Source organism: Pinus tabuliformis, chromosome 9 (assembly GCF_031772625.1).
Source record: "Pinus tabuliformis cultivar Carrire ecotype Pingquan chromosome 9, CPIR1, whole genome shotgun sequence".
Classification (NCBI taxonomy): Eukaryota; Viridiplantae; Streptophyta; class Pinopsida; order Pinales; family Pinaceae; genus Pinus; species Pinus tabuliformis.
In genome coordinates, this window is record NC_142307.1 from 489,446,338 (window position 1) to 489,518,426 (window position 72,089).

Genomic DNA, 72,089 nt, shown 5'->3' on the forward strand with positions numbered 1-72,089 from the left:
TTCGCTTTTGCATCCCTTTTCCAACACTCATCATATTTTCTGCATTGATGATATTCCTTATGGCATTGAAAATTATGAACAATTGATGACAATGTCAATAATATTGACAATGATGAAAATGAAGATGATGGCGATGACATGAATTGTGATTATGATGATAAAGACGATAGTGGTTACAATGACAATGATGATGGTGGCAATGATTATGATGATGACGATGCTAATGACGTTGGCGAATCTTCCCAATTTTAGATGTTGTCATTGTCATAATCATAAGCATTATCTTTGGTGTCATGATCATCATTTTCATCTAGGTCATCATCAAAAACAATAATGGCATGAATGATGATGATGCATGATTACAACAATGTCGATAGAAATTACATTAATGATGATGATGGGGATGATAAAAATGACAATGAAGATGATAATGGTGGTGATGATGATCATCATCGATCATCTGTCAAAAATAGAGTTGTTATTTCTCTTACGTATATCAATGTGTCCTAAACAACCCTTTTCTAGCACTGATCACATTTTTTGGGTTGATGATATTTCTTACAACATCTACAATTATGAACAATTGCAAACAATGTCCATAATGATGATGATGATGGCATGAATGGTGATTATGATGATAATGTAATGATGGCAATAACAATGACAAGGATGATGGTGATGATGATGACAATGATTATGATAATGAGAATGACCTTACAATCTTATGGATTCGTGAACAATTACTAGTTTGAGTACCATCTTCTGGATACATATTACTATCATACGTTTTAAATTTTCTGTCTCTCTTGAGGTATCTTACTATAATGGTGTTGTCAACACTAGAAAGATATCTTGTTGTAATGGTGGTTCTAATGTTAGCACTAGCAAAGTTTAGAAGGGAGGATGCTACTACAAGAGGAATTCCTTCTAAGTGACTATGGCATTCAAAATGAGGCTTTATGGGCTGCTTGTTAACACATGTTCTCATGATCATATAAAATTAATGTGAAAAGTTGAAAGTTGCTTTAATTGGTTCCCATGCATAATTGATATTGATAATGGGGTGGTATAAAATTGTAATGGGCATATCCGTTAGTTAGTTATGATGGGTCAAAAACATTGAAACCATCCAAGTGACATTTCACCTTGGAACAATCGTCGCTCGTGCGAAAACACGAAGTTTATGTAAATGAAAGTTGTGATTGTAGTGGAATTAAAACCATCGAGAAATATCAAAGAAGACGCTGCCTACTAGTTTTGAAAGACAACCAAGGCATTGAACAACTATTTGCGTTAGGATGTAGTGAGGGAATCGAAGGAAATTTGGCAGCCCTAAGTTGCCATTACTATTTCCAATCACACATTCAATAGTAACCATAAAAGGTAGCCACATATAAACAGAACCTCGAGGTGTTGACAGTCAGAATCTATGGTAATAACTTTGACATATATATAGTTTTGTGTTTAGATGAGAATGAAGTGGGCTTCATCCAGGGTTCGACTCAATCCTCGTCCATTCCATGCAGTGGTGTTTAATTCGCCAAGCAAGAGAATATTACGTGAGTGTTCAGAGTTAAATCAACAGAAATCAAGGACGTGTGATTGTAAAATTATTTCTCCTCCCTTATGATTGAGCGCTTGATGTGATGGTCATTATCCTTGGGTGATACTTTTATTCCCCATTTTCTATTGAAAAAGTAGCGTTTTTCTGTTCAATTATGATAGGATTGGATGAACGCCGGTTTGGTTGGATGTAGACCCATGTTTTTTTGTGGTGATCTTCAAATTTCTTGAGGATAAGAAAAAAATCCTTGACCAAGGTCCATGGTTTTGGGGATGAGTTGGTCTTCTAGTGAAGCCATGGTTTCCCAACTTCAATCCTCTCACTATGTTGCTGATGACTACTCTAGTATGGGTAAGATTCCTAGTTTTCCCATTCACTTTACCCATCTAGATCTCTTAGAAAAAGTGGGCAATTTTATTGGAAGATTCGTCAAAGTAGACAGGGAAAGACTTTTGAAAGGCATTTTTACCTATGTTTGCATATGTGTTTAGGTAGATCCCAATGAATTTTTGCGAGATAAAATTGAGCTCAAGTGGATGGGAATTGTGTATTCCCAACCCCTGGACTATGAAAATACAACTTTTCGATATAGGAATTACCAACAAGATAGACACCTTCAAACTGTCTGTCCCTTTCCAATAGGGGCTTCCTCCTTACAGTCATCTAAGAACTCTAGCTGTAGTTGGAGGGATCTTAAGGAAAGAGAGGGATCCAAAATGTAACACCCCTCCCTTGTGTATCAAACTTTGCAAACCTAAGCTGAGAAAAGTTAGGTATGATGTGTAATATAAAAAGTAAATACATTATTAATAAATTAATCACTTGGAAAAGCGAGACACCAAGAGATGAGATTCTTGCCAAATCACATTGGTGAATGGGAAAGGATAATCCTTTCATGGTAAAGCTTCTCGATTTAATTCTAGATAAGTTGGATGGATTGGAGATAAATATCCATTGAGAAAAACATAAAAGTTGTGCGGGAGAGAAAGGCAATCTTCTATGAGGAAAATCCTCATGGGAGAGAAAGTTGAGCTTTTATGAGATAAGCCTATGCAAATGGATAAAAAGATCCATAAAAGCGAGACACCGCTAATGGAAACCATATCCTTCCATATGCTAAGGTCAATGGTGAAGTGGGTCTAATCTCTTGCTATGGAACTTCATGCATGGACAAGGAATCAATATCTACCTACTATGCCAAGGGGAATATTAGAAGGGTACTAAATAGGACTAAAGACTATTGGCTATTGGAATGGCTAAGTTATACTAGATCTAGATCTTTATCTCGGTAGAGAAGAGAGTAAAGAAGTGAAACGTAGAGATGTGAGTATCATATGTCTAGACGAGTATAATATGTATAGAGCTCGAAGAGAATGAAATTTTCTGAGAGCTAGCCATGGTTCAAAGAGCCTCTTTTTAGTTGTTGAATTTAATGTCGATTGCTTTCTCCTTTCCCTTATTTCCTCTCTCTTATTCTTTTTTCTTTTCTCCTTTCTCTTATTCCCCTATCCTTTCCCCCCTCTCCCTACCCGTACCCCACCCTCACCCGGACGGCCCTCAAGCGTGCCTTCCCCTATCCTCGCCCTATGATCGCTTACCGCTTATCTTTTTTCTTGAACTCGTACCTTTGATGGCTCCTCCAGAGAGCATTCCGTTCTTCTGCGGTGCCGCCCCTTAACTTAGACTTATTTCTTCAAACAAGTAACAATTGTTCGAAAAAAAAGAACAACCAACAACACCCAAAGTACTCATACCGACTTTCTCTCCTACCGAACCGAAGCAAAGCGTAGGTAACCAACTTTCTTTCTCTCGATACGGCAACCGAAGCGAAGCGTAGGTAACCGACTTTCTTTCTCTCCTACCGAAGGTAACTACCAAAGGTAGGCATTCATCTACCGAAGGGAGGACGACAGGTAACTGACTTTCTTTCTCTCGATACGACAACACAACTACCAAAGGTACGCATTCTTTCCGACATCTTTCCAACTCTTGCTCTTACCTCTCTTTCCAAAGGAAGGAAGGGGGGTGTGGGGGGAAGGAAGGATCAGCTTCCTTCCCACCGCCAATGAAGGAAGGGGGTTGTAAGGAAAATATTATTAGTGCCAAATGAAAATTTATGTTAGGGATGCTTTCACATAGTTAGTTTTGTAATTATTATAAACATCACATACATAACAACCACAAATAAAAAAAGTATGTAATATATAAGAACAAAACTAATGAAGTTGTTAGTACTAAAATGAGGCATATACTATCACATGTAATCTTAGATATACTTAGTGTGAAACACCATGACATCAATGTTTGAGCACTTTGTAAATGTGAAACAAGGGCTCAGTAGGGGGCTAATATTTATTTGATAGTCACGTTCTTGGCTTTGTTGCTTCATTTGAAGGAAGGAGGACACTATTGAATTATTTCAATTACATGGTTCACACCTTCCAAGTATTAGTTAACTTGCCTAAAAAGGTTCCTAACACAAGTGATCAATGCAAATATCACCCATAGGCTACTTTTGTTCACAAAACTTAACTCTCGCACTTTATTTTTGTAAAGACCCACTAATTCAAGTGTAGCCATGGTAGTTGATTCACAACCTCATGTGCACCAAAAAACATCCCATAACCAACCTCCTCGAACCAAGCTTACCCTTCCACTCCTAACACCAAAATGTGCAACACTTATCATAGGGTCCAAGGGGTATTGTCCTTGGTGGCCTCTCATCACTATTGATAACTAGGGTTGAAATGTCACACCCCATGCTTGTGAAACATCTACATCATTTGGCACATTGAATTCCATCCATGCGCACCAAGTTCTAATATGCATGCATGCTTATCCTATATCTGCTTATATTTAGGAATGCCAACCATGACATAACCATTACAATATCTTTCTTCAAATTCTTCTTCTTCTTATTACTATAGAAAAAAAAGGACCCTTTGTTATTCACGAGGAAGAAAAATAGCACAAACATTGACAAAAAGGTTGTAACTTCTGTCATTACAATGGGTTGCCAGAAGACAAGGCATTACGACCCAGAAGAAGAGAAAAAGAAGTTGTTGTAAAACCAGGGTTTTACAATTTTTTTTCTTCTGCAAATTATAAGACTGACTAGAAATGACAATAGCATGCAACCAAAAATTGTATAAAGTGTATTATACAACCACGAAGAGGGCCCTACTATGAGAAAAACGAAGACAATGACTAGAAATGACATTAGCCTGTAACAAAAAATTCCCGAAAGTGTATTATACAACCATGAAGAGGCCCCTGTCAAGAGAAAAAGAAAGACATTGTATTTGAGGCTAATTGAAAGCTGAATGTAGACTCACTTGAAATTTATAGTAAGCTAGTTGATAACTAATTGAAAAATTGACTTAAAGCTGATCCATATTAGTATATGGGCATCGAATGAGAACTTTGAACTGGGTTGCCAACTAATTCATCATAATATATGTAACCTGTCTCCAGACAAATAATTCTTTTTTAGAGAGAATCTACAGTTGTATTTAGCTCCCTATGGATGTGATGGAAATTGATTTCTTAGAAGTGGTTCTTTAACTCCACAATTTTGCTTTTCCATGAGGATAAACTTATAACTTCCCACTATGCTTTACTGTCATTTTTTTTTGGCTCCGTTAGAATATTTGTATGTCAACAACATGGCACACTACAACCAAGAAGATGAACAATTACATCATTAAGAGTTACAAAACCATCTTGCCATCGAATAACCAACATTAATTAAACAACCGTTTAACAACATAATAGCAATTACACTATATATATATATATATATATATATATATATATATATATATATATATATATATATATATATATATATATCACATTACACGTATAAATACCGCATTTCAATAGAAGTTAGATGAATTGCGCTAGTCCCAAAGTTTTGCTTTGACTTGAAATTAAACTCTTCTTCACTTTGTGATTTTTGTGTTATCCACTAGCATAGACCCATCTTAAATATAGATATAATATGAGCGGAGAGGGATCCAATTTCTTCATTGGCAATTATTTTTTATGAGCAAACATTATTTAAATGTTTTGTATTTTGTCTTTTTTTTAATTTTTATTTTTTAAAATTTATTTTGGCCGACACTAGCAAAATTTCAACTTTGATGATGGACAAACATCGTTGTAACCATACTAGGTTGTAGAGTGAGCTTGGCATATTCATATTATTTTCATCCTAAACATTGAGGATTGTGTAAAGCTCAGTGGAAGATGCCCCTTGGAATGATGGACAAACATGGCCGTAACCATACTAGGCTGTAGAGTGAGCTTGGCATATTCATATTATTTTCATCCTCAACATCGAGGATTGTGTAAAGCTCAGTGGAAGGTGCCCCTTAGAATAGTTTTGATGCCCCCAAAATGACTTCCATTCTCAACCCCTCCCCATGAAATTTGAACTTAAGACCTCGTAACAACTAAACCCCATACAAACCAACTACCCTACAACTTATCATGGATCAACCACAACAATACTTATTATAATAATTTAAAACCAATATTTCTAATTACTTTTCCATATTTATCTCATTTACAAACCCCTCAACCCCATCCCATTATTATTACAATAAACACAATAATATATCACCGAGGAAAGAGTTCAAAATTGCGAAAACAAAAAACGCACAACAACCTCTGGTCCCAACATGACAACATGAATGAAGTAGGCCTCTCATGTTGGAGATGATTTAGGGGTTATTCCATGGCCTTCTCTCCCTTTGAAACCCCCCAACCATCCTTGTAATAATTTATTATATTATCTTTAACGATGCTACTTTTACTCTCAATATTTAACAGCTACCGGCCTTCCCTCTTCAAAACCCTTATATAGAGTGTTTTCTCTCCATCGACCTCAAAACCCCTTATATAGAGAGTTTTCTCTCCGTCGACCTCTTTGCCCTTTGCCTTCGAAGCATTTTTGCACAGTTAAATCCTTTGTCCAAAATCCTCGGGGTTTCGCATTCGTGTCTGATATTGGGCGAGTTTCTGGCATATTTTGGATCCATCGATTTCATTCGAGCCCTCCCTCTGTTCACTATCTGGTATTGGGATGGCTGGAACTCAGGAGGATCCTGTTCTTACACGGGCAGTAGATGACGATTCGAGAGAGAACGAGGATGATGCCGGAAAGGAAGAGGACACTGGAGCTCAGGCTGCACCCATTGTTAAGCTTGAGGAGGTTACTGTCAACACGGGCGAAGAAGAGGAGGATGTCCTTCTTGACATGTAAATTTCTTAATCCATGGCTATTTCATGATTTTGTTTTCTCAGTTGAAAGTTGTTTTCATGGCCTCTTCGGTGGCCCTTTTCCTGTGCACATAAATGAGACCTTGACTATAAGGAAGATGCATTTGGGTAGTTATTTACTTCTAATTTTTCTCCTTTTTAGTAAGATCTGTTTTTATCGGGTTCTCGATGTTTTGTTCGCCTGTTGATGATGATCGGATTTGTCATTTCAACGGGGTGCTGAAGAAACTCTATGGTAGATGCATTTAGCGGGCTATGGTTTGTTTTATCGGGTAATTAGGGTTTTGCTTTTCTGTGTATTTTGTGAGTTTCTTGATGTTTTGATGTCCCATTGATATTTTGATCAGCATTTTTTCATCTCATTATGGTCTTTAACAATTGTTTTCCTATGTTGATAGGCTGCCGATGAAGATTTTTTCGGGGATGCATTTTATGGTTTATTTGTTATCATTGGGGGTTTTGTATTTTGATGAGTCTTTTTATATTTTGTTGAACTATAGGCCATCCTTTTTTCAATGTCTTTGAAGAATCTATGATGGTTTCTCTGTTATTCTGGTTTAGTGGGGGGTGTGATGGTCATTTGTTATTGTTATGCATACGTGGTTTCGTATTTTTTGGTTTTTGGATTAGCCATTGAATACTGAATTGGGCCTATTTGATAATCTGTCTTTTGGTTATTGGCATTAGGGTGATTTGTGTTTTTATGTTGTGAGGTGGTATGATTCAGGCATATGTCTGTTTTGGTCTTCTGTCAACTGTTTTCGTTGACTTTCTATGATGTTTTGAACAGGCTGTTGATCATTTCTGTACTTTATGGGGATGTATGGGATGAGCATTCTTTTGTTATTAAATAGTTGATGATTTGTATTCTTACATGTTTGATGTTATTATTGAGCTTTTTTGTGGGATCCTTTTCGGTAATGTTAAGGAATATCTCCTGTGTTTTTAATAGGTCGTTGGTAATTAATCTTTGAATGCATTTGATATGGTGGGATATTGCGGACGTTAATTCTAATGGATGCCATGGGCTCTTAAAATGATCCTAATGCAGTTTCATTGTTTATTAATATTCCCATTCTTTTTTATATGTTTGACCCTGCAGGAAGGCGAAGCTGTACAGGTTTGACAAGGATGGGAATCAATGGAAGGAGCGTGGTGTAGGAACAGTAAAGTTTCTTAAGCACAAGGATACTACAAAGGTTCGGCTGGTCATGAGGCAATCCAAGACATTGAAAATATGTGCAAACCATTTAAGTATGTAAATTTGTTTGTTTGTTTTTTTTTGTGTAATTTCCCCCCTGAGATTGTAATAGCTTATCTTACGTCCAAGTTTTAAGAGGCTTTCTGTGCCAAGAATTTGTGTTGATCCTTATTATCTAGAATATATTGTTTTTTTTTTTTGCCTTGCAGTTCATTCCCCAATGTCACTTCAGGAGCACGCAGGTAGTGATAAAACTTGGGTCTGGCATGCAACTGATTTCTCAGATAGGGAACTGAAGGAAGAACTCTTCTGCATTCGTCTTGGCTCTGTAGACAGTGAGCACTGTTCTTAGACTCTTCTAATCCTTGTTATGATATTTTCTTTCTGTCTTGTATTTTTCTTTGATAAAATCAATGCTTGAGTACCTATATTCTTGGATCATTTCATTGAAGGGTTGATTTTGCATATGTTCTTAGGATGCTTTTGTGCAGATTATAGTGGGTTGGTAAGGGATCCCCCTCCCCAAACACCCTATCAGCATAGTTAAGACTTGAGTTTAGGGTGGCTTTAATTATCTCTGGTAATAGCAAATGATACGGAGGATTGTGCATAACCCACCCCCTTTTTGATTCCAATAAGCAGAGGTGGTCACTATGGTAATCTGATTTCAATTTGTAGTTAGAAAATGGGGTCACAACTTTCCATATTTTTTGTTTTGTTTTGTCTTTTTACATCAAACAATAGTATATTTATTAGAACTATAGTCAACTAAACAAACAGGAAACAATTTATTTGACAGGTGGAAGAAGTGATAGGCTTAGAGCAATTGAATTGTAGGCCATGCTTCTTGACAAATTGATGAACAGATGTCTCCTTACTTGAGATTTAGGTTGGCACCATGGCACCATCCTGTCCATAATTATACACTAATCTTGTCATTATCTTCTTCACTGTGAATGACTGACCTGTTCCCTGCAAATAGATCTGGGCATAGAGGAGCCAATCCAAGAAAAGTAATCTCTAGCACAAGACAATATTAATGATCTAAATACCTAATCCCGAATCTTGAGTTTGATTTTTCTCTACTGGTTCTGAATCTCTGATTGAGAATCTCCCACTCATCATTATCAAACCTTCTCCTTCATCATTGGCATCAGCTGCACTACTGAGGTACTTTGGTTGGTTGTCATTGGACTTGAGAGCTTGAAGTTTCAAATGATTATAGTAACAGACAGCCAGAAAAGCCAGTCCACACCCACTCAAGTTTATGACTGTAACCTTTTCATTTATTACAGACAAAGATTATGTTATGAGCAGCCAGTCCTTGACAAGACCAGCAACATTCATAGTCAAGGCTGAAGTCTTTCCTATCAGAAGAAACACTGCAAGATTAAGAGCCAAGGCACAAGAAGAAATGTCATGTAATCCAAATCAAAGGAAGAGACCTTGATTATCAGAAATGGGTATTCTACTAAGGCCCAGGGGGTGCTGAGAAAAACAAGGAAACAAGGAGCAACAAAGATGTGATGGGATTCAACTTAATCCCTTTTGATGTTCGTGGAATTTGTATGAGAACCAATTGGGTAGTCTCACATGCAACTGCACTTAACTGGAGAATCACCTCCCATGCATTCATCTTGGCCTCCCCATAAGCTGAAATAGTAACTCCAATGGATATGGCCAACATATTGGCCTCGGGCTCACCATTATAAGCTTCTTTCTTCAGGGAAACCACAATCAAATACACAGCAATGGGAATTAGAGCTTTCAGCATTTGAAATAATGATACTGAGAGGAAAACATAGGCAAAATTTGAAAACCAGAGACCCAAAGAATACACTTATCAATACTATGGGTTCAACGAGCTTGAAGACTCTTACAATAGCAACAACCAGTGTTGAATAGAAGCCCATGTGAATCATGGTGGGACTGATCACACTAAAGTTGTCAAGCAATGGAAACTCCAATGGATATGGCTAACATATTGGCCATGACCTCACCTTTATAAGATTCTTTCTTCAGGGGAACTGCAATCGAATGCATATCAAATGGGCACAAGAGCTTTCAACATTTGAAATATCGATACTTTGAGAGACATGCACCAAGGGCTGCATCATTTAGGATTTGTACTCAGTTTAGGTGTCATATTCAAGGGGAAGTTTTTATGCTTTCCACCACTTCATAGATTGTTAGAGTGATGAAACAAAAGACGCTCCCTCTTGAGGCTAGATTATGTCATTCATATCAGCTGTGTTGTTGATGTCCTAGCTCAGCCAAGTCTTGCCAAAAATCTGTTGAGGTTCAAAATTTATTATAAACTGAAATGTCTTCACAAGAATTGACCTCATAAAATGCCATAATCACAAGATATGCCATACATGGCTGTGATTATGGCTCGCAAGACCCTTAGACTTTGAGCAATGAGGCTCGCAACATCACTTAGATTATGCACTCTACAATTCTATGACCAGCTGAATGTCAAGCAATTGAACCACGATTTAAATCCTATTTTGTCAGCAATAAGTACTATACTTTGTCTTTATTTAGTGTAGAGAACCAAGCACTTATTCTGCTCATCTATAGAAGGGACAATGGTTGTTTGCCTATGAGGTATAAGGAAATCCTATCAGATGTTTTGTATTTTCGTATGGAATTGAATCATACTCCTGCACACTGTAACATTCATATATATCAACCTGTAGAGGCTTTAATAACACCTGGTATTCTGGTTAGTGATTTTATTGGACCTCATGTGCATATCCTACATGCACAGGATGGACTATTCATATGTTACAGGGTATTATTCTTATTATTTAGGGTTCACATCTTCAGGTGCTCAAGAACGATTACTAGAACAGTCAGTTAATTCTGCAATTTAAAGGATGAAAAAGGAGGTTATAGGAGTCTAGTTTTGGTTCTCATCAACAATGTCACACTAGTCTGCCTGGGCATGGTTCTCATGGTTTAATAGTGACTTGAGGAGTCATAATACCACAGATCACTAAACACGAACAGCTAAGGTAACCCAAGGACAATAGCCATCTTTACACATTAATTAATAGGTCTTACATTAATTATCCTAGGGGGTTTTAATACTTCCAAATTCTTAAAAAACAGTTAGCAGAGCATTCACATTACACATTCCAGCAATCTTTTCTATAAACCAACCAAATGCAGTCAGGAGAGCCCTCCTTTTAAACTATACAACCTTATTGTTAGTATGATCAACCTTATCTTAATATATAGTGTGACAAACCGTATGTGACAGGCAGGTGGAAAACTTTTCTCGCAATTGACTAAGCGACGTCCTGCGAGCCAGACTTGAGACGGAAATCCTCGTCAGAAGTATATGCTTGGATCTTTTCCAAACAAATGAAGAGTCAATGAGTTTTTGTGTAATCACTTCTCGTATCGTATTGGGTTAACCCACCCCCTTTTTGATTCCAATAAGCAGAGGTGGTCACTATGGTAATCCGATTTCAATTTGTAGTTAGAAAATGGGGTCACAACTTTCCATATTTTTTGTTTTGTTTTGTCTATTTACATCAAACAATAGTATATTTATTAGAACCATAGTCAACTAAACAAACAGGAAACAATTTATTTGACAGGTGGAAGAAGTGATAGGCTTAGAGCAATTGAATTGTAGGCCATGCTTCTTGACAAATTGATGAACAGATGTCTCCTTACTTGAGATTTAGGTTGGCACCATGGCACCATCCTGTCCATCATTATACACTAATCTTGTCATTATCTTCTTCACTGTGAATGACTGGCCTGTTCCCTGCAAATAGCACCAATTCACTCTCTAACCATAGCTTGTAGTTGGGAACATCTACCTAGGACAATATCAAATTCACTCTCTACCCATAGCTATGGGTAGAGACCACATCGCTAGACAAAAGCAACAATTGTAATACAAATGTATGTGGTGTTTCTATTTGAGATAACAAAACACTAGAGAATCCCAAGAGTTTTCAATCAAGCCAACTCAAATCATTAGTAGGAGATTCATCCTCCAAGACCGAATGAAAGACTAGATCAACCTTATCAAATAAAATTGGATCTAGATCCTTTGCCTGCAATTGTTTTGTGAGCATCCAAATGTTGTAGTTGATGAAGACCAACTTCCCCAGTTGCTCATGCTCCAACATACTGCACTTTTTGCTCATATCCCTGTGCAAAACCCATTTTTTATAACAAACAACAAACCCCTTCAACGTCATTTGCATATAGGATTTTATATCAGCTGGGGAGAGAACTATGTTTTTGTCTTTTATAACAATCTCAAGATCACTCTCCATGAATTCAAAGACAATATGTAAATTCTGTTTGTGTGGATATGCATCTATTAGTTGAATTATACTTGGATGTGAAAGTTCCTTCAATAATTTGATTTCTCTTAAAGCAGTTACATTAACACCTTCTTTGGCTTTACCCAGATGGATTTTCTTTACTGCCACAGTTTTGTTTGTCACAGTCTTTCAAAACAGTTTTAATCCAGAACTGGTTGTCTTTTTTTCTAGTTCTTGATATTTGTATGGGTTCCATAGGGTGGCAAGGCCTCTTGAGTCCCCTCTCGCACTGACTATTGCACCTTTGCTGCTGGCCCAACAAATTTGCTTGGCTTTTTCAAATTCATTTGCATCCATCTTTGTTTCATGAAGGAATAAAATGCATGCTTTCTCAGTCCTTATTATATCCTTTACTGCCAGGGTTTTGATGGTGTTCCCAAAACCTCTTATATTCGAATAAATTATTTTCATTGAGAGGTGTGGAGAGATGCTTCCTTCTCCTTGTCCCTGTATTTCATTGATTCCTTTCTGGCATTCTGCTGGTTTTTTGTGTTGCTGTTCTAATGTTTTCTGCTTGCCTAATATTCTCTCAATGGCAGTGGCGTCATCTCTTTTCTCCTTGTGAGGTTTTCTTCCCATTTTTTTGAATCCCTTTTCAACATGCTCAAGATGTTCCCCATCAGCCCAGGAGTTTGATTTCTTCTACTTGCAGGAGGCGTTGATGTTCCTATTAGGATGAGGAACAGGAGACCCTTCGTTGTTAATAGGTTCAACTAGCGAGGTCTTCTCAATGAGAGATGAGTTAGCAGGGTCATGGGGTGAGGGGGATGTGTTGTCCATTGAAGGTTTTTCTTTTTTATTGGAGAGGAAGATATGACAGGAGAGGTGTAAAGACTAACTAAATCAGCAGGAGGGTCATCTGCTTCAGGGCAAACAGATTCTGTTGTTTGGTTACCATGTCAGGAAGGGTAGTGAAAGGGTCAAAAGGGTTAGAAGGAGTGGTAGTTACAACCTCTTTCCTGAACGAAGATCCAACTTTGACATGCCTTGCACATGTTTTCTTAGGGACTTGACATTCTCCCGAGGGACTTACAACAGAGGTTTTGGACTTGCAATCATTGGCAAAGCGACCATATTCGTGACAAAGCTTGCACTTGTAATGGATCTGTTGATAATCCAGAGTCTGCTCATGGATTCAGTCTCCATTTTTGAGGATTATTTTCTCTAGAAGAGCTTGTTCTAGAGCAACTTCAACACAAATACAAGGACAAACATATTGTTTATGATTCAGTTCAGAACTATCTAGAAAATTTCCAAGAGAGTTTCCTATGTAGATGGGGCTGTCAGTCTCCCAGCAAGGAAGAGGAAGACAAGGAAGTCAGACCCAGATAAGGTAAGGGTTGTGACTCGAATTTTTTTTGAAGGAAGCTCCCTGGTAGGAGCATTATTAGCTTTCTTTACAAATTTTGAGGAGAGGGAGGAACTGGTTTTGACTTTTTACCCCGACCACTAATTAAGGTGCTGAAAGCTGAGTCTGCTTGGAAACCTCTAGAACCTGATGATATTTCTTCTAACGTTGTTGGGTTATTCAATTGTGTATCTCGTACAAAGCGAGGAAGACAAGATTCAATTTTTTGAAGTGCGGGAGCAGTTGCAGAGCCCTTGGAGACAAAGCTTGAAAAAATTGAAATAGAGGCCTGTGTAGATAGTTAATCATTGAAATTTCTTAGTTTTATTGGCCGATCAGATGATTTGGCAGTGGACTGGATCTGTTTTTCCTTGTATTGTTGGTGAGATTTGTATATCTGGGAGAAGTGGTTGCTGATTTGGTGATTCAAGAAGAAATTGATAGATTTATGAGTGTTTTGCCACAGAGATTGGGTAGATTAATCAGAAATCCATATTCATGTGTTTCACTGTTGATTTTGTGTAGATTTATCAAAATCTGTGGGATTTTTGACTGTTTAAGAGCAGATTTTTGGAAATGTTTGTGTTTTGTTCTTGTTTGAGGGCATTTTTTTCACAAATCTATGTGATACGTGGCTGCCTACTGGTGTTGAGAGCCCATATACAATGGTTTGTCCTCAAGATTGTAGAGTGAGGGAGGGAGGAAAGTCTATTTTGAATTTTCAGCATTTTACTATGTTTCAGTGTCTATTTCTGCATTTATGACCTGTATCACTAGCCTTTTTACCCAACATCATGTTGTAAGGTAGCCATGGAATTTTTGGCAAATGCTACATGCATGTGTAAGCAACATATGTTTGTCATATTTGAGTAGAGGTGCTTGGTTGATATTGTCCTAGGTAGATGTTCCCAACTGCAAATAGCACCAATTCCATTTCCTGAGGCATCACATTCCAAAATAAAGGTTTTTGTGAATTTTGGCATAGCTAAGGCCAGTGCTTGGCACATTACCTCTTTAAGATGTTCAAAGGACTTCATTGCTTCTGGAGTCCATGAAAATGCATCTTTCTTCAATAATGTTTTTACAAGTGCTTCTATTCTCCCATAATTCTTAACAAACCTGCAACAATACCCTGTCAACCCGAGAAATTCTCGAAAGCTTGAGTTTGATTTTTCTCTACTGATTCTGAATATCTGATTGAGAATCTCCCACTCATCATTATCAAACCTTCTCCTTCATCATTGGCATCAGCTGCACTGCTGAGGTACTTTGGTTGGTTGTCATTGGACTTGAGAGCTTGAAGTTTCAAATGATTATAGTAACAGACAGCCAGAAAAGCCAGTCCACACCCACTCAAGTTTATGACTGTAACCTTTTCATTTATTACAGACAAAGATTATGTTATGAGCAGCCAGTCCTTGACAAGACCAGCAACATTCATAGTCAAGGCTGAAGTCTTTCCTATCAGAAGAAACACTTCAAGATTAAGAGCCAAGGCACAAGCAGAAATGTCATGTAATCCAAATCAAAGGAAGAGACCCTGATTATCAGAAATGGGTATTCTACTAAGGCCCAGGGGGTGCTGAGAAAAACAAGGCAACAAGGAGCAACAAAGATGTGATGGGATTCAACTTATTCCCTTTTGATGTTCGTGGAATTTGTATGAGAACCAATTGGGTAGTCTCACATGCAACTACACTTAATTGGAGAATCACCTCCCATGCATTCATCTTGGCCTCCCCATAAGCTGAAATAGTAACTCCAATGGATATGGCCAACATATTGGCCTCAGGCTCACCATTATAAGCTTCTTTCTTCAGGGAAACCACAATCAAATACACAGCAATGGGAATTAGAGCTTTCAACATTTGAAATAATGATACTGAGAGGAAAACATAGGCAGAATTTGAAAACCAGAGACCCAAAGAATACACTTATCAATACTATGGGTTCAATGAGCTTGAATACTCTTACAATAGTAACAGCCATTGTTGAGTAGAAGCCCATGTGAATCATGGTGGGACTGATCACACTAAAGTTGTCAAGCAATGGCAACTCCAATGGATATGGCTAACATATTGGCCATGGCCTCACCTTTATAAGATTCTTTCTTCAGGGGAACTGCAATCAAATGCATATCAAATGGGCACAAGAGCTTTCAACATTTGAAATATCGATACTTTGAGATACATGCACCAAGGGCTGCATCATTTAGGATTTGTACTCAGTTTAGGTGTCATATTCAAGGGGAAGTTGTTATGCTTTCCACCACTTCATAGATTGTTAGAGTGATGAAACAAAAGAGGCTCCCTCTTGAGGCTAGATTATGTCATTCATATCAGCTGTGTTGTTGATGTCCTAGCTCAGCCAGGTCTTGCCAAAACTCTGTTGAGGTTCAAAATTTATTATAAACTGAAATGTCTTCACAAGAATTGACCTCATAAAATGCTATAATCACAAGATATGCCATACATGGCTGTGATTATGGCTCGCAAGACCCTTAGACTTTGAGAAATGAGGCTCGCAACATCACTTATGATTATGCACTCTACAATTCTGTGACTAGCTGAATGTCAAGCAATTGAACCGCGATTTAAATCCTATTTTGTCAGCAATAAGTACTATATTTTGTCTTTATTTAGTGTAGAGAACCAAGCACTTATTCTGCTCATCTATAGAAGGGACAATGGTTGTTTGCCTATGAGGTATAAGGAAATCCTATCAGATGTTTTGTATTTTCATATTGAATTGAATCATACTCCTGCACACTATAACATTCATATATATCAACCTGTAGAGGCTTTAATAACACCTGGTATTCTGGTTAGTGATTTTATTGGACCTCATGTGCATATCCTACATGCACAGGATGGACTATTCATATGTTACAAGGTATTATTCTTATTATTTAGGGTGCACATCTTCAGGTGCTGAAGAACGATTACTAGAATAGTCAGTTAATTCTACAATTTAAAGGATGAAAAAGGGGGTTATAGGAGTCTAGTTTTGGTTCTCATCCACAATGTCACACTAGTCTTCCTGGGCATGGTTCTCATGGTTTAATAGTGACTTGAGGAGTCATAATACCACAGATCAATAAACACGAACAACTAAGGTAGCCCAAGGACAATAGCCATCTTTACACATTAATTAACAGGTCTTACATTAATTATCCTAGGGGGTTTTAATACTTCCAAATGCTTAAAAAACTGTTAGCAGAGCATTCACATTACACATTCCAACAATCTTTTCTATAAACCAACCAAATGCAGTCAGGAGAGCCCTCCTTTCAAACTATACAACCTTATTGTTAGTATGATCAACCTTATTTTAATATATAGTGTGACAAATCGTATGTGACAGGTAGGTGGAAAACTTTTCTCGCAATTGACTAAGCGACGTCCTGCGAGCCAGACTTGAGACGGAAACCCTCGTCAAAAGTATATGCTTGGCTCTTTTCCAAAAAAATGAAGAGTCAATGAGGTTTTGTGTAATCACTTCTGGTATTGTATTGGGTTATTGTTAGAAGCGATAATTGGATTCAGATTCTCATCGAGTGAGTTGTTCTGCTTTCTCAATTTGAGAGGGTTTGTTTGGAGGGAAAAACGAAAGAGGACATACAAGAATAGTGAGGGGAAAGATGCAGAGGAAGAGGATTGAGAACATCGCCAGCAGGCAGGCTACATTTTCCAAACGTAGGTGGATTGTTGAAGAAAGCTTACGAGCTCTCGGTGCTCTGCACTGCAAAAGTTGAACTTGTGATTTTCTCCCCAGCAGGAAAGCTCTATGAACTGTTTTTTAGTGCAAATCCTACTATTTTGATTCTAATAATCATGGCTATGCAAACCTCATGAGATTCTTACTAATAACCCCGGTGGTGCAAGCCCTAGTAAGCTCGATGTTGAAAAACTTAGTGTAAAACCTCCAAATCGCTGGTTTTGTTGTAGTGCTTATTGGAGAGTATATAAAAAATTTCACACCTTTTTATGAGATCTGGGAGGAAAACATGTTAAAGATTTTTGATAAATATAAAATTTCCAAAATGATGCTAGTTACGTGCGATTTCTTTTCATTGTTTGTGATTATGAAAAATGAAACTCAATGTTTTTTCATTAGTGCACACATATTTCATTATATAATTGCATATAGAAAAATCATTCCAGAGCTGATAACAATAAAAGTGAAGAATTTATGGTCCAACGTTATATTTAAGGGAGAGGTTTAAGGATGACGTTTGAATTTTGCTTTTCATTTTAAGACATTTGGAGCAAATATTAGGAAGGACTTTGAGAAAGGATTGTCCTTGATTTTCGAAAATGGAGTTGTTCCTTTCCAGCCATATGCCCCAAGTGACCATCAAAGGGAGAGCTCATATGTTTTTTGGATGTTTTCTTTATAGCCATTTTTTTACACATATCCATAGAGTCCCCGTGCCATTGATGTGAATTACTTGTTCGGTTTTTTTTTAACCAAAATTTTTAACGAAACAAGAAAAATTAAAAAAATGCCTCAAGATCAAAGACTGAAACAAAGACCTATTGACATACCTTTTAAAGTATGGAAAGAACTTGTAAAATCATATGAGAAGTTGGATGCACAAAGAAAAGCCGGCAATGAGAGCATTCAGGTATTGAATTTTTCATTAAACATTATTTAGAATGTATTAATACTTATAAGTATCTTAGACATGTATTTGTGTGAAAATAAATTGAATTGGTTTATGTTTAAGGACAAGGCATCCAAGGCGAGGTTAACCAAGACAAAAGTCACTCATCGTAGTGGCCAGAAAGGTTTAAAAGCATTGATAACAACCTTTGTAAGTATATTAAACATGTGATATTTTTTTAATAAATTTTGTACTAGAAGAAAGTCATTGTTATCTAATTTCTCCCTATTTACTGATTGATAGGAACTAAAATATGGAAGACCTCCAAATCATTTGGAAAAGGAGGTGCTGCAGCAAAAGAGATGGGTTGAATTTGTTGTTTGGATGGACTCTATGGTATGTAATCTTAGTTGGATTTCCAATATACTTTTAAACCATATTTTCATTTTATTTTTTAGTACTATTAGATATTATATCTTACCTCATTTTATGGTTAACATTGTATAACAAAAACATGAGTTGTGTTATGTAATTAATACTAACATGTAATATTGATTTTTTTTGTCAGAATGCTATAGGTAATGATTGCCAAGACGATGATCCAAATTATGTTCAACATATATCAGGAGATGATGAGGATGAGGATGAGGATGATGGTGGCGAAGGAGGAGATGATGATGATAGTTGCGGTGTTGGTGATGATGTGGATCAGAGTAATGAGGATGGTCAAGATGATCATGAGGATGATCTTGGTGGTGGTAGCTAGGCATGCACATGCATTGTTTTTTATGAAGAAATTATTGTGTAGAATGACATTGCTATGTTTAGATGGGTGTTGTGAATTTACCCTATATCAATGAGACATTTTGATTTTGTAATCATACGATGAGTTTGATTTATGTATGTTGTTAATTTATCGTAGAATAACGATATTCATGAAATATTTTGATTTGTTAATCATATTTGAATTTTACTTGTTTTGATTAAAAATAATACTGATTTTATTAGTATTATGTTGCTATTTTATACATGTTTTGAAAATTGTTAATGACACATTGTTATTTTTTTGGATGGATGTTGTCAATTTCTCTTAAATTTATTTACAAATGATTTTGAATTGTGATATCTGCTTTAATGATATTTAGAAACTATCATATATTTCACTATGAATCTATAAAGGGGGTCATATATGTAAAGAAAAATATACTCTATATAAGAAGTCAAATGCGGATGTAACCATGGATGCAAAATTGAAAGTAAAATTGGATGTTAAACTAGGAATTAATACAAAATGCAAACAATTGACATACAAAGTGTTTTAAATTAGAAGTGAAAAATTGTGCAATAGTTGACACAAAGAAGGGAACAAAACATGGCATACAAAAGGATATCAAATTGGGCAAAAACAAGGACACATAAATGGGCACCAAATTAGATGCAAAAAAAGACAACAACTACATGTAAAATAAGATGCAAAGTTGAGCATTAAAAAGAAGCAAAAAACGTTACAAATTAATATGCCAAATGATGATGCAAATAATGGTGTAAATTTGGGATGCAAACTTGGGTGCAAAAAAGGAAAAAAAAAGATGTAAGAAAAGACATAAAACAAGATGCAAAATGGGGCTGAAAAAAGGTGAAACCAAGGATGTCATATTGGATGTAAAAAATGATTCCTAATCACATGAAAATTTAGGCTCGAACTCAGACACAAAATTATATTCAAATGTGGACACAAAATGAGGCAAAAAAAGATGCAAATTTGGATGGTGAAAACGATGTAAAACTAGACACCAAAAAAATGCAAAATTGGATGAAAAAGTCGGTGTAAATAATGATGCAACATTCGACACAAGTAGACACAAAAAAATGGTGCAAAAAGGGGCATAAAATAGCTTAAAATTGGATGCAAAACTTGGTGCAAAAACAAATACAAAAGTAGACGTAAAAAATGGCTCTAAATTGAATGTACCATTAGACACAAAATAAGATGCAAAGGTGGACACAACACATGACTCAACATAAGATGCAAATATAAATGCAAATTTGGATGCTCAAAATGATGTAACATTAGATGCAAGAGATGGTGTTAAAAATGATGCAAAATTGGATGAAACAAATGATGCAAAATATGGTGCAAAATGAGATGGGAAAAATGGAGACAAATCAAACGTAAATGTGGATGTAAAAAATGGTCCAAAAAAAGATGCAAAAATGGGCACAAAAATGGATGAAAAATTTGGTGCTAAATCAAATTCAACACATGGTGCAAAGATAGGCACCAAAGCTGGTGCAAAAATAGAAGCAAAAACTAGTGTAAGACTAGATACAAAACTTGGCGTAAGACTAGATGCAAAAACTGACACAAAATGGATGCATAAAAAGACGTTAAATTGGATTCAAAATACAGTGTAAACTTGATGCAAATGATGGTGCAAAAATGGAAGCAAAGAATGACATAAAATAGGAAGCAAAAGAGAATGAAAAATAGATGCAAAAAATGACACAAAACTAGAAGCAAAACCTGTCATAAAATAAGATGCAAACTTTGGTTCAAAATTTGACGCAAAAAATGATGCATAGTTTGGTGTAAAAAATGATGAAAAATCTAGCGTGAAAAAGGATGCAAAATCAGGTGCAAAAAAGGACGCTTTAAAAATTGTACAATAGAGCGAGATTTAGCGCCAGGTTGCTCATCACAATTACAAAAAAAATGCACTAAAATCTGGCGCTAAATCTGGCGCAAATCACTGGTTTTGTTGTAGTGATTGATTAGAGAAGGTTTGGGGAGTATTATGACGAGCCTTGGCTTCTCCACCTTGTAGAGTAAGTACACTTTTTTGGAGGAGCAGGCAATGTTGACTGTATTTTTCCACTATTGGGGATAGTAGCTATCAATGGTGTATGTATGGATGGAACTTTGACTTAATAATATAATGGAGCCAACACGTTTTCATGTATATGTTGTTATTGTAGTTGGACTATTTTGGTTTCTTTAGCAATGTATGTTGTTTAACTTAAGAATTTGTGTATGAAAGATTTTGTATGAAATTTTATGAATCTTGTTGAAGGTGTGTTGTTAGGTTAACCCATCACCTTGGATTGTGAACTATTCTGCTTCCATCTTGTGATGTCATTCAACTCGTGTGTTCCTTTCAGGCTACGTACTGTTACAGGCTTCTAAGGGACACACTTACTTTTTCCCTCTGTGTTAGAACTCCCTTAAATCTCACTTGACTCATTGCGAGGTCACACATTTGCTTCCAACCAAAACTATCATACTTACCTTTGCGTGGTACCATGGTCAAGGCGTTACTTTACTACCCACTGCTGGGACTCCTACTCCAAATTGTTTGACGTCTAGTTGGGACTTCTTAGCGGGGAGATTCCCTTGAGATGTTGGCTGATCCCACACCGTCCACATTTATGTTGATAGAAGGAGGGCCAGATGACAAGCTGAGCCCTCGAATTCTATTTTGAATCTCTGCACATCATTCATGGCTTACATCACAATCTCAACTCCGATATGTTTTTCTCATGCACATGATTTTGAAGTGGCGGAGGATGTCATTGATGACTTGTCACAAATCACATACAATGGTGAAGGCGGAATAGCCTTATTAAGACATAGAGTGTAGTGGCATTTTTAGGCTTCTGTTTGAGGAATGAAGTCCCCTCAGATGACATTGTCTATGGGTTGTTCACTAACACATTCAGATGACGCATTCAAAAATGGTGTCTCACATTGTACACAACCTCTATTCAATCTTTTAATTATGTGATCAGAGAGTTAGGTAATGCTTTTTTCCATTATGACTGTAAAGCACTTAACAAAAAAATTATGGAATTACAAAAAGCACCTAATGAATTAGTTGCACAATTTTTGGATCCCTTCTATAATATTTCTTTTCAAATCCCGAAACATGAAGCTGATAGGAAATTTCTCAAACAAGATTTCAATATCTTCTTCATGTATATGAAAATCCAATGAGTTGGAATCATTCGAACCCCTCCCAACACACCTCGGTGTTAGAGCTTCCAAATCTAAGGTGCACAAGGTTGCTGTCACAAGTGACTCTCCATCCTCTTTTCATCAACCAACTCTAGCTCTACAGGATGAGGTGGGAGAAGTTGTGAATCCACTTATTGAACTATCTCCTCCTCCCACCCCACCTACTCTAGATTTTTGTGCAGATTTGAACTAAAACCTTGATGCTTTTCAAGTGATCTCATTTTATCGACCTCCCTCCTTCAGTTCCTATGATCCTTTGGATTTTACTGTGTTGTGTTCATCTGTTCTGAACTCCACATTTGTTGTTCATGAGGATCAAGTTGTTGATGAATTTGATGTTGACCAACCAACCAACATTGCCATTTTTTATGAGTATGTGTGGCAATATGAAGAAGAACCTGCGGTGAATATTGACCTCCTTCCACCTACATCTCCTTTGCTTTATCCTAACATCTTCTATGATTATGCTATTTCTGATTTTTTGTGTGAAAATTCAAACCTGGATGTTTCTACTTCCAATCATTCATAGGATAAACAGGATGTCAACCCTTCATTTGATTGTGAAGAGGACAAAAATTTCTTTCCAAATCCACCCAATATTTCATCTTTCATCTCTCGAAATTCAGAGGGTGAAAAATTCTGTTTCTCATCAACCCCTCTGTATGATTCGTGAGATCATGACTGTGCCGATACACATCTCAAATTTTCTGATCATGGTTTTCATGATATTTTTACTCATTCTTTTGATCACAATTCTAATTCACTTACTATTTATCTTTCTAAGCCACCGGTCTTTGATGATCTATTTTCCAATGAAGTGGAAACCCCTCAAGTTGTCGAGGCACTTCAGCCCGAGTTGATGATTATTTCAAGTTCTCGCAGCCGTGAGGTTAGTTCCACTTCCAACCAGAAATCTGTGGAATCACCTTAGGCTCCTCATCACTCTCTTGTTCACATTGAAAATCAATTTGATCTACAGTTTTCACATCCTCCACCAGAATCACACGATCCTATCACTCATGCATTGGAGGAATCACATGTATAAGGTCATGTTGCGAAATGAAAGTTTTCTTCTTTCTGCATTTTTTCTCATTTTTCAAGATCGAAAGAGTTTGCATGCTTGTCATCTGCGCACAATGTGATACACCACCATGACACATATGCAATGTGCCTTCCATGTGCTTTTACTCTTTTCTTTTCTGTGGATGCATTCAAACTTTGAGTGTGTTGGTTTTCATTTCTTTATCTTTCTTGCTTGTTGGTTTGCCTAAATATATTTCTTGACAACCATGCCTTCACTTACATGGGCCAACCAATGCAAGAGTGGGTACATTGGAAGTATCACTTCACGTGAATAGACCCATGGATTTTTTAGCTTTCCAATAGTAGTTTTTTCTTTATTGTTTGTTTTTTCTTTCATGTTTTTCTTTCTCTTGTTTCTCTTTCGTTTTAATGCTTTCCTTCGATTTTTTTTGTTTTTTTTTATGCATCCGTAGGATTAGCTTTCCCATGAAACTGTGTTTGGCTTCTTGAGACAAGCACGATGAAATGTAAGAGGAATTGTACAAATATCAACATTTGGTTATCTATATATCCCCTCTCCTTATGAATATATTTCGTTATTTCATTCAATGATACCTCTATGGAAAATACATTCCTTTCAGAGTGAATCTTGATGAAGTCACAATGCTTGCAATTTTTAACTAGTACCACCTACTATAATTGGTTTTTTATATTCGATTAACCCTTGTTCACTCAATCAAGTAGAGAAAGGCGAGGGGGAAAATCTTAACAACTATGTCATCATATATATAACATCCTTCTCTGAAGGGACAACCTCTCCTTCTCTCAATAAGTCGGGATCCCTCTTCTACTTCATGAAATAAATAAGTGCATATGCACAGTTCTTTGAAAAATGAAAAATGAGAAAATAAAATAAAGGCGAAAGAAGAGAAAGGCTTCCTGCATAGGTGGGTGAAGAAAGTAGCTCCACTAGGGTACTGTTCAGGCTCACTGGCAGTGGAGAAATTCTTTTTGTCCTAAAGTGACTTTGTCGGGTACTGTCCAGGACTGCTGACAACGGAGCAACACCAGAGATGAAACTTAAACTGTCACACTCTAGATTACTTGTGGATCAATATACCACTCATCCCCAATAGAAAAAACTTAGTTGACTTGGTTTGGTATGTGTGCTGCCAAGAAAAGAGAATGGTAGGGACTACACCTTTAACTCAAGCTAGTGAAGGAACCATGACAATCAAAGAATTGAAAAATACTTCTGGAAGAGTTAGATATGCTTTACACAAGACAAGGTCCATATAGAGAGCTGGAGTTCTACTAGTGTGTCCCCAATGTTGTAGTGGCTACAACCACCCTCCAAAATTTTTCCTATGCTTCGTTTTGTAGCCTCCCTAAAAGACATAATCTTCTCTCTTTTTGGTTTTTGGCCAACTCCCTACGCCTTATGGCTGCTATTATTGCCTGGATTCAGGGTGGGGTGAGGGCAAAAGTGGAGCGACTGAACGCACCTCCGATTCATTATTGGAAAGAAAGGGGAATAAGCTTACCATAATGGAGGGCTACTACGAAGACCCGAACACGTAGCAGCAAGGAGATCCTGGTGAGCCAACGGTAGAATAAAAGTAAGTAGCAGAGACAGACCCATAGCTTCTAGACCCATATTGAGATCCTGTTCCAAATTCCCAATAGCTTATCTTACACTACCTAGGTACTTGTGCTTTCATTGACTTCATGTTTTATTTACAACTTGTGTTTTCTTACTTTCTTACCTATCTAACCACAACCTGATGTATTCACTTGGTTGCATCCGATTCTAGGCCTCACTTGGTAATCTGTGAAATCCTAGAGGGAAACCAACCTTGCTCTCAAAAAATGCATAGTTCAGCCCAACAGTGAGCTTCGACTCTAGAGTTGTGCATACCCAGCTGGAAACTTGTCTTTAGCTAAAAAATGTCACAGAGCATGAGATGCATCTAGAGCCACTCAACCCAAGAATTGTAAAGAAGCATTCCTTCAATAGTTGCCTGATGCATGTGTCAATGAGTTGCCTTGTTCTCCCTGGAACTACAAAATTTCTATATGCATGCATGAAAACCTTTCGAAAAAAGAAAAAAAGAAAAAAAAAGTGAAAAAGAATACCTAAAAAATAGGGATCTATTTCTAATAGTCAGAGTTACACTTGAGTTATTTTTGGAAACTACAACCATGTGTCATTTTTTCCTAGATTTTTGGCCTTCGTGTCATAAAACCTAAATTGATCAAATCTATTTAATGGGAACCACCATAGAGCATTTTCACATCCCATATTGGAGCTATGACATTCCTGAGGAGATATAGGAACCTTCGGCACAATTGGCACAAATTTTTCGAGTAAGTCTTGCTTTTCTAGTCTTTTGCTTCTTTTTTTGTCACTTTTATTTCCTTGGCTTGTGAGAGTGTTCTTTTACCCATTTTATTGAATGACCACTAGAGTTTTTATTTGTTTTATCTTTTAGAAGTGTTTTTTAAGTTTCACATTGCCTTTTAAAATTGTCGTGTGCATAACCCTATTTTTCATTAACGGTTGTCGTTGCGGAGACTCTCTCCTTAAGATTAATTGTTCTACTATTTGACTAATTCATGCACTTGTTTTGATTGCATGCATCACCATTCACTAATATTTTCACCCACCATCACTCACACATTCAGACCTACTCGTAATCATCTTGCACTTAGGTAGATTTAGGCTCCCTTGTGCCAGATCTAGATCTTCATGGCATGCGCTGCACATTTACAGATATCAAGGCTCTACCTTGGCTCCAAGAATATCGTAGAGGCTGACATTGATTGGCTCCAACTGCACACTGCGCAGTTCCAGGAGCTAGTCCCGAAGTCTTGCCTACTGGGATTATGCAATATGCAGTCCCAATAAGCATCAAAGCTAAACTAAAATGTGCATTGCGCATTTCAAGTCATCATTAAGCCACACTTAAATGTGCATTGTGCAGTTCCAATCATCATCACCTCCCACTAGCAGCTAGAACTACATAGTGCATAGATCCAACTGATAGTCCCTCAACACTAGGAGCCAGAATTGTGCAATCTTGCCCAACAGTTTCCAAGTTTGTTGCATGATCTACCCTTTAAGTGCTTTTGATTTCAAGCTAACATTTGCATGTTGTGAGTGTCCTCTATGTCTCCAAGTACAATAGTTGTTGAGAATCTCTTTATCAATACAGGTAACATGGCTTCCGAGAGAGCTGAATCAAAGGACACTATTGAGAGCAGTACTAGAGATGTAGTTGAATAGGTGTCAATGAACTTACTAGTAAATGCAGACACACAACTATTCATAGAGAAGGGCATGAAGATAACAAGGTAGGAAATTAAGGATATATTTGCAGCCAGCTTCAATGAAGATCTAGAAGATCCACAGGTTTATGTCAACATCCACAACTCAGGCTTGTATAAGGTTGCATTTAGGTACCTCGCCTTCTCGAGTGCACACATCATTCACTAAATTTCCTCATATACCGATCTCGAGATGATGACATTGAGTAGTGCTAGTGGAACACATCTTGCTACCTTTAGGATGGAAAAAATATCATCCGATGTATCACTTACCATAGTTGGTAAACTACATAGATGCACTCTTATATACTCTAAACAACATTGTGAACACTAGAGACATCATGAAGTGTTTGGTAAAAGAGTCGTCGAAGTCCAGGTCAACACCTAATTAGGTCTACAAGACTAATTCACTCATAAAGGCCTACCAACTCTTGATCATATTTGCATGTCACTTGTATGGTCAAGAGATGTTATGAAACCAGCTCACAAAAATATAGAAAAGATAGATCAATGACTTAGAAACCAGCCTCTTCTAGGGGGAAACCTCCTTTACATTACACAAATGAACAATTCTTCGATGATAGAAATGACAATACCTCCTTTCTACATATAGGAGTTAAGGGGTCATAATATAATCAGAGCCAACTTAACAATAATAATGTAATGGCACAATAATAACAATAGTGGGATTCTATGGGGCACAATAATAACAATATGGGGAATACATGGGCAAAACAATATAATAAGGGGGTTGTACTAATAATAATAAGGGGTTATACTAGTAGTATAGGGACCTAACATGCCCCTCTCCTTCAAAATGGGTTGTCCTCAACACTTGAGTAGTTCTTGATGCGTCTATATAAAATTCTTGTCCTCCCATGTCGAATCTTTAGTGGATAAGTTCTTCCACTGGATGAGATACTCTGAAATTGATCAATTTCGTAGCTGTCGGGTTCTTGTTTTTGTGACTGCTCCGGGTTCCAATATGATTTTTCCTTCCTTGTCAAGTTCTAGCAATATTGTTTGAACTGGGATCTTCTGCAACTTTTGAATGTGTGGCCACACTTCTTCGTCCTTCTTACATTCATCCCTTGCTTTGTTTATCTAATCTAGTTGGATAATATAAATAACACAAAACAATGCTTCCACATCCTCATCCTTTCTTGAGAGTGCATCTACAAGAACATTTTGCTTCCCTTTTTTGTAGATGATTTCAAAGTCATAACCCAACATATGTGTGACCCATTTTTTCTATTCTTCTAAAGGTAATCTTTGTTTTAAAAAGTATTTAAGACTATCATGATCCATTTTTACCTTGAAGTGTCTTCCCATTAGGTAAGGTCACCATTTCTTAAGTGCATGAACATTTCCTTCTCATAAATAGCTTGCTCGGGATGTAGTCATGAAAATACCCAATCACCTACATCAAAACTTATTTCATTGCGATGTTGATCTGCCCATTGTTTCATTCGATTCTGCACCAAAGTGGCGTTATCCTTTATAAGTTGGAGAACTTCTTGTTGATGCTCGATGTGATCTTTCACTGCTTGAATCTTTTTCTTCTTGATATGTCCTTCTATCTTGAGAGTTTGAGGAGTTGTAATTTCTTCCAATGCATTACAAGATTTGGTTGGATTCATTTCTTGATGCTCGATGTGATCTTTCACTTCTCGAACATTTTTCTTCTTAATATGTCCTTCTATCTTGATAGTTTGAGGAGTGGTAATTCCGGCCAATGCATTACAATATATGGTTGGATTCGTTTCTTCTTTCTCAATGTCATCTTTCACTTCTTGAACCTTTTTCTTCTCGATATGTCCTTCTATCTTGCGAGTTTGAGGAGTGGTAATTCTTGCCAATGCTTTACAAGATATGGTTGGATTCATTTCTTCTTTCTCCAGGGTTGGTTCCTAGTGTATATCCTCTTCTTTTGATGTTTCTTGATCCTTTTCTTCCTCCTCTTCATAATATATGTAAAACAATTTCTTCTCAAGACACTTATGACCTTTAGTGTATTTGCTATCACAATTGTAATAAAGCCATTTTTCTCTTTTTTCTTCCAATTGTTGTCATGTAAACCTTGTAGGTTGCGGAAGGCTAGGAGAAAAAACATTTCCATAATTATATTTGTGAGTGGTGGGAATCCTTGTTTCCATAATTTCGCTTTCAATTTTTCTTGCCAACCTAAATGCCTTCTCCAATGAATCAGGTTCCCAAAGATGAGCCTCACGTTGAATGTTATCCTTTAAAGTGCCTATGAAGAAATAAATTGTTTGCTTCTCTGGAATATCATTTACCCTTATTCAATTTTTGAAAGTCCTCAATGTGCTCTGCCATTGAACCCTTTTGTTCAAGATTTATCAATTGGCTAAAGAAGGTGTTACTCTTTGTATCCTCATAATGTGCTATCATTTCTTCTATGAAAATCGACCAAGTGACAAGTGATTTAAGAGAAAAAAGCCCTTTATACATAAAAATTGATTTAGTTCTAAATATAAAGATGCAATATGTACCTTTTGTAAGATTCAAACCTCATGTAGATCAAAATATTGCTCCATCTGTAGTATCTGATTTACCAGATCCTTGCCATCAAACTTTACTCATATCACCTTTTCTTGATTTTAGGCGATCGATCTTGAAATGATAGTAACTTTGTAATTTTAGATCTCCAAGTTCTAAAATTGTGTCCTGCAGTATCCCTCTAAGTCCTCTTTCTAACCCTGCAAGTCTGATCAAGATTGGATTCTACAAGGAAGAGTTATGTCAAATCTCCCACGATGACCTGATTATAGACTAATTCAGTAGAGTGAACTTGTACGAAGTTCCACGTGTCACTTTTGCAACCTTAGGACCTAAAACTAATACACAGGAAACTACAGTCCGTCCTCTTTCTGTAAATTCTAACGAAATTTCAATCTGATGCTCGTAGAGAAAGTTATGACAAGTTTCCCAAGGTCACCTGTTTGGAATGTAATTTGGGAGTCTGCAAAAACCCTAAATTCCTCAGATCATATCTCCGAAAATATAGTGAGACAATATCTGAAATTCGGATTCAAGGTTCAGAACGATTTCTTCTCAAATGGGTTTTGTTTTGAGCTTCTGAAACTGTGTAGCAAAAAACTTATAGCGAACATTCCACGATGACCTGTTTGAGATGGAATTCTGGAGCTTGCAAAAACCCTAACTTCCTTAGATCATATATCTGACAATGTAGTGAGACAAGATATGAAATTATTGCCCAAGCTTTAGCGAGATTTTTCCTCAAATGTTTTTTTTTTAGTTTCTGAAACATTGCAGAAAAAAAGTTATAGTGAAAATTCCACAATGACTTGTTTGGAGCAGCAAAACCCTAGAATCCAAAGCTCTGATACCAAATGTTATGAAACTAGCTCATAAGAAGATAGAAAAGATAGATCAACGACTTAGAAACCAACCTCTTCGAGGGGGAAACCTCCTTTAAATTGCAAAAATGAATAATTCTTTGATGTTAGAAATGACAAGACCTCCTTTCTGTATATAAGAGTCTAAGGGGTCATAATATAATTAGAGCCGACATAACAATAATAATGTAAGTGCACAATAATAACAATAGCGGGCTTCTATGGGGTACAATAATAACAATATGGGGAATACATGAGCACAAAAATATAATAAGGGGGTTGTACTAATAACAATAAGGGGTTATACGAGTAGTATAGGGACCTAACAAGGCAACATGGAGACCATTCCGCAGAATTGGGTGGTTGTGTTGGATCAATTGGCAAATGAAGGAAAGCCATTGAAATGGTTAGATATGTTGGCTCTTCAACTGAAATTGCATGTTACTAATGCTTGGAATCCACCTAAGGATGATAAAGAGAGATAGTATATGTTCGCGTACCTACTTGATGCAATATGTGCCCAACATCAATTTCTAACATGGGTTGGACATGGACACCATTAGAGAATGCTGTGAATATTTATTGCAAGTTTCTATCTGGGTGCAGCTACCAAGGAATACTAGAGAGCCTATATGACCATTTCATCACCTCGGTTTACAAGATGACTATTGACCAATATCCACCTTGGATGTCCCAAGAAGCGATGCCGACATTGCTTAACATTTCATATTGGTATGCCTCACTCGGGGGCACCTTCATCAAGATGTTTTGCAGAGAGAAGCCTCTGCATGTGCTACCATGGTTTTCCATGGATAAGTTGGTCATGCATGAGGTTACATATCACATATTCATAGGGTTCTCAATGGGACTACACAGGAGGAAGAAGGAACCATGGCCTGGTATTCTTTTGTGGATTTGATTGTATGAGATCCAGAGCTTGGAAGATGCTGATTATGAGGCCAAGGATGTAGAGAATTTTGAGTTCAACACCAAGGATTTAAATCCATACAATCTCCAATCCATATGCAAGAACCACTGAGCGAAGGTGTATTATCCATGGATCCATGGGGCATGTCATTAGGCAGAGGATGACCCTTGGAGGTATTTTTACAACTCCTCTAAGCTCAATGAACTAGTCAGCAGGGCTATAGAATGTAAAGTAGCTCTGCAGGCAGTAGCACCACAGGAAGCAACAACAACAACAATAGTGAGTAGAAAACCGATGCAAGACAAAGGCAAGAGGAATATTTCTGAGAACCCAGAGGCTCAACAAAGCTACAAGTTCAGAGAATATCCTCTTGTTGAGAAAGTAGCTTTGGAGGTAGAGGCAAAGAGGAAACAATGCATAAAGAGAGTAGAATGGAGGAAGAGAGAGAGGAAAAGGTTAGAGGATGCAGAAAATAAATTGCAGGAGACATAGAATAAGTTGAAAGAAGAGTAGGAGATAAGAAGGAGAGAGAGGGAAGAGAAGAAGAAACAAGAATAGGAAGAAAGGCAAGGTGCAATGACAAAGAAAATTGTACCTATAGAGGTTTAGGATTTATAATAGCCAACAGATGAAGAAGAGTGTGAGCAGGTGCAAGTTCAGGAACTTGCTTAGCAGATTAAGCAAATGGTTGAAGAAACGGACATGGAGTTGGAACACGAGCCACAGGACCAAGATACCAACCTCACGCCAAGAATATCTAAATTTTCCCCTTAGTATTGGCTACCTCTACAATCAGAACCAGTCTTAAGTGAGAAAGAAGAGGTTATTCTCCTTGATGATGATCCGATGATGGATGTGTACAATCTATCATTTGATGAGTCACAACAAAGGATTGTACAAGCGTGAAGAAAGAAACTCCCGAATCATCATGTGTCACCCACACATATGGAGGAAAGGGTGATTGTGCCATATGTTAGAAGACATCCAACTGCCATGGCCGATGACTCTAAGGATTATACATAAGCCATAAAATCAATGTCAAGTTCTTGTTAGTAGATAATGATCAAATGGAAAAGGACTTAGAAGAGGCTAGGTAGAGGATAGGAAAATCCTTAGGGTCCGCTATGGTAGAGAAGAGAAAATGATACATGTTGAAGTATCAACTCTTGAGACTACCATACACAAACTGTATGATATATTTGTCATCGTGCACAAGGCGGTTTTCCATCTATATGGTTTTTTGCAGCAGTGCATGAAGATTTACCAAACTCTCAAATACATACAAGCTTCTATTACGCATGTACAGGAATGGACAATGAGGTACAAGGGAGCCCCGATTTACTTGCATAAGATAATGAAGCCATAGGTAGAGCTAGACAAAGCACAGATTCAGATGTTGATCTGGAACTATGAACATGTCCCTCCACTCATCACTAGCATTGAGGATTCCTATGCACGGTTGTTCAAAAGTTTGGATGCCATAGTAATGACACACATGATCCCTTAGTTAAGCCATTAAAAAGAACCAAGTCCTGCTGGAGGTTGACAGGTACATGGAGCATTTGATGCGAGAGGCCATCGATGATGACTTGTAGCTGAGCGCAGAAAACATGCAGAAGTACATCGGTGGTCTAAGAACTCCTTCGACCATTGCTCAATATTTTCCATATTTTCGTACATGGATTGGGATAGGAGCACAAAAAAAATAATATTTTATGAATCTTTACACAAATTTCTATGTAGTGCTTCTGCTTGTCATATCAAAACTCAATAAAACATTTCCTTCACAGATAAGTGTTGCATGCAAAGGTTTGGGTTAATATCCTTCTACGTGCAAGCCATGGTTAGGAGTCAGGGCTATCTCCCTTCACATCTTGTCAAATGAAAACAAGGTTTGATCTTCGACTACTAAGGTTCAGGTTTCTATTTCATCTCCCAACTCATTTCTATTGCACCATTATAACTTTTGATGCACCTTTGGCTAGTTCAACGCAACTAAATGCTAAGGTCTAAAAAGTGTATTTGTTTGTTACCTCCATGCATTAAAAACAAACATTCATTTATATTTGTCACATGAAACTGCATAATACGTACAATTCGAATGCAAGTCAAGAGTCAGACCCAACTATGGTTGACCTTCCTGTGCCACATGCGCCTTATTCCAGATGACCGATTACTGTCTATGAACATCATTCATTTTCCACGTGGCATCATGTTAGTGGTGCAGGTGGTAGTAGTTAGAATTATATCGTTGCAACAAAAGCATTTATCTTCCACGTGGCATGAGCTTAGTGGTCCATGTAGCAGTATAACATTGTAACAAATTCGTCCACTTTCCACATGGAAGTGACTCAGTTGAAAATGTTATAGTAATGAGCTGACAGGCCAGTCAGGGTCAGCCGTATCCATCAGTATACACAATTTTGTTATTTCTAGGCTTGAACCCTGACCTCCAACCAAGACGAGCTCGACCTAATTCATTGGTACATATTTCTGCTTGACAGTGGTGCAATCCTGACATTTACTAAATTTACAATATTAATATATAATAGTTTGAATATATATATACACACCATGTGGCAGTGACCTAGTGGCCCATGTGGTAGTATAACATTGTAACAACTTTGTTCATTTTCCATGTGGCATTGGGTCAGTTGCACAAGTGGGAGTAGTGAGCTTATATGAGAGTCAGGGTTGTCCCTATCCATCAAAATGCCTAGTTTTGTTATTTCCGGGCCCTACTCTTGACCTCTGACCGAGTCGGGGTCGATGCCCTTGATACATCAACCTACTTAACACAGGCACAGTCCTGACCCTGACTATATATATATATATATATATATATATATATATATATATATATATATATATATCTATATATATATATATATATATATATCTATATATATATATATATATATATATATATATATATATATATATATATATATATATATAAATAATGTGCCAATGACTCAGTGGCCCAGGTCATAGTATAGCAGTGTAACAATCTCATTCATTTTCCACATGGCATCAGCTCAGTGGTGTAGGTGGTAGTAAAACATTGTAACACAAAAATTTATCTTGTATCTGGCACTCGCTCAGTGGCCTAGGTGGCAGTGTAGCATTGTAATAAACACATTCATTTTCCACATGGCAACGCTTTAATATTTACATTTGTTTTGTTTAAAGTTTGCAAGTAGTGAAAGCATAAATGTTTGAGCAAAGTCAATGGCACCATATTCATTAATTGACAAGATCAAGGGAAAAATATATGAAGATATTCCCACTCTGATAAGGACAACAAACATTAATGGCCCACACACAATTTCATAAAGCAAGTTAGGGGTCAGGACTTTTCTCCCTTCGATAAGTTGTTTCAATGGTGATTCTCGACTCTTGATTAGGAACAGGAACTTAGGGAGCAAATGAAATCATGATAATATAATTACAATAATAATAATGACCCAATATCAAATATTTTGGAATTTGAGTTGTACTACAGTGTTCACTAAATTTTATTTAGTCCTATGCATTGAATGAAATTACTTGAAGCTTTAACACTTCATAAAAATTTTCATGTCATTGCCAAAAAAATCAAATCGCAAGCTTCTAAATGTTCATGACTAATAGAGTCATTTGTACATCGAATACTTCAAATAACATTTCAACGTGCTCACAAAAAGGATTTTCAAAGAATAGGAGCTTTGGGAAACTTGGTTCAATTGAATATGTGCCACAGTAAGACACTGTCAATAAGATATGTGACTCTGGAAGTTTATGTTTTTCAAAATCTAATAGATTGATTGGTTGTGTTCTTAGCTTTATAATTTTAAAGGCTACTGACTTTTTTGTCCATCATTTCTTCCTCATTTTCACCTATTTTCTATCTTTATGGTTCGGTCTATGCTCTGAACAATCTGTGTTATAGACATATTTGGGCACGGGAACCCCAATTTTATATGTTGACAAACCAAGGGTTCTTTAACCCCTAAAAGTGTTGTTTGATACCCTATAGAATCATGGTCAACTGATTACATCATTCCCCAAAAGTTCTACCTGAAAAACCACTCAGAACTGGCCAAAACTGGACCATACTGACTGCTTCACTATCAAGGTGCGATGCATACTGACTTCTACACTAGCTAGGTGCGATGCATACTGAAGAGGCCTTCTGTGGGGTGCGATAAGTGAGAATGGATAAATTTCTGAGACAGTTTGCTAAGTGGGTGCTCATGGAATCTTCTAGAAACTTCTCCTATGACACTTGCCTCTTTGAATTCGCCCAGGGATGAGTAAGAGATCCAAGAAATCCCCAAGTGGAAAAGGGCTTTGATGCTAGGAGGATGATGCTCGATCAGACAGCTGGGTTGTAATTCTCCCTTCTATTTTAATAAAGTTATTTGAGTTTTCCTCCATACAATCGAGTACTTGTGAATCTCGTTATTTGTAAATGCCATTGTATGTTCAATGTATTTCTGATTCTGCATTGTTTATGATATAATAGATCGAGATGCTTTAATGGTGTTCTATTACTTTGTTTCTACAGGTATTCTCTAAGCGGGACAAGTAGGAGAAGAGTTGTAAGCTCTATCAAGGGGGAGAGAAATCAAGCAAGGAGTCAAGTGAAAGATCTAGGTTGGTCCCTTTGTTTCTCTCTTATCTATCATACATAAAGGAAATCACAAATTTCTTTGATTGTTTGTTTATAGGATAGTTGCCAATCCTAGTGGGGCTAGTAGATCGAAAAGACACTAGTTTTCCCAAAAACAATCCGTCTATGTGAAAGGTCATTGTTTTGCTTCACAACTGTGGAACGCTCTCCACTGTGAGAATAAAAATAATAAGAACTTAGAAATTTTGTCAAAGATATTTTGTATTGTATGAAACCCTTTTTATTTTCTAATTGGATTTATACAAGTTCCTGTGTTTTCCTTTAAAATATTGTGCTTGAAATTTAGTTTTCATGGGTTCCATGTAAATTTCCCCTCACATTCTTCAATTTTCCACATTTTACATACTTATTGGATGATCCCATCATAGATAAACTGATGAAGAGTTATATAATTTCATATAAATAATAAGCCATTGGTTTCATGTACAATATACTACACTATTGAACTATATTTATGGAGTGTGCATTATGTTTAATTATTTTAATAAGCATTATTTCAATTTATACATATGATGTGACATGTTTATAATGAAACTAATATATTAATTGTTAGCTTGCAGATAGAAAACTACATTGTGGACCAGAGCTGGTACTGGGTCAACTTCTTTTGTCTAGATTGACTAGCATTTTCTTTTAGCATATACAAAAAGAGGTATGCAAATTTGTGTAATTTTCTTCCAATGGTGAGCACATTATTTTTAATAATTTTTTTAGAATAGTTCTATGTTGCTTGCACTCAGGCTCCTGAATAGAAACATTTTCCATATTTGTTTTCATTTGAATATTGCACTTCAATTAAAAACCATTGTAAACATTAACTAATATGAATATTTAGACTAATTTGCTTTTAAAAAACTTTAGTGTTAATTTCATATAGCACATAGAACACCACTAGACTATATTCATGGTCTCCACACTATGTTTAATCAGGCTATTGCAAACTCTTGTTATAGGGGAATTAGTATCATGTTTCTTGACTTGTAATTGCTATGCAAAAAATTACTATTGTTGTCGAGAATTTTCTAAACTCCATAGCTTTTCTGACATTGTAAGGATCCATTTTACTGTGCATACATATCCATATCAGTGCGAACAATAGAAAAATACAAGTGGAAGCAACTGATGAGCCTCATAAATGGGTAATTATATGGGCTCATTTTACCTCCTAACCTAGTCAAATCAACCATTCTCTTAGCTTATTATATGATTTTCTGATTATATTTATGCTTATAGAGTGAGTTGAATTAGTTATTGTGCCATGTGGTCTAACATGTATTTAATGCAAATTATTGATGGATTTCGAGGTCAAATTGAAGGATCCAATGGACAAATGGCAGCAATAAATCGAAGTGGATAGAGGAGAGGACTTATAGGAGGGAATCCCCCTCATTTGTTACTCTTCACTTCGAATTCCCCTTCATTTAGCTCAGAGTACAAGCAACCAAATCATGCACTAGAAGGCAGTCGAGCAAGTGGAATATGACATATGATTATCTCAAGTTTTGGGAGGCAAGCCTCCATGATTTTAAGGAAGCTATTGGTAGCTTCATTTGTATAAGTAGAGAGGCCTAGGGCCTCACTAGGGTCAGATTTTTGCTTATGTAAACTTTTCTCAAACTTTGAGCTTATTATTTTGTGACAGTTTCATGTAATCTTGCTATTGTTTTGAAAATAAAGATGGAGTCCTTTTTGAGCTAGCACTGAGTTACCTCAGAGGGTTGAAGCTCTTGGGTTAGGGCCCAATCTAAGCAACCAAGCTCCTTTTTACTTGTATTTGTATGCCTTTTTTCAGTTTGTAGATTAGTTTGTTGTTAGATGTATTTATCATATGGTTAAGAATAGGTTGCTTTTGATGATTTAGTAGTTTGCTTCCATTTGTGCTTTATGTAGCAGGTTAAGCAGTGATAAATAGAAGCTTCAAAAGGCTAGCAATACGGCCTTGGCCTCTCTTCCTCCCTCTGGGACCATGATTTGAGGCAAAGACTCTCTTGCTGCCCCAAAAACACAGATTTTCCTCCTTCATAGGACTTCTAGTGTTTGCAGCTTTTTAATAGTCCAACTTTGCTTTGCTTTAGATCTTCTTCATGCTCACTTTCTGATTTGCAATAGTCTTATTTCATGCTTTCCTTTCCTACAAAATTTCTCAACATTTCCTTTCATCGATCATAGTTTAGACTATTTTGATGCAAAACTCTGTTTTTCTAGATGTACTCATTTCATTGCTTGCTTGATCTTATTGGTTGAATTTCAGTTTCTTTGTAGCAGATCTCTTCTAGTAGTAGGCTAGTTTATCAGCCATCAATTCCTCCATCTGATCCATGCCCTATAGGTTGCCCAAACCTCACCTCAATTTTGCCTTAGTTTCCTACATTTTCCATAGAACTTCTTCCTCTCTCCTTGAGCAAACCCAATCATCTTCCTCTCTCCTAGTGATTCATAGTAGAACTTAGGCACCCTACACCTCATTCCAACCTTCATCCACCTTTTTCACCCACTCTCACACCCTCAAAATAGTGAAAACTACTCTCGGCCTCCTCTTGTAGGCCTCTTGTAGTTTCCCTGTTTTCCTCCTGTAGATTTCTTGTGTCCTCCTGTAGATTTTCCTGTAGGCTTTCTTTTGAAGGCCGAGTGTGGGAAAAGCCTCCAGAAGGCCACCTGATACCTCCTAGGACCCATCCACACCATCCTACATCCTCTCAAGTCCCAAAACCACCCTTCAACGCCACCTATTCGCTACCACATTCACACACAATAAATTACATGCATGTCAAATTCACATAAAAATCCAAAATATGTTTCTTACTTATTTACTTCCAAAAATAGCTTAGTTAGATACTGTTTACTTCCTTGAGTAGGTAATGGCATTCCTTTCATGGTTTTCATAGTGCTTTCTACAAAAGTAGAATTAATTGGTTAATTAGGGTTCACTAGGTTTGTTTTACATTTCAGTCTTTCTCTTTTCTGCAGTTAGATTAGCATCTGTAGAGTAATATTTATCTCCTTTCATCACATATAGAGCCTCTTCTAGAATCCATAGAAGTTGGCTTGAGCTCCTAGTGATCTTGCACTAGCTTACCAAGTGACAACCTGCAGTGAAAACTAGTACTTGTGCATATAGCATTGACGCTTCCAAGTTTGTTACGAACTACCGGGTTGATAAGAGTAAAGTAGGCAACCTAGGAGTTGTAGCATTATTGCTGCAATACTGGTGCTCACCACTTTTTGGTGCCATTGCTGGGGAAGCGTCAGAGTATTCTGTGATTACTGCTTTCTTCTATTTCCTATTGCAACCTTCTGCTAATAGTTTGTTTGTTTCTGCAAAAGTAGACCAGTCATTTCTTTCCTTTCAGTTCTACATTTCTTTGCTTTCCTTTTCAATTTTGCAATTTCCATTTCAGCAAAAGTAGATTAGTCATTTCCTTTCTTTCAGTTCTGCATTTCCTTGCTTTCCTTTTCAATTCTACAATTTCCATTCAGCAAGTTCATTTCAGCTAGTTGCAATTTGTTTTGTTCAATCACAATTTTAGTTTCTGCAGGTACTATCAGTGTGGGAAAAAAGAAAAAACCACTCAAAAAGATTTCCTTTCATGCCTCGTAGGAATAGAAATAACTCAGGAAAATTTTTGCCCAACACCCCCACTGCTTCACATAGCCAACCTTCTCTCTTCTTCGGTGGCTGCGATCAAGAAGAACCCTTAGGTGAATAGACATACATATTTGAAGAGCCTATAGGGGAAGAAGAAGAAAACATTCCTCTGGAGCTAATGGCGGAAAACAGAAATGCTAGGGGAAATGAAGAAATAATAAAGGGTACCTTTCCCATTTGGGAGACCAATGGTGACACCAAAATGGAAAATATAAGTCCTTCAACCCTAGCTCACTTCCATGGCCTGACTATAGAAGATCCTGACACCTTCTTGCTTAAGTTCCTTGTCATCTGTCAAAATTATGACTATGCAGAAGACGAGAAAAAGTTGAAACTGTTCCCTTCTACTCTCAAGGACGCAGCATTGCACTGGTTCATGGGGTTACCTATCAATAGCATCACAACTTGGGCTTAGATGCAGCAAGCCTTTAACAACAATTATCGAGACTATTATAGGTCAAAAGATAGAAAAGAAGGAATCTTCCGAATGACCATAGGAAGTGATGAGTCCCTGGAAGACTATGAAGAGTGGTTCCAGCTCAGTTACAAAAGGGTCAGGTGTACACTTGACCCTAAGTCTCTAAAGTTGGTCCTGCTCAGGGGAATTCGGGAAGATCTTTTAGACACCCTCTATCTACTGGTCGTCGGAGACATCTACCAACTTTCCTATGAGGACATAAAGACAGTTTTTAGAAACCATTCTAGAGCAGCTAGAAAGAAAGGTAGGGGGAGTCAACCCATAGCCAGTACCTCTTCCTCCAACTCATCCATTAAATGAGAAATTGGAAACATGCTAGAAGACTTCAAGAGTGAGATGTTGCAGACTCTTGCCATGCAAATGGATACCGTACATATCAAAAGAAAGCAAGAGGAAGCAGAGAGGGCTTTAGCCATTTTTTTTCATAGATGCACCAGGAGGAATCCTAGGAACGAATGCCCATTGAACTCTATAGAGGTTTGTTCAGTCTGTGGAGAAAATCATTCTACAGATAAGTGCCCTTCCTTGCTTAGACTTAAAGCCATATATCAAGGGGCTGAGGGAGTCAATGGAAAGCTCTATACATAAACCAAAGGAGGCCGCATGGACCTAGACCATACTAGTAGGGGATGCAAGGGACATCTTAGGCATATGAAAACCCAAACCAAGTCACATCCATACCTTCTTGGGGCCCCCTTGCTCATCCTTCCTGGTCCACCCTTCCTCCTTGGTTCTTCACATCTCAATATCATGCCCAACCAGCCGCTCATTCATTTCAACCCTATGCTCAACCACAACCTCAGTGGAATGCATATCATCAGGGGTGGAGGCCCCAATACAACCCTCTTCCTACTCTTTTGCCTCCACCACCTACCCAACCACAACCGTTACCTTCTGCTCCACCAAGCAACCCCAAATGCCTGCCTAGCCAAATCCGAACCCGAACAACAGGCAAGCTCAACAAGTTTATAGTGGGGAACCATCATGCCCAAGTTATGTGGTGGAGATTCAAGAAATCAACTTGCAATCTGGGAAAGTTCTCCTAGATAGCCAGCCTCCACCCAGGGAGGTTGAGGAAGATAAAGAGGAAAGTGAACCTAAAGCAAATCTACCCTTTCCTGAGAGACTATGCATGACACTCCAACCTACCCCAGAAGAGATTGAACTCCTGGGATAATTGAAACATTTATGTGTGAAGATACCACTTCTCCAAGCCATAAAAGATGTACCTATCTATAATAGGTTGATCAAAGAGAAGTGCTTTAGGCATCCAGGAAGGCGCAAAAGAGATTCCCCAACTATCAATGTCATAAGACAACTGTCCAACCTTATGTTGGGGTAGATAACCTGTCCAAAATATCTAGATCCTGGAAGCCCAGTAGTTGATGTCCACATCAATGGCACAATGGTACCACCTACCTTGATTGATCTAGGAGCTACCATTAATGTGATGACGAAGGACACGATGCTCAAACTTAACCTCCAAGGCTGCTTGAGGAAGACCACGATAGTGCTGCAGCTAGAAGACCACTCCACCGTGACCCTTGAGGGGATTGTGGAAGATGTGATGGTCTCCATTGATTCTTGGGAGTACCCTGCTGATTTCCTAGTTCTCCAACGAAAGGAAAATCTCACTGTGTATCCTATCATTCTAGGAAGACCCTGGTTGGCTACAACCGATGCCTACATCAACTGCTGAGCTGGCAACATGACCATTAAGAACGGGCGTCTGTCCAAGTAGTTAACCTTATATCCTCTTGCCCAACCCTTGCTACAACATGATACCTCTCTGGTTGGAGGAGGAGGATGAGGATGAAGTTTATTCTACACCACTTTGTGCATTAGACATCAGCATGGGGGGAACAACAAGATGAGGATGATATGATTGAAAATTTGATTCAGAATCCACCTCCCAATGTATCACCATTAGAGGACATAGTAAGAGAAACCCAAAACAACCCCTCAACTGATCTCTATCTAGTTGACTCCACTTCTCTCCGCATTAATAATATAGAGTTCAGCCTAGAAAGAACATTGAAAATCAATCAATCCTTATCCACTTCCTAGGAGAAGGAACTGTGCAGCCTCCTGAGGAAAAATTTATATGCCTTCACCTGGAGTGATAAGGAAATGAAGGGAGTGCACCCTTCAATATGTACTCATCATATATACATCAAGGAAGATTGCAAACCAGTTAGGCAGCCTCAAAGGAGGATGAATCCAACACTCAAAGATATTGTTAAGGAGGATTTGCAGAAATTGCTTGATGCAAGATTCATCTATCCCATCTTTGACAATGAATGAGTCTCTCCTTTGGTGCTAGTGCAAAACAAAAATGGTAAGTGGAGAATCTGTGTCGACTATCAGGAATTGAACAAAGCCACTAAAACGGACCATTTTCCCTTTAGTTTCATAGATCAAGTGTTAGACAGTCTGGTAGGAAAAAAGTTTTTCTCCTTCCTAGATGGGTTTAGCGGGTACAATCAGATTCAAATCAGCTTGAAAGACCAAGATAATACCACTTTCACTTGTCCTTGGTGTAATTTTTCATACCGGGTCCTTCCTTTTGGTTTGTTCAACACTCCAGCCACTTTCAAAAGAGTGATATTGAGTATATTTTCTGATCTAGTTCATGATGTAGTAGAAATATACATGGATGGTTTTACTCCTTATGGCTCTGACTTCCAGGAAGCTTTGTCTAACCTAGGAAAAGTTCTAGACAAGTGTATTGAGATGAACCTATCCCTCAGTTTAGAGAAATGCAAAATTTTTTATGACTGAAGGGACTGTGTTAGGTCATGCAATATCTCAACAAGGACTGCAAGTGGACCCCAACAAAATTGCCATCATCCAAAGGGTCCCACCTCCTCAAAAGGTGAGAGATGTCAGAAGTTTCCTAGGCTTAGCCGGATATTACAGAAGATTCATTAAAGACTTCAGCAAGATAGCCTCTCCTTTGTTTAGCCTCCTAGGTAAAGATGTTGAGTTCATATGGTTAGAAAACTGTTAGGAAGCCCTAAATACCTTAAAGAGCAAGCTCGTGATTGCCCCAATTCTGAGAGGCCCAAACTGGTCCCTACCCTTCCACATTCAAACAGATGCCTCGAACAAAGAAATAGGAGCAACCTTAGGACAAATTGATGAAAAGTTACCTTATGCCATATACTTTATAAGCAAAAACTAGTCAAAGGCAGAGTTAAACTATACAGTAACCTAGAAGGAACTCCTGGCTGTCTTACATTCCTTAAACAAATTCAGACATTATATCACATGCTATCAAAACCTTTGTGCACACTGATCATGCTGCAATTAGATATTTAATGAAAAAACCAGATGTAAATGCTCACATTATTAGATGGTTTCTTTTAATGCAGCAGTTTGATTTGACAATTATTGATAAGCCTGGTAAAGAGAATGTTGTTGTTGATTTTCTATCTAGAGTGAATATGCCTGCAGGTGAAGAAGGAATGGTGGATGACCAAATGCTAAATGAACACATATTTTCTATATCAGTACTATCTCCATGGTTTGCTGATATAGCAAACGACTTGGTTTCAGCACAGTTCCCACCACACCTGTCCTCAAAAGAGAAAAGCAAGATAGTAAGGAAAAGCATCCCTTTCACCTGGATTGGGGGAAATCTCTTCAAACTTGGCCTAGATTAGATCTTGAGAAGATGTGTCAGGGAGCAGGAGGTCTTTGAATTCCTCTTGACCTATCATGACAGGCGTTGTGGAGGTCATTTTGTAGCAAAAAGAACTGCCGTCAAGATATTGCAAGCCAGCTACTACTAGCCCACTCTTCATCAGGATGTGAGGAGATATACAAGCCACTGTGATCGGTGTCAGAGGATGGGGAAACCTACTCCAAAGGATTAGATGCCCATGCAACCTCAAGTGACCTTTGAGCCATTTGAGAAGTGGAGCATGGACTTTGTGGGGCCTATGAACCCTCCTTCAAACCAGAAACAATACATCATTGTGTGCACCGACTACCTGACAAATTGGGCAGAGACAAAAGCAATCAAAGTAGTGACAAAGGAAAAAGTAGCTGAGTTTTTGACAGAAAACATATTCTACAAGTTCGGGTATCTGAGAGAGTTGGTCACAGATCAAGGCAGTCAGTTCACTTCCAACTTGATTAAAGACCTACTCACACATCATAAGATCAAGCACAGGACTTCCACCCCTTTGTTGAAAACTATGCAACAAGAAATGCTTGTAGAGAATGCAACAAGATGATGGAGCTTAGTGAAAAGAGTCGCCTTCACTAAGTGGGCCCGCAGGCTATTTTTGGCGCAAGTATATTTTTAGACTATGTCTATTTTTAGACTATGTCTATTTTTAGACATATGGATCATGTCTATGGACTGCAAGTTGTTGTTTATGGATGATTGGTCAAGTTGGGAAAAATAGACAGACTTCTATTTCTGATCAAAGTGTGAGTGATCACAGTGTGAGTGATCAAAGTCTATTTTTAGACTGGTTGTCAAAAATAGAAAAGTCAAATATTATTGTCTCATAATAATATTTGGACTATAAAGTTGATATTATTCTCTTGGAGCACTTCAGTTTGAGCTACAGAGGTGGCACATGTAGCCGTCAGAAGGAAATACGTTTTTATTATGAGTCAGTTGAGTTGTTGCATGCATGACTTCAGTTAGAACTCAATCAGTTGAGTTTGGTGGAGTTGATTGTGGAGTTGATGGAGTTGTGTTCAGTTTGACTTAGTTAAACTAGTTGTAGTTAGTCTAACTGCAGATAGACTAATGATGAGTTGTTAAACTAATTATTAAATCATAATACAACTATACAATACATCAGTTAACTCAGTTGCATGTCAGTGCATGTTCAGTTCAACAGGGACAAGTGGTAGAGAATCAGATTGCTATCAGCTGTGACTATAGTTGTGCACCAGATCTTGCACAATCAAGGGATTGAGTATGCCAATGAGTTTGCTCACGTATGTGCCCAGTATTGTAGCCTTTTCTCACGTCCAAAAAAGTGTGAGTGATTATTTTGAGGTGAAATACGAGTTTGGTGAGCCATTCTCATCAGTTCTTGAGCAGGTATTGAGCTATGGAGGCAGGCAAGCAGCGGGGGAGATTTGGAGATCAGATCTGAGCTGTATTGTGTGTAACAGGTGGTGCTTGTACTGGATTGCTTGTGATAAGCATTGTACTTTGTAATGTTACATGATTCAATCAATATAATATACAGATAGTGAGGGGTTTTTAGCGAGATGCTTTCCCCGAGATACATACTGTGTTAATGACTTTGATTGATGCTTCTATGTGCGCCTGTGAATGTTTCTGCTTCTGTAAATTGATGATCAATGTAGAGGATGTTATGTATTATGCATGTTCCGCTTATAAGTGTATAATTAGGATAATCTCTGTGAATATGTGTCATATTATTCAAAATTTCTACATGGTATCAGAGCAGCTTGATTTGTAGAAGAGATTTTTACAGGATATCAAGCGAGGATTGATCATCAGATCTACTATTCAAGAAGTGTTTACATTCTATTTCTTTAGGCAGAGTCTGTAATCAGGCCAGGTAGCCTCTGGATTCATCCTTCCTTTGGAAGGTGATATATTCGGTGAATGCCCATACAGTCAATCTCTGTACGAGAAATATTGTGTTCTCACGAATTCTAGATCAGAAGCGGTTGAGTTTTGAGCTGGTGGAATTCGAATTTAATTCCAAAGCAAGAGATAAAACTCAAAAAAATTTAGTGTGAGAATGGAGACAGTATGCCCCAGTATCTCACGAAGTTCGCCCAATGCCGGGATGAGCTGGGAAGTGTGGGGGTGACTGTCGGATGAGGATGGTGAGTCTAGCACTCCTTGACCTTCCTAAGAGTTGGCATAGCTACTAGGACTCGGTGAATGGAAGGGAGAAACTGCCAGGATGGGAGAGACTTTGGTCAGACCTTGTGCAGGAGGAGATTAGACGGAGCACCAGAGACGGTTCTTCATCCATGCACAATGAGGAGAACTGTGCCTTAGCGAGTAAGGCGAAGAAGGGGAAGGGGAAGGTTTCTCTTTCTGAATCCAGTTCTTCCAATGCTGGGAAGAAGGTTGACAAGGCGAAGGTGAGATGCTTTCGTTGTCATGAGTTGGGTCATTATGCTACTAATTGCCTAAAGAAGAAGTCCAAGAAGGAATCCGAGGAAGGATCTGAAGGTGAGGCAGCCTCACTTGCTTCACAGTTTGAGTTGGACTTCACACTCTTCACATGCATGGTTTCATCCATGGTGGGAAGTGGTTGGTTTCTTGACAGTGGAGCTTCTTTCCACATGACCGGTGACAAAAGTTTTTTCAGTACTTTGGAGGAGAAAGATCTCCAGATACTCATAGGGATGGATAATGATGAGAAGTATAGTGTCTCAGGTGTAGGCATGGTTATTTTTCAGAGGGAGGATGGAGCTCACCTTACCTTGACCGATGTCAAGTATGTACCAGGACTGAAGAGAAACTTGGTGTCGATCGTGATGTTGGAAGACAGAGGCTATGATGTGGTCTTTAGTAAGGGAAAGGTTTTCCTTAGACACATCATCACTAGACAGGTGAAGCAGATTGGTTCACGGGTCAAGAACCTGTATGCTCTTGAGGTTCAAGATGCATGCAAAGCCTTGAGCAGTGAGGCAACTGATGGAGACTTGGTGGTTGAGAGGGAGCGTATATTACCTCTGCACATGCAGAGCCAGAAGAAGTCTCAGACGATTGTGGAGGAGCCACGATTGGTGCAACAGCTTCAGAAGGTTGTGGAGCATCCAAAACAAGGGAAGCTGAGAGGAGATCGAGTAGAGACATCTACTCATCCAGAGACCTCCAGTAGTGGGAAACTTTGAGCCAGGTGGGCTGAGGGATCGCATGCAGCCATACCTCCAGGTAGGAGGTGGGGTGATGTGGATTGATTGTCCCAAGGAGGAGGGGCAGGATCCTTGAGGTACCCAACCTCTTGCATGAGACCTTGCTACGGGAGCCCCGGTGTGTAATAGCAGGAACTGTCTGATTGGGTAGAGACAGATGCAGATGGAGCGGCAGAGAGAGCGATAGTGCAGGGAATCCCAGGACAGCGCATAACTAGCAGGCTATAACAATGCGAGAGGCACAAGTGTTTTGCACAGTGCTAGGTGGCATAGAGAGGTGTGCAATGGTGCGAGATGAATGGAGATGTTGCAGTAGCGTAGATGTCAGAGAGGGAGCACTTGTCAGCAGCAGGTAGAGCTTTAGCATCAGAGGGTGTTTCTAGCCCAACAGGGAGGTCAGTTGGGAGGTGCAGTGCGGATGCAATGCTGGGAGATAGAACCAGCAACAGCATGGATGCAGTAAGAGATCAAAGTGACAGAGGCTAGAGCAGTCAGATACTAAAGAGCACAGAGATGCAGAGTTTTCAGTCGACAGAGGGAATAGCAGTCAAAGACTTTGATGATAGAGCAAGTGGACCGGCCAGATGCGTTGCATGGAGAACATTCCAGAGTTACAGGATCGGGTTTGAGAGGAAGCCTTTCTTGTTGAGAGGGAGTGTTGAAAAGTGTGCAACAAGAAATGCTTGTTGAGAATGCAACAAGATGATGGAGCTTAGTGAAAAGAGTCGCCTTCACTAAGTGGGCCCGCAGGCTATTTTTGGCGCAAGTCTATTTTTAGACTATGTCTATTTTTAGACATATGGATCATGTCTATGGACTGCAGGTTGTTGTTTATGGATGATTGGTCAAGTTGGGAAAAATAGATGGACTTCTATTTTTTATCAAAGTGTGAGTGATCAAAGTCTATTTTTAGATTGGTTGTCAAAAATAGAAAAGTCAAATATTATTGTCTCATAATAATATTTGGACTATAAACTTGATCTTATTCTCTTGGAGCACTTCAGTTTGAGCTACAGAGGTGGCACATGCAACTATCAGAAGGAAATACGCTTTTCTTATGAGTCAGTTGATTTTTTGCATGCATGACTTCAGTTAGAACTCAATCAGTTGAGTTTGGTGGAGTTGATTGTGGAGTTGATTGTGGAGTTGATGGAGTTGTGTTCAGTTTGACTTAGTTAAACTAGTTGTAGTTAGTCTAAATGCAGATAGACTAATGATGAGTTGTTAAACTAATTATTAACTCATAATACAACTATAGAATACATCAGTTAACTCAGTTGCATGTCAGTGCATGTTCAGTTCAACAGGGACAAGTGGTAGAGAATCAGATTGCTATCAGTTGTGACTATGGTTGTGCACCAGATCTTGCACAATCAAGGGATTGAGTATGCCAATGAGTTTGCTCACGTATTTGCCCAGTATTGTAGCCTTTTCTCACGTCCAAAAAAGTGTGAGTGATTATTTTGAGGTGAAATACAAGTTTGGTGAGCCATTCTCATTAGTTCTTGAGCAGGTATTGAGTTGTGGAGGCAGGCAAGTAGCGGGGGAGATTTGGAGATCAGATCTGAGCTGTATTGTGTGTAACAGGTGGTTCTTGTACTGGATTGCTTGTGATAAGCATTGTACTTTGTAATGTTACATGATTCAATCAATATAATATACAGATAGTGTGGGGTTTTTAGCGAGATGCTTTCCCCGAGATACATACTGTGTTAATGAGTTTGATTGATGCTTCTATGTGCGCCTGTGAATGTTTCAGCTTCTGTAAATTGATGATCAATGTAGAGGAGGTTATGTATTATGCATGTTCCGCTTATAAGTGTATAATCAAGATAATCTCTGTGAATATGTGTCATATTATTCAAAATTTCTACACCCTTACCATCAACAAACCAATGGGAAAGTGGAGGTCACTAATAGAGCATTGGAAGGGATCCTAACCAAGGTAGTGAGCAGTGGTAGAAAATACTGGGCGAACAGATTAGTTGATGCCACTTGGGCCTACGACACAACATGGAAGACCACCACAGGGTTCACACCCTATGAACTAGTCTATGGGAAGAAGGCTTTGCTAGCAATAGAGTTTGAATTCAATACCCTAAGGATGGCAGCTTAGCTAGACCTAGACCTCATCCATGCATAGAAGGAGAGATTACTTCAGCTCAATGGATTGGATGAATACAAATTGCAAGCCCTTCCCCATACAGAAGTAGTTCAGCTTCAGAGAAAGATATGGCATGACAAAAATATCAAGGAGAGGCAATTCAAAGAGGGAGATTGGGCACTACTCTACGATTCAAGATACAAGGATTTCAAAGGCAAGCTAAGGACAAGATGGCTAGGACCCTACACTGTGGAGAAATGCGATGACAATGGTTCAGTTCTGATCAGAACCATTGATGATGAAGCCATCCCCATGCTTGTCAATGGACATCGGTTGAATTTCTACAAGAAACCTCTCTCCAAGCGAGAGTTCATCAAAGGTTTGAATAAAACAACGATGGTAGTGGAGCATGCCTTAGCTTCCACTTCACCCACTCACTGAAGAAAAAAAAAAAGAAAAAATAAGGACACAAGTGAAAACCTTTATGAGGCGCTTGAATCCCATCATTAGGTTGAAAACCTCTTCTGAGGCGGCCTAGTGATGTCGGAAAAAAAGAGATGAAGAATAAGATACCTGGGTGAAAACCTCCCTTGGGGGTGCCCAAGGTAGGAAATTAGGGTGAAAACTCTAGTTGTTTAAAAAAAAAGAAGAAGAAGAAGCTAGAAGTGACTACAGAAGGCAGTTGAGGGACAAAGAAGCTTCATGAAGAACCTATAATCCCTCCTACAATCTTCAAACATCCTTACCATAATTTCTCAACCTGCATCATATCCCAAGCATCATTTTTCTCCTGTCCAAGAAAAACACAGAAAAGACAGTTTTCCAATATAAAACAAAAAACAAAAAATGAGAGGAAAAAGCACCATCAACCTCACTTGAAGCCTACTTACCACCTCTCCATATTTATCTACACCTCTGGCATCATCCTCGAGCTCCAAGCACAAGAAGAAGCTGAAGTTTCAAGGGGAGAAGCAGCTGCAGGAGCTCCTGTAGGAATTCCTGTAGCAGTTGATCCCATAGAAATCCAGCACCAACAGCAAGAGAGTGCAAACATGAAGGTTGAAGAGGCACCTGAAGCTCTAATACAACCAGAGAAGAACCTACACAACCACACAACCACACATTAGCAAGCAAAGACAATATGAAAGAAGGGAAATAAAGGCATGCAACAAAGAAAGCCACAACACCTCACGACAAATACACTCGGATCACATGTAAGTAACTAAGTCACTCCTCTATTTTCATTTGTGTAATTAGAATTCATGAAAAAACAATAAGATGGTTGAGGTTGAACAAGGGAAAGGTGGCCAGTTAACTTGGACACCTTCATCTAGTTGACTCCACTCATCCGAGATGACACCCACACGTGCGCATAGTCAACTCCAACACAAGATGTCAAGGGCAAGTAGTGGATGAAGTGTGAACTCTGATGCAATAATGAGGGATGATTACAAGGAGGGGCCATGATGACCAAGTAGGTGGGGACCAACAGTCCGAATATGGCCAACATATACCTTGCCATCTCAACACTCCTCCTTGAAAATATCCATAAAGGGTAATAAGTACTCCTCCTCGAGCATTCTCACCACCTTTTCCTTCATTCTCTCCACGTAACTTAGCTACAACAATATCCTTGTGCCCCCACAGCCTCGTAACCTCCATCCCCTATATATTTCTCCCATATTTTTTCTCTCGGCATTTTCTACAAGAGCACCTGCAGGAAATCTACAGGAGGGATAGCAGGCTTCTATAGGAGGGGCAGTGAGTTGTTTTGAAGGGGGAAAACATGGTTTTTAGCAAAAATTTTGGTCTGAAGAGGTAGGGTTCATGCATACCCCCTGTTGAATATCAATATATAAAAGAAGTGGTTTCAATTTGAGGAGGAAATAAGTCTTTAGGAGAGGAGAAATTACATAAAATAAAATTCTGCTTATTTAAAAAAAACACAGTCTCCTCTGTTTCTTTGTTGTTTTCAAAATTCTTTGTCTCCACCTCCATATTTGATTTTCCAAAAGAGTATAGATAATATGATAGGAGGGTTTATGAGAAAGGAGCCCACTAACTCCACTAGGCTCCATGCACATCACCAAGTAGTGGACATATTCACAAGAGAAAATTGGATGAACGTTTTTGAGAAATTTCGAGGTTTGATGAGGAAATTGCCCAAGAATTTGCAGTCTCTTTGGGCCCTCACACAAGAACACATGCCACTATCACCCTTAGAGGTCTTTCCATGGAGATAACCCCTGAATTTATCGGTAGGATCACTACCCTTCCTCTTGGGCTGCCTTGGAGTAAAGATGAGAAACCAATTGGTCAGGCTGCCAAGAAGAAAATTTTCCAAAATCATGAAATCCCTGTTGAAGATAAAAATGGCATTAGAAGGGCTAGCATACCATATCCCTAGGATGAGGTTAGCTATCAAATAATCAAATACATTTCCTATGAGGGGAGGTACAACATTGTTTATGGTTATCACTTTAGAATCCTCCAAGAATTAAGGTATGGCATGGACACTCCAACACCTCAAAAGCTAAGCATCCCTTACTTCCTCCTACATTCCCTCATTGACTCCAACACCTAGCACCTCAGAAGCTAAGCATCCATTACTTCCTCCTACAGTCCCTCATTGACTCCAACACCAAGGTACAAGTAGGAAATTTAGAGTAGCTAGCTCACCATGGCTTAATCAAAATCTTAGTAGAGGAAGCCCTCCATACCTTTACACTCCCTATAGCATGGGAAGTTTTCCGAAACATGACAGTTGAGGATGACATAAAGGCCTTAACCTATGATGTTAGCCCTAGTGGCAGTGAGGAGGAAGAACATCAAGGGGGAGAAGGTGGAGCTAGGGGTGACATAGCAGAACAAGAAAGGACGGAGGAAGGAACTGAAATTGAGAAAGAGAGAGCTGAAGAAACAGAGCAGGAATAGATAGAAGAAGAGACAGAAGAAGGAGAAAAAGAGGTAGAGAAGGCAAAGACTCTCTTGCTGACCCAAAAACACAGATTTTCCTCCTTCATAGGACTTCTAGTGTTTGCAGCTTTTTAATAGTCCAACTTTGCTTTGCTTTAGATCTTCTTCATCATGATCAATTCCTGATTTGCAATAGTCTTCTTTCATGCTTTCCTTTCCTACAACATTTCTCAGCATTTCCTTTCATCGATCATAGTTTAGACTATTTTGATGCAAAATTCTGTTTTTCTGGATGCACTCATTTCATTGCTTGCTTGATCTTATTGGTTGAATGTTAGTTCCTTTGTAGAAAATCTCTTCTAACAGTAGTCCAACTTATTAGCCATCACATCCTCCATCTTATCCATGCCCTATAGGTCACCCAAACCTCACCTCAATTCTGCCTTAGTTTCCTGCATTTTCCATTGAACTTCTTCCTCTCTCCTTAAGCAAACCCAATCATCTTCCTCTCTCCTGGTGATTCATAGTAGACCTTAGGGTCCCTACACCTCATTCCAACCTTCATCCACCTTTTTCACCCACTATCACACCATCAAAACAATGAAAACTGCTCTCAGCCTCCTCCTGTAGGCCTCTTGTAGTTTCCCTATTTTCTTCCTGTAGATTTCCTGTGTCCTCCTGTGGATTTTCCTGTAGGCTTTCTTTTGAAGGCCGAGTGTCAGAAAAGCCTCTAGAAGTCCACCTGAGACCTCCTAGGACCCGTCGACACCATCCTACATCCTCTCAAGTCCCAAAACCACCCTTCAATGCCACCTATTCGCCGCCACATTCACACACAATAAATTATATGCATGTCAAATTCACATAAAAATATATAAAAATACAAAAATATGTTTTTTTCTTATTTACTTCTAGAAATAGCTTAGTTAGATGTTGTTTAATTCCTTGAGTATGTAATGGCATTCCTTTCATGTTTTTCATCATGTTTTCTACAAAAGTAGAATTAGTTGGTTAATTAGGGTTCACTAGGTTTGCTTTACATTTCAGTCTTTCTCCTTTCTACAGTTATATTAGCATCTGTAGAGTAATATTTCTCTCCTTTCATCACATATAGAGCTTCTTCTAGAATCCATAGAAGTTGGCTTGAGCTCCTAGTGATATTGCGCAAGGTGACCAAGTGACAAGCTGCAGTGAGAACTAGTACTTTTGCATACAACACCGACGCTTCCAAGTTTGTTACGAACTACCGGGTTGATAAGAGTAAAGTAGGTAGCCCAGGAATCCTGAAATCTTCCTAAATGTTCCTGAAATCTTCTTCAAATAGGTGAGTTTGGAATCTTTACTACAAATTTTGTTCTCGGATATTTCAAACTATGAAACATGGAGGATATAGATATAATATTATCATGTACATGTTGTTCAAATTACAAACCTTGGTTCACTATAATATCATAGACATTATTAGAGGAAAGAAGATATATCTATTTACTCATGGTAAAAATTTCATAACCAAGTTTGCAAAATTGGATATGTGACATGTGCAAATTTGTTCCTCATAAGACACAAAAAGAAACAAGTTTTGGTAGAATTAGGCTTGGTGAAATAAGAAGAAACAAGTATACCTGGTGAAGGTAGAAGCAACTAACATATATGGTGAAGATAAAAGCAACAAGCAAACTTGGTGAAAGAAGAATCCACTAGAAAGCATTGTGAATAAGAAAGAAATTACATTCGTTCCTATAGATATTTACAATAGATGAGATTGGTGTCTCATGTAGGTTGGTTCCTAAAATTTAGTAGAGGAGATTGATTTCTCCTATAGGTTGGTTCCTAAAAAGAAACAAGGGATATTAGTCTCTTGTAGGATGGCGTACAGAAATCAGTAGAGAGGCTTAGTGTATCCTATATGTTGGTGGCTACAAAGTAGTATAAGATATTGATCTAATATTAAGTTGGTGACTCTAAGATATTCCACATAAAGATTTTTTGTGGTTTTCTCCCATAATGGTTTCCATGTATAGCTTGTGTTACCTATTCAATTTATGAGATTAATTCTTGAGTGGATTTAAGTAAGTAATTGTCATTATACTGATTCAATCCACTCACCCCCACCCTCCTTAAGTATAATTATGAATCTCAACATACCAAACCCCTTCCTAAGATGAAAGTTTGGAATCATACCTCTTTCATCTCAATGATAAAACGAAAATATGAGAAAATGTCAGAGATTATAGTAATCCATATCACATCAAGAAGATGGAATATTTAGAGAGTAAGCTACACGAGAATAATTCTTTAGATCTATTGAGACTAATTGAATTAAATGAGAAACAAAATAGGTATAGGTAGAAAAATGAATTCGATACAAAATGACATAAAGGATAATCTCAGGGGAAGTAGTTTCCTACATTTTATGTATGAAAATTGAGAAGAATTGTAATTAGAGAGATGCTTTAGTTCAGGGGAGAAACACTTTTCCATTTTTTGGACCAAAGATCACATTGAGAAGGTGGGTGGAATTAGTGTGGCAACAAATTTATAGTTTCATAAAATTTCTTTAATAATCAATTATATGACACTGTTACATAAAAATTTGAACATATTGCTAAGTAGAGAGTTTCATCATCACATCAATATTACATCATAAACATATCAATGATCCATCACATCAACACAAACAGACGCAAGATTTTACATGGAAACCCATATGGGATAAAACCACAAATTCTTCTACTTGTTATGTTACAAATAATTGCATATATTTGAGGGCTTTGTCTAGCTGGATTCAACAACACCCAAAATATGAAAGCTACTACTTACAATAGGCTACAATGTGAAATATGAACCAACCTTGAAAATTTGCAAGAAGTAACTCACTGTAGGTTACAACCTGATTTAGGCACCAACCTCAATGATAAGTAAGCTTCAACCTACTCTAGGCTCTAACTAATTGATGCACCAACCTCAATAATGAGAACATGATATATATTCAAGTCCTCTTTGAAAGAAATATTGTGAAAAGAGAACATGGACCTTCATGATTTGAATGAATATTGTGACCAGAGAACGTCACCCCTCCGGGCAATGAATAAATTGACTAGAGAAAAACACCCCTTCTAGATTCGAACGAATACTATGACTAGAGAATGTGGCCCCTTCAATCTCGAATGAATACTGTGAAAAGAGAATACATCTTTCCCCAATTTGAATGAATACTATGAACAAAGAACATAGCCCCTTTGGGCTTCAACAAAGAACATGGCCCTTTTCTCTTTGGATTGTTTACAATAGAAATGCCCCTCAATGTTTAGGTAAGTAATGTAATCAAATAACAACACCCATCTAGACTCAACCAATCAGTAATGGAAAATCCCTCGACTCAACCTGTTAATATCAACCACCTATCACCCATTCACACCAATAAACCATAAACACCAAGCTCATCATCCATTGTATGAATTCACCATTAATTTGCTGATGATAGAATGATACTCGATCACATGTAGTTATAGTTTTCTATGTGGATCCGAGGTCTAGGAGGTTTGACCATAGGACCTAGGGCTCAACCAATTTTTAACAAAGGTGACCTAGGGTGATTATTCCTTTACCACATGTGACCCAACCATGTGACTAGTTCTAGGGGGTAAAATATTTGTTTGCATGATGATTCCAACATGACATCATCATGTCACATGCTAGCCTAAGAGGGTAACATGCAGGAGCCAGAGAAGGTGCCATGTGTCACCCATATTTTTCTCATTACCTAATGGCACCACATCACCATGTTGACATTAGCTACTAACATCAACTCCTCCAATCGACCTCTAGCACATGTCATATTAAACTGACCCTACACTATGAAATCAATGTTGAAAATAGAAACAAGAAATGTTAAAAATAGAATCCCGAAATTCCAACAATTTGAACGGGCTAAAACAAACTACAGATGAAGGAGAAAATGTAAAAAGAAATTTGCCTAATGTCCTTGGAAAAGGAGAAAATTTTTAATTTTTGAACTATATTAAAAATTTTAATTTTTAGTATAGGGTCCACGGGCCAATCCAAGGCCGCCATATGGCAGCTTGACATTGGGCCACATGGCCCTGTCCGATTGCATAAATAGGGCTAAGTAAAATGTATTGAGCATCTATGGGATTCAATCCCAAGACCTCACATTCACAAGGCACTGGTCTTCACCGTTTGGGCTGCACAATGCTACACGTTTTATAGTGGGGACATTACACTTTTATGGAAAAATGTGTATGGTTAAGGCATTCAAAGGGGAGGAACCCACCATAACTAGTGGCTCCACTCCCCTCCCTTTGCCACATATGGAAGGCGCATTGATCCTTCATTAAACCACTCCTCCACGCATACAATATACCATGCCGCATGGAATGGGATCTTGCCATGATATGCAGTCAACACACCATTCACACATCCACATATAGGCCACGCACACTAGCGATTAATGCACCATACTATAAACAAAAAAATGTTTCAATGGAGTGCACCCAGGTTTGGAGGGGGAGAGGTTCAACCTCTTAAACCCCACCCCCCCCCCCCAATTATAAACTATGTTTTTGCCAATACAACATCACACAGAGGGCTTGTTGACAAAGCACAACAACCATATTTTATTGCAGGTTATTTTCAAAGCTCGGCTACAATTAGTTAGCGCTCTGCTTACTTTGGTGAAACTACGAAATCTGGAGGTGAATTTAGCAGAGCAGATACAGTGGTTGATTCTTGGGAGGTGCAAAGGTCACCAGCTCAGAAAGGGGATGTCGTTATATGCGTTTTGCACCGTCTCGATGATCTGAATTCGATTGTTTTGTTAGTTTCAACATTTTAGTTGCAGAATTTTGAAGGAGTCAATGTCATCAAGAAGCTCAAGACAATTCAGGAGCACTGATTGAAGGAATCAAGTCCAAGGGAGCTTGGATCTGTTTGCAGCAACAACCAGGGATAAAGATGGTATTCTAAGCCCATTGGTTCAGTCAATAACCATTGGAGTTGAGTGTGGAACTTGTAAAAGAATTGAAGCCATAATCCCAAAGAGCCAAGTCAAATTGACAAGAGCTCACGGAGATGTAGCCCACGAGAGTTGGGTGAACTCCTAATTAATTTTGTTGTTATGTGGTTCCTTATTTGTTGCATTCTTTACTGTTATGTGTTTAATATCAGTTTAAGCAAATGAACTTAAATAATTTAATTAGTTAAAGGAAAACAAAGACATACACCTATCTCAAGTTCTTAATTCTGCAAATTTTCAACATAAGCTAGATACTGAATTTTGTTTAAGTTTTGGAGTGGGAGGTTCTTGTAAGCATAAATAGATTAGCTAAACCCCCATTTCAGATCATCTCCCAAAATCCTGTACAATGAGTTATGAATTTTTATAAATAGAAAAATGTGGGGTGACCTTTTACATTCCTCTTTGTGACTCTTCACCCACCCTCATGACTCTTCAACTACTACATGGCTGTTACATTCAACTATCGACACTTGGTATTTCACTTGTACAACATGTTAAATTACAATCTACACATGTACCCATGTGAGACAAAATATGCTTGAGTAAGCCATGCAAGACATCACTAGGGCTCAAACAGTTGTAGGAAGACCAAATCTTCAACATCCTCATGATGATTGACGGTGGTGAACTAATGCCAAGCTTGGTAGTCCATGATGGTGTTCATGTAGTTTGTGGAGACATCCTTCTGAAAGAGAACTCTTGCCTCCGTTGCATCCAAGTACACTATTTTGGCACCTCTGTCCAACTCATTTGTTAACATGTGCATCATAGTCTTGAGTGCAATCGGACCAAAAACATACTGATGCATAGTGTCTGTGTTGATCTCCAAGTGTGCGTTGGTGGCTATGAGCATCAACTTTTCGAGGTACATGTCCAGCTCCAGTCAAACTTGGTTCATTATGTTTGCCTCGGTGAGTGTGCCAATAGATGGGATCACATGCATGTGCACAATGAAATCCATGCTCATGAACACCATTTCATGCGACCAAAAGCACTTCTCACCCTGTCTACTCTGTGCCAGTTGTTGGGATGGGTCTATAACCTGTATGGGCACAGTTTCATTAATTTGTGCATGTTGCGCCTCCTAATGTACTTGTCCCTGTTGCACTTCTTTCTCTCTGCTGCACAACTACTATTCTTCCCTGAGTTTCCACTTCAACTCCTACAACTCCTCCTTTGTTTCCTCCATCCTCTATTTCCTCCTTGCCTTTGCGCGATTCTCTTGTCACGTTGTCACCTCTTGGCCTCAATCTCTAAAGATTCTTTCATCACACGTGGATCTGCTTTGAACTTGCAACTTTACTCTCCCTCTGTGTTGTCCATAATCTTCCTCCTGCCTTGGTCATGCGTAGGTCTGCTACCCCGTATTGTTGCTAATTGCATTGCTCTCTGTGATGTCACTGCCATTTCATCTTGATACCCTCATCTATGAACAAACTGGTTTCTTCATAGATAGGCAAGCTCATAGACACTTGCTCAATTGTGTCTCCAATTGTGCTCTCGATGGTGTCCTTTAACTCTGCTCTCTTGGAGGCCATTATACATGTACTGTTGAGAGGCGGACGAACACCTATGATACTTGGAGACATAGACACACTCATGGAAAGAAATTTGTCAGTTGAAGAAAAAAACAAACTTGAGGACTGACTTGCAACATACCTGTGTGACTGATTGTGAAGATTGTGCATTTCCACTGGGAGGCTGGGAGACTGACAACCAAAAATGTGCAAGGTAGAGTCCAGGATGTCAGGAGGTTGACTGATTGTTGGAACTGCACAATACATAGTCCATCCTAGCATACTGGGGATTGAAACTACGCAATGCGCAGTTTCAGTCAGCAAGGGCATGCAAACCCAGCAAAATGCATTGCACAGGTTCTGTGGCCAGCTAGGCACTTCCTCCCAAAATTGCGTAGAGCAAGCCTAGGGATCAATGCTGACTAGTTTTGCACATTTTCTAGGAGGAAAGAAAATCCTTCACTTCCATAAATGTGCATTGCTAGTCGAGAAAGGCAAGGTACGGACCAAGGTAGCCCAAACCTGCTGAGGGGTGCTTAAAACATGAAAAGTGTGAATGCATGGCGAAGCTGAGTGTGAACACAAGTGAATGATCATGCATGCAAACAGTGAGTGAAAGAATCAGAAAATGGGAAAACAAGCATGTGTTTTAAGTGAGTTTCCACAATGACGATCGTTAGTGTAGAAGCAATGTCATGCATGCGACAACAGTGAGATGTAATGAAAAACTGAAACAATGCTTCTACAAGCTAACATACATCAAAACGACAACAAGTGTTCATTGAAACCAAGCAAAGAACACTTACACAAAGTGAAATACAAAAAGTGACATAAAATCAGAAAATGACATGAAAGGTAGACATACCCGAAGAAAACTGAGTCGAATGTGCCGAAGACTCCTATATGTGATGTGGGATGTTAGAGCTCCAAGATCGATGTGAGAAATGAACTATGTAGCATCGAATAAATGAGTTTTGATAAGATCAAGGTTATGATGTGCATGCTAAAAATATAGGAAAAAATGACACTTGGTCGGAGGTTTCTAAAATGACCCTTGCGTGTAACCTCCAACTGTTAAAAATAGATCCCTAAAATCTAGGGATGCTTTTCCTTTTTCTTTTTCGGAGAAAACAAGCCATGCATGAAAATCATGCTTGCTCAGTCCAGGAGGGGACCGTTCAACCTGACATCACATGCAACAACCTATAAGTCTGGGGATGAAATTTGTACAGATTTTGGGATGAGAAAGGTTGCCTATCCCTCAAGCATTTCGCAATTTCTGGGGCCAGCAGATCACTTCCTCCCATAATTGTGCAATTTTTGAGTTGAAGCCCAGTGTTGGGATAAAATTCACAATTTATGGAGGGATGGATGTTTGGTCGGATTGAGTAATTCTCTATCCCAACAGGCAACCTAGCAAGATTGCACAATTTCTGGAGGGAAGGATGGTTCCCCTCTAGATTTACGCAATTTTCAAGGGGAGCATCTCAACCAGAAAATGACATCCTGTGGGTGGGAGAGAAACAATTTGACATGTATAGGCTGGCAGGCCACTGAAAATCAATTGAAGCCTATGTAATTGACAGTACAAGACACACTACTAAGGAGGCTCCAAAACGAAGCTAAGGAAAAATTTGGAGGCTGGTTGTAGCCACTAAAACACTTGGAGACACACTGGTAGAACTCGAGCTCTCTGAATGGACCTTGTTTTATGAAAGTAAAGTCTAAATCCTCCAGAAGTATTGCTCGATTCTCAGATCATCTTGATTCCCACATTAGCTTGATTGAAATATGTAGCACCTGCCATGCTCTTTGTCAGTCAAAACACATTCCAATCCAAGTCAACACAGTTGTTTCGATTGGGGATGAGGGGTATATTATTACACAATCAATATGATACTCAGAGTTTAAGTTTCATCTCTGGTGTTGCTTCACTACCAGCAGGGTTGCACGGTACACTGGTGGATTCACACAGGAACACAAATCACTCCATTGCCAGCGAGCCTGGTCAGTACCTTGGCGGATTTATTTTCATCACCTCTCTACGAAGGAAGAATTTCTCTTCTTTCGTCGTTTTCATTTTTTCAAAATTTTTCATATTTTCATATTTTCATTTTTTCAACAACTGTGCATAGCACTTATTCATTTCAGAGGTGGAAGAGGGATCCCGATTTATTGAAAACATAAGAGGTTGTTCCTTTAGAGAATTATTCTATATATACCTCTGACATACTTGTTAAGGCTTTCCCCCTCACCTTACTCTACTTGACTAAGTTGACAAGGGTTAATCCAAAAACAACTTACTAGAGTAGGTGATACTAGTTAGCGTGCAAGCGTTGTGTTTTCATCAAGGTTCACTTCAAATAGAATGTATTTTCCATTGGTGTATCATGGACTAAAGAAAAAATGTTCTTCATACAGTGACATGATGATAGATAACCAATTATTGGTAACTGCACAAGTCCTCTTGTACTTTACTGAGCTTGTTTCAAGAGTTGCACACGATTCATGCGAAACTAACATATGAATGTAAAAAAGCAACAAATAACAAAAGAGAAAAGAGCAGAAGCAATGCAAAAGAAAAGGGAGTAAGAAAACAAGCGAGCAAGTAGACAAAAAAGTAAGAAAGCAAAAATGCATGCAAGAAAACCAACAAGAAGCAAACACTACTCCTACTCCTAAGCTAACAGTGCATGGGTCTACTCCCGTGAAGTGATACTTTCAATGCAGCCACCGACACATTGGTCGACCCATGTTGGTGAATGCATGGTTCTTGAATAACTTAGTCACATGAACCAAAAAACATTAAGGATATAACAATGAAGACAAACACACTCCGGGTTTAAATTCACCCACAAAAAATAAATGAGTGAAAGCGCAGGACGTGCACTTTGTGGACTTGCCATGGTGTTGTGCTACATTGCATGCAGATGTTAAGCATACACATTCTTGTTATAGACATTTTTGTTCCTTACAACATTGAGCATGAAATGTCCATAATCTAAGGGATCCAAAGTCCCTAAACATGTTGTTCCTACCCCTAGAGGAACAAGGCTAACAAACCACAGCAATTCACAAAAGTTCTCCACCAGAAACTGCTCAAAAACAAGTCAATTCAAGATCATTTCAGTGGCTCCACTAGCTGTCTACGCTGAATGTCAAAGCCAACACTGGCTACCTGCGCTGAATGTCAAAGGTAACACTGGCTACCTGTGCTGAGCGAGAGTGGACATGTGGCAAGTTCATTTCTCAAGGTGTCAGAACCCAGGAAGCTTCCAAATGACACTTGCCTCAGGGAATTCGACTGGTGATCAGTAAGAGGTTCCAAATCTCCAAGTGGAAGCAAGAACCTCCAAGTGGAATCAAGAACTGACAGAGGGAGAGGACACTAGTCAGATCTCAAGTTGACTCATCCTCTCTCCAAACATCTATATATGGATCTCTCCTCCATGAGATCTAGAGGCTGGAATTTTGTTATTGCAAAGAATTGTTGTTGGTTTGAGATTGGAATCATTGGGTGCTTAATGCTTTGAAGGGGGTGAAGATAGGAATTCCATTTGCTGGGAAGGTGATGCTGGATTGGAGCCCTCTGGGTTGTATCTCTTCCTGAACCTTGTTATTCATCAATAAAGCTATCTTGGTTTCTCCTATATACTGCTGTATTTTTGATGTATGATTGCATTAGTATGTTTAGTTTATTTCTAATCCTGAACTAGTTATGAATATGAATCCATGTCTTGTGTAGTGTTCTCTTCTTGTGATCTTGCAGAAACCTCTTGAAGCTGGGCGAGCGAGAAGGAAAGTAGTTGGGAAATCTCCAAGAGAAGAGAAACCGGATCGAGGGACAAACGGAAGACACCGGTTAGTCCATCCATCTCTCTTCATTCTTAATTCATAAAGGAAGAAATACTAGAATAACTGTCTCTGTTTGTTGCTAAGGCACTGTCACACCTTAGGTGGATAGGATCGTCCTGCATACGCATTTTTCCCCACAACAAATTGGCGACTCCGCTGGGGAGATCTGTTTAGTCATTTTATTTGTGTTTCTATCATTGTTTGTTTCATAGACTCGACAGCAACAATCGAACTGCATCTGCTATTCTCGGATGCAAAGTAGACAGTTGTTGCTTTGATCCAATCACTGGACTTGTCTATGATCTGAACAATGGACTCACAAATGATTTGATGATCCTTTGTGATAGATCTTAGTACTTCCTCAAAGCATCCCTTTGATTACACCTTGCTTGTTGCTTTTATTTGGCCTAAAATAGTAGATTAAATAGCAATCTGTGACCCAGAACCAGTGAGAAATGAGAGTTTCTCCTTTAGCGCAGACCCAGTGAAGGGATTCTGCATTTCAACGCAGGTCCCGTGAAGGCTACCTGCGCTAAATGTCAAAACCCCTGTGTTGAGGTTGCACTGAACTAGTTTGGCCTTGTGCAGCTGGGGTTCTCTGCTCTGTTTTGCCTTGTTTTGATCTCTGATTTTTGTAGCCTGTAACCAGCATAGGTACCAGTCTGATAACTCATTTTCTTTGCTTAGATTCCGCCTCCTTTTGTACAAAAATACTGTGAGTGTTTTTATGTGTTTGTGGCGTCATTTGCATTTTTCCTTTGCATGAGTGAAATAGTCATCCTGTAGCCCTTGATTCAGATCTATTGATTGTGATCTTAGGAGAGAGTTCATTGGCTGTTTGCAGTTGATTATACATTTACTCTTGCTTATTGGTTTGAGTTTGTCTCTTTTAAGTGTTGAAACAAGTCTTCATTTTGAAAATCGTTAAGTGTTGTAATTTCTTCTACCCTCTCTGATTTCGAAAAAGTTAACTTGTTTGTACTTGTCATTTAAAAGCAAATTCAAAGTTGTACAAAAAGCTTTCTTTGTAGGCATCAATACTAAGAAAGTGGAAAACAAACACCTGCATTGTGCATTTGCATTTTGATAGTTTTCATGTTTGATTTAGGAAAAGTGCATTAGAGTGTGTTGATTGCTCTTTGAGAAAAGATGGTGTCTTTCTTTTCCCTTAGTAGCTAGGATTTTCAAAGTTGAAAAGATATAAAGCTTGCTTATCATCTTTAAACTGCATTTAGGAATTGTATCATACATCTCGTGGTGAACCTTGAAAGGCAAACTCCTAAAAAGATCAACCTAAAATAAATTGAATGAACTTAACAACGCTTTGCAACATAACGCACAACATAGAGGTCTAGGCTAGAGACGTGTTTCGGCGTCGTAAAGCCTGGTGACTGTTGATCTCGTGGATGGTGGGTGATTCCTCCTGAGGGACGATAGCGCCAGTACAGATTGTGCTCCCACGTACCGTCGCGTATATATTGGGAGACCCCTATAGGCATAAAACCTTTATCCTTAGGAAGCCGTGTTGGCCGCCCTACTGATCGCAATGCACTGAACACAGCATTTAGGAAGATCGACTTCCCGTACCCTAAAAAGTATTCTGCGGTTTTGCGAAAAGTTTGGCACACCCTCTGCCTAGAACTCCAGAGTAGTTCCTTTTGGCCTTTTTCAGACTCTATAACGGAAAAAGTCCATCCGAGCATTTGTCACTTCGGGCTCGTTAAAACATCGAAGGAGACTAGAGTCATCTTTAGCTTTTTCTCGACTCTTTAAAAGTGAAAAAGCAAGTTGTGTCTAAAAACGTCTAAAAAATTCATTTAATTCGGAAACACACTTTCCCCTTTTGTATTTTGGTTGATCGAGTAATCCGCAATCGTGGAAGAAAGTCAATTGAAACCCCGTCGTTCACGGAGGCTTACGAGTCAACCGTCTTTGTCTCCGGAATCGAAAACAGTACAGACAAAGCGAACTCGTTTAACCGGTTCAAAATCTCCTATCAAAGTTAGAACAAGTGTTCCAACAACATCTGAGATTCCGGTTACTCCAAACATTTTCGGAAACCCTGCCTCTATAGAAGAAGTTCAACAGCCATAGAGGGACAGTAACACTGATCCTAGTCTGAGAGAAAATACTTGCGTTACTGAACCAGTTCCATCTGTAATCGGTTCAGAGAGTCTTGCTCCTCAAACAACTGTTGTTGTCGATTCAACCCCTTCTTCGGAACTAGAAATATTTTACGGACCTGACGGTCTTCCCCTTCCACCTGGTTTGATTGCGATAGAGGAAATTGTAGAGGATCCGCAAGCAAGTACTCCAACACATTTTGGAGTCGGGGTCACTCTATTTCCTTCATCAGAAGTTAGTCTACCACAAGTGGAAGTTCCTGTAGAATCGCTACGCAATCTATTGGATAGACTCAAAATGTCTGAACAACCGTCAACATCTAGGACTATTTCGAATGACACAGCGACAGCAGAAGCCCCTGTCGTCACTCCGACAATGTTTGCCGGCATACCATCTGTCCCAACTAGCTCGCAACCGCTAGAAGGAGTCCACCAAGGGACTATTTCGACAGTGTGGTCCATTCCAGTTTGTTCCTCCGGAATAATATCCGGCAACTCTTATGTTGAGACTCGCCATATTGATCCCTTTGGAGGTCAATTTGGGCAATCCAGTCCCCAAGGACAAACAATCCCCTTGAGTTCCGGATTGCTACCGTATGGGTGGCAGTATGCCCTTTCATTACCCCCTCCGAGAGGGTATCCATACGGAAGTTCACAACAGTATTCAGGTTATACTGGAGTTACATCGAATGGTTGGGTACCTATGCTACCTCAACAACCGAGGGTTGTGTATTCTATGCAACAATGTGTACCTATGTCGAACATCCCGACCACACCAGCTATTGTAACAGTGTCACAAGTTCAAGCGATGCCTATTGTATGTCAGCCTCAGATTTCTCAGGTTGTAATGCAACAGCCCCTTGACCCTGTGACACAACCACAATCGCCAACTGGTGGGGCGACACAGGTCCAAACGGGTACAATTACCCCACACCTTGGTCCAACGGTTAGTATAGCACAGCAGAACATGGCTTCACAACCGTGGTTGGTGCAATACCAACAACCACAATTCCAGCAAGTGTACCAAGGTTCTGAGCAGCAGATCTTTGCGAACAGTGGACAACCGTACATTCAAAACGGTCAAAACCAACCGCTTTACAGTGGTCAAGTCCACCAACCGTATCAGTCGTACCAACATCAATTACATTATGCTGGTATGCAAAGGCCCACTGCTCAAGCGATTCCATCGTACCCTGGGTATGCTTCACCTAACCTGAATCAACAGTTACCATTCGTGGCAACTTTAGAGTTACCCGATTTACACCCGTTAACAAACAATCCGATTGCTTACGCCCCTTGGTGGCCAGCGATTCCTCACAAACTTCCATCGGACATTCCTAAATTTAATGGAAATCCAGGTGAATACCCATCGAATCACCTGATGACTTTTCATCTGTGGTGTTCATCAAACACCTTAAACGATGATTCGATAAGGCTTCGCCTTTTCCAGAGGACGTTAACGGGTCCAGCGGCAAAATGGTATATTGAATTACCTAGAGCCTCGTTCGACAATTTCAGCTCCCTAGCCACGACTTTCTTAACAAAGGATGAAACATGGTTTTCACAAATAAACCCCTGCTGATCTTCATGTTGCGTTTCATGAGATGTTATACTTTCTTCTTGGTGTTGAAATGCATTGTTATGAAGAGCCTCTAAAATTTCTTCATCCATAAATTCATCATCATCATAACAATCCTCCAAATATTGAATAAAACTCGTAGAATGTTTACAACAATCTTTGACCAGCAATAAGGAGGGATGACACTCTTTATACATGTCATAGAACACATCATGGAAATCAGCAAGAGAATATAATGAACCATTTTCCAAACTTTTATACCAAGACCATGCTTTTCCTTCTAAAGTGGTCTTAAACATCCTCACGAGACAATCTTCAGGGAAATGAACCTTAAGACTGCGTACATGCATGTGAAACCTAACCAAATGAAGAGCAGCATTGTCTTTCTTTTCATCTTTGAATATCGGAAGATCCTCTAACCAATCAACCTTTGGCATAGGATTTGGAAAACCAGGGATATGAGACCGATTCATAGGAGCATACCTGGCATTCATTCTTGCAGTGGAATTCATCTTGAAACTTCATCAAGCTACTGATCTTCTAGCAGTGGAGTCACCTTCCAATTTCTTATTCGATGTGTGGAGTCGCCAAGGTAGTTTTGCAGCCTCAAAAAGATGTCTGAGCTCCTGCTACCTTCAGAAGTTCAACCATTGATTTCGGGAATGAATAATCTTCAGACTCCCGACAGACGCACCAAAATGTTATCACCAAAATAGGACCCTGATAGACTGCTGATCAGACTATCTCAGTGTAACTATTTCAAACCAATCTTTTAGCTAAGGCTTAGCCTCCTTAGCCTGAGAGGGCTCTCTCAAAGGGTTAATGATATTGATTAAAGATATGGATAGATGGCTAACTCTATGGTTTGTGATTTTATATGTTTGTAGATTGGAAGATGGAGACTTGCTACCATTGGGCTATGGAGTCAGTGACAGAGATAAGGATAAAAAATAGCTCTTCTTATAAAACTGAGGCTTGTATATACTTCAATGAAAGAGTGACACATTCAAGAAAGTCTCAATAACTTGAAGTTCATAGGAGTCAGAGCATGTGGGCATGAATTCTGAGTAATGATACATCAAGGTATTCAAAAGGAAAGAATTTAAAGTGATAGATCAGAGTTTAATACCTACATGGAAGTCAGGGCATTCAGCATTTAAACATTCATAACATAAACTCATATGGGACCACACAGTTTATGAATGTATACAGGAAGTCAGAGCACATTCAGTGAATTCTAAGTGATTATACATCCATACCACTGTAAGAATTAAGGAAAGGAAAACATCACATATTCTGAACATAAAAAATCCTTCATGAATCCTGAGAAGTAAGCATTAAGACTATGGAAGTAAAGAATTTCAAATATAAAAGATGAAGCTCACTGAAGTACACTAAGAATCTCAGCTTCAGAAAAGTCCAACTGCTTCTGTATATATCAATCCCTGCATATCATTTACAAAAGTAGTCTTTTTCTCTAACATTTTACAACCCTTTGCTAATTCGACCTCTTGCTCTATATAAAGCATTTATAATTAGGATTCCATCATCCCTCATCAAGATAATTCGAATTTGCCATCAGTGACACCTATTCTAACCATAAAACAAACCATTAATTAGAACTAGCTGTTAACTAAGAGTGCTAGTGACCTAATACAACTAGGAGTGTAACTCCTTATCATGATTCAACAACCTTATCTAAGCATTTAAAGCATTATTTGACAACTTGCAACCTCAAGAAGTCGAATTTGATGAAGCCTCCCACGTGGTCACCCAACTGCTGATGACAAACCCTAGAAATTAGGGAACATGTTTCCCTCTTTTTAGGTTTAGATCCTTGAAAATTGACACGTGGGACAGAGCCTTTATCTATTCATCCATGACACATTTTACGAAACTGAAGGAGGTTTTTGTAGCCCATATTGTCCAGAACAAAAACCTCTCCTGGTTTTTTAAAACATTTCTCAAGCTGTCCAGAAACTGTCCTTGAACACGTGGCAAACAGGAAAAATCCGTTTTCTGAAAGTAGGGTCTCAATGAAAGCTTAGTATCTCCCAACTGAAAACACTTATGAATAAAGTGAGATAGGTTATTATATCTGGAGAGTTTATTAATATAAACCTCCCTCATAATTCCAAAATACATCTTCTTGTAACCAGAAATGGATCTTGAAAAAGACTACTAAAACCAAAAGACAAAGCCTGACTTTTAGCAGTTTCATAGCGCAAGTTTAACCATAAATTTCTCCCACCTCAGAATGGAATTGAAGAAACTGAAAGAGGTTTATGTATTTAAGCATGTTAGGAAGAAAAACCTCTTTCAGTTTTCAAAATTAAGTTCTCGGCTGCTCAGGAAATCTTTTGGAAGTTAACTATTAAAAACAGTTTTTCTGCTAAAACAGGCTGCTACAGGGGTTTCGTAGCGCGCTACGAAAACTCATAGTTCAGTGATTTCGTAGCTACTTTCAAAATTTCTCCAAAATGATGTGAGATATGACTTATAAACACCAAGTAAGACTTCTAAAACATGGAATGAGGCTGTCAAACATTATTTGGAAAAGAGATATGATCTTAAAAGACTTCTAACCTTATGACCTAACCCTTAAAGCATGAAATGACCTAGAGACCCTTTAACACCATGACTAGAAGAAGGGTTTGTAAATGAGAATGACACTAATTGTGATGAGATGACTCAAAAATTATAAGACTATGACTAGAAACAAGAAAACTTTCCAAAGCTTAGAGACAAAGATTTTAGGGTGATAACAGTGGCTCCACTAGGGATAGTGTGCCCTTGTTGTACATTAAGAACCTGTAGCTCCAGTTCCGCTATCCATCCTCTAGAATAAAACTCTGAACCTTTGCCCAATTTTCTCCGCAAGCCTTTATGTTTTCTGAACGAAGAATTCAAACTGCACCTAGTGAAATAGATGCTCAGTCAACCTACCCTGAGCTTATTTGCACATTCCTACCTACCCTATCAGCTGCATTCTCCAATTGTAGCTCAAGGAACATGAAACTTCCAATGAAGCCAATCATCAATCTGATCTGAAACTTGGATCTCCTTACTGTGCTTGAAGCATAAATAAACTAGATACTGAAATAACCAAGGAAGCATGAGCTGTATCTGTTCTTCACGATGAACATATAATTGGAAGCCTGAACAGTAAATCTTTTCCATGTAGTCATCTATAGGGTCAAAAAACACATGGTTAGTTTGATGATTCTCATAACATTCTATATCTTCAAACAACTTATCCTCAGCCACACCAAATTTATTTGATATGCTATCCAACTGCCTTTCTGCATGATTCTCATAGACAATGTAATTTTCCTCACTATTGTGATCATTCTTTGAAGTAAGCTGCTGCAAGGAATTACAAAATTGAACAACCTTTTCCTCTTCCCGAGGGCTATAAAATCTATTTCCCAGTACTTCTTCTTGCTGTTTGCAATCAATTTCATACTCATAATGATCTGAAGCCTGACAAATCTGCTGCATCTCTTCATTCATATCAAAGGATGAAACATGGTTTTCACAAATAAACCCCTGCTGATCTTCATGCTGCATTTCATGAGATGTTATACTTTCTTCTTGGTGTTGAAATGCATTGTTATGAAGAGCCTCTAAAATTTCTTCATCCTTAAATTCATCATCATCATAACAATCCTCCAAATATTGAATAAAACTCGTAGAATGTTTACAACAACCTTTGACCAGCAATAAGGAGGGATGACACTCTTTATACATGTCATAGAACACATCATGGAAATCAGCAAGAGAATATAATGAACCATTTTCCAAACTTTTATACCAAGACCATGCTTTTCCTTCTAAAGTCGTCTTAAACATCCTCATGAGAAAATCTTCAGGGAAATGAACCTTAAGACTGCGTACATGCATATGAAACCTAACCAAATGAAGAGCAGCATTGTCTTTCTTTTCATCTTTGAATATTGGAAGATCCTCTAACCAATCAACCTTTGGCATAGGATTTGGAAAACCAGGGATATGAGACTGATTCATAGGATCATACCCGACATTCATTCTTGCAGTGGAATTCATCTTGAAACTTCATCAAGCTACTGATCTTCTAGCAGTGGAGTCACCTTCCAATTTCTTATTCGATGTGTGAAGTCGCCAAGGTAGTTTTGCAGCCTCAAAAAGATGTCTGAGCTCCTGCTACCTTCAGAAGTTCAACCATTGATTTCGGGAATGAATAATCTTCAGACTCCCGACAGACGCACCAAAATGTTATCACCAAAATAGGACCCTGATAGACTGCTGATCAGACTATCTCAGTGTAACTATTTCAAACCAATATTTTAGCTAAGGCTTAGCCTCCTTAGCCTGAGAGGGCTCTCTCAAAGGGTTAATGATATTGATTAAAGATATGGATAGATGGCTAACTCTATGGTTTGTGATTTTATATGTTTGTAGATTGGAAGATGGAGACTTGCTACCATTGGGCTATGGAGTCAGTGACAGAGATAAGGATAACAAATAGCTCTTCTTATAAAACTGAGGCTTCTATATACTTCAATGAAAGAGTGACACATTCAAGAAAGTCTCAATAACTTGAAGTTCATAGGAGTCAGAGCATGTGGGCATGAATTCTGAGTAATGATACATCAAGGTATTCAAAAGGAAAGAATTTAAAGTGATAGATCAGAGTTTAATACCTACATGGAAGTCAGGGCATTCAGCATTTAAACATTCAGAACATAAACTCATATGGGACCACATAGTTTATGAATGTATACAGGAAGTCAGAGCACATTCAGTGAATTCTGAGTGATTATACATCCATACCACTGTAAGAATTAAGGAAAGGACAACATCACATATTCTGAACATAAAAAATCCTTCATGAATCCTGAGAAGTAAGAATTAAGACTATGGAAGTAAAGCATTTCAAAGATAAAAGATGAAGCTCACTGAAGTACACTAAGAATCTCAGCTTCAGAAAAGTCCAACTGCTTCTGTATATATCAATCCCTGCATATCATTTACAAAAGTAGTCTTTTTCTCTAACATTTTCCAACCCTTTGCTAATTCAACCTCTTGCTCTATATAAATAATTTACAATTAGGATTCCATCATCCCTCATCAATAGAATTCGAATTTTCCATCAGTGACACCTATTCTAACCATAAAACAAACCATTAATTAGAACTAGTTGTTAACTAGGAGTGCTAGTGACCTAATACAACTAGGAGTGTAACTCCTTATCATGATTCAAAAACCTTATCTAAGCATTCAAAGCATTATTTGACAACTTGCAACCTCAAGAAGTCGAATTTGATGAAGCCTCCCACGTGGTCACCCAACTACTGATGACAAACCCTAGAAATTAGGGAACATGTTTCCCTATTTTTAGGTTTAGATCCTTGAAAATTGGCACGTGGGACAGAGCCTTTATCTCTTCATCCATGACACATTTTACGAAAATGAAGGAGGTTTTTGTAGCCCATGTTGTCCAGAATAAAAACCTCTCCTTTTTTTTAAAAAAAATTCTCCAGCTGTCCAGAAACTGGCCTTGAAAAACACGTGGCAAACAGGAAAAATCCGTTTTCTGAAAGTAGGGTCTCAATGAAAGCTTAGTATCTCCCAACTGAAAACACTTATGAATAAAGTGATATAGGTTATTTTATCTGGAAAGTTTATGAAGAGAAACCTCCCTCAGAATTCCAAAATACATCTTCTTGTAACCAGAAACGGATCTTGAAAAAGACTGCTAAAACCAGAAGACAAAGCCCGACTTTCAGCAGTTTCGTAGCGTAAGTTTAACCATAAATTTCTCCCATCTCAGAATGGAATTGAAGAAACTAAAAGAGGTTTATGTAGTGCAGCATGTTAGGAAGAAAAGCCTCTTTCAGTTTGCAAAATTAAGTTCTCTTCTGCTCAGGAAAGCTTTTGGAAGTTAACTATTAAAAACAGTTTTTCTGCTAAAACAGGCTGCTACAAGGGTTTCGTAGCGCGCTACGAAAACTCCTAGTTCAGTGATTTCGTAGCTACTTTCAAAATTTCTCCAAAATGATGTGAGATATGACTTATAAACACCAGGTAAGACTTCTAAAACATGGAATGAGGCTGTCAAACATTATTTGGAAAAGAGATATGATCTTAAAAGACTTCTAACCTTATGACCTAACCCTTAAAGCATGAAATGACCTAGAGACCCTTTAACACCATGACTAGAAGAAGGGTTTGTAAATGAGAATGACACTAATTGTGATGAGATGACTCAAA

General features: G+C 38.4%; 1 protein-coding gene across 3 annotated transcripts; it reads left to right on the plus strand.

The window, feature by feature from the left end:
- Window positions 1-6,482: 6,482 nt before the first annotated feature.
- Window positions 6,483-19,284, plus strand: LOC149149350 (ran-binding protein 1 homolog c-like). Of its 3 annotated transcripts, none has more exons than XM_089440110.1 (5): window positions 6,483-6,829; window positions 7,953-8,104; window positions 8,261-8,386; window positions 18,664-18,756; window positions 18,929-19,149. In XM_089440110.1, the coding sequence occupies exons 1-4, from the start codon at window positions 6,654-6,656 to the stop codon at window positions 18,729-18,731; spliced, it is 522 nt and encodes a 173-aa protein (XP_089296236.1). In that variant the 5' UTR covers window positions 6,483-6,653; the 3' UTR covers window positions 18,732-18,756; window positions 18,929-19,149. The 3 variants fall into 3 exon arrangements, with proteins under 3 accessions (XP_089296236.1, XP_089296237.1, XP_089296238.1); XM_089440111.1 differs by lacking the exon at window positions 18,929-19,149 and adding an exon at window positions 18,484-18,570; XM_089440112.1 differs by lacking the exons at window positions 6,483-6,829; window positions 7,953-8,104; window positions 8,261-8,386 and adding an exon at window positions 18,245-18,570 and having other exon boundaries at window positions 18,929-19,284.
- The last annotated feature ends 52,805 nt before the right edge of the window (window positions 19,285-72,089 follow it).

Bases quoted from the DNA above. Each gene is read 5' to 3' on its own strand.
- LOC149149350 (XM_089440110.1), top strand. From the start codon at position 6,654: ATGGCTGGAACTCAGGAGGATCCTGTTCTTACACGGGCAGTAGATGAC. The intron at 8,105-8,260 runs GTATGTAAATTT...TTTGCCTTGCAG, and splicing joins AATATGTGCAAACCATTTAA to TTCATTCCCCAATGTCACTT. The intron at 8,387-18,663 runs GTGAGCACTGTT...ACTGATTGATAG, and splicing joins TCGTCTTGGCTCTGTAGACA to GAACTAAAATATGGAAGACC.